The sequence below is a fragment of the Phoenix dactylifera genome, chromosome 12 (genome assembly GCF_051530095.1).
Source record: "Phoenix dactylifera cultivar Ajwa chromosome 12, Ajwa_hap1_PhDact_Kaust_v1.1, whole genome shotgun sequence".
Taxonomy (NCBI): Eukaryota; Viridiplantae; Streptophyta; class Magnoliopsida; order Arecales; family Arecaceae; genus Phoenix; species Phoenix dactylifera.
Genome location: NC_143201.1, coordinates 29,522,833 through 29,594,921, shown reverse-complemented (window position 1 = coordinate 29,594,921; position 72,089 = coordinate 29,522,833). Strand labels below are relative to the sequence as shown.

General features: G+C 38.2%; 3 protein-coding genes across 5 annotated transcripts in view; 1 reads left to right on the top strand and 2 right to left on the bottom strand.

The window, feature by feature from the left end:
• The window catches only part of LOC103704831 (protein GIGANTEA-like), a 15,677-nt gene extending 2,095 nt beyond the window's left edge, over positions 1 to 13,582 (bottom strand). Inside the window, exons 1-13 of one of the 2 annotated variants that reach the window (XM_008788315.6) lie at positions 13,320 to 13,582; positions 13,038 to 13,067; positions 12,897 to 12,945; positions 12,646 to 12,785; positions 9,826 to 9,897; positions 9,575 to 9,629; positions 9,317 to 9,459; positions 8,846 to 9,120; positions 6,707 to 6,765; positions 5,485 to 5,725; positions 5,255 to 5,405; positions 2,391 to 2,600; positions 662 to 2,197 (exon numbers count right to left, since the gene is read on the bottom strand). In XM_008788315.6, coding sequence (XP_008786537.4) covers positions 662 to 2,197; positions 2,391 to 2,600; positions 5,255 to 5,405; positions 5,485 to 5,725; positions 6,707 to 6,765; positions 8,846 to 9,120; positions 9,317 to 9,459; positions 9,575 to 9,629; positions 9,826 to 9,897; positions 12,646 to 12,732 — 2,829 coding nt within the window. In that variant the 5' untranslated portion in view covers positions 12,733 to 12,785; positions 12,897 to 12,945; positions 13,038 to 13,067; positions 13,320 to 13,582. The remainder of the gene's footprint in view (positions 1 to 661; positions 2,198 to 2,390; positions 2,601 to 5,254; positions 5,406 to 5,484; positions 5,726 to 6,706; positions 6,766 to 8,845; positions 9,121 to 9,316; positions 9,460 to 9,574; positions 9,630 to 9,825; positions 9,898 to 12,645; positions 12,786 to 12,896; positions 12,946 to 13,037; positions 13,068 to 13,319) is intronic. The other variant, XM_008788306.6, reaches the window with a different exon arrangement.
• Positions 13,583 to 25,516: 11,934 nt separating this feature from the next.
• On the bottom strand, positions 25,517 to 31,577 carry LOC103705505 (ATP synthase subunit d, mitochondrial-like). The gene is made up of 5 exons (XM_039130458.3): positions 31,276 to 31,577; positions 30,005 to 30,086; positions 26,251 to 26,315; positions 25,894 to 25,980; positions 25,517 to 25,772 (listed from the first exon to the last, which is right to left on the bottom strand). Exons 1-5 carry the CDS (start codon positions 31,447 to 31,449, stop codon positions 25,671 to 25,673), a joined length of 510 nt encoding a protein of 169 aa, XP_038986386.3. The 5' UTR covers positions 31,450 to 31,577; the 3' UTR covers positions 25,517 to 25,670.
• A 1,960-nt stretch (positions 31,578 to 33,537) lies between these two features.
• Positions 33,538 to 71,872, top strand: LOC103704848 (spatacsin carboxy-terminus protein). 2 transcript variants are annotated; one of them, XM_088708045.2, is made up of 26 exons: positions 33,538 to 33,769; positions 34,769 to 34,965; positions 35,043 to 37,310; positions 38,600 to 38,675; positions 39,858 to 39,980; positions 45,271 to 45,523; positions 45,619 to 46,068; positions 46,146 to 46,331; positions 46,494 to 46,785; positions 48,147 to 48,784; positions 53,312 to 53,711; positions 53,828 to 53,970; positions 55,950 to 56,120; positions 56,589 to 56,786; positions 58,373 to 58,933; positions 59,036 to 59,095; positions 59,231 to 59,553; positions 60,873 to 61,305; positions 61,460 to 61,927; positions 64,649 to 64,765; positions 64,868 to 64,989; positions 65,073 to 65,826; positions 65,998 to 66,252; positions 66,336 to 66,518; positions 69,503 to 69,841; positions 70,632 to 71,872. In XM_088708045.2, exons 2-26 carry the CDS (start codon positions 34,779 to 34,781, stop codon positions 71,382 to 71,384), a joined length of 9,753 nt encoding a protein of 3,250 aa, XP_088564171.2. In that variant the 5' UTR covers positions 33,538 to 33,769; positions 34,769 to 34,778; the 3' UTR covers positions 71,385 to 71,872. The 2 variants fall into 2 exon arrangements, with proteins under 2 accessions (XP_088564171.2, XP_008786547.4); XM_008788325.6 differs by having other exon boundaries at positions 46,494 to 46,787; positions 48,143 to 48,784.
• The last annotated feature ends 217 nt before the right edge of the window (positions 71,873 to 72,089 follow it).

Sequence of the window (72,089 nt, the reverse complement as noted above, 5' to 3'; positions counted from 1 at the left end):
AGTGACATCTAATTCCTGTGCACCTTTACTGCTAACAAATAACCAGATTCCTAGTTTTATTATTATTATTATTATTATTATTATTATTATTACAATATAATGGATCATGAAAAGTGAGAGTATTGCTTGAGTTAGACAAGATATTAAGACCAGATGAGCTCCACATGCAAAGCATCACTACAATATAGCCCACATACATAATGAAACTCTCAGAATTAAAGACAAACACTTGCACTATCTTGATGGATTTCCCAAACTGATTGGGGACCATAATGCTGAAATCTCAAAGCCAGACATGAATTCTATGACAATATATGCATTATTAAGCACTGAAAGATGCAATGCATAAAGCAGTTAAAGACACAAAGTGTTGGATTAGTTGGAAAAATGATGAGAGCATGAAAAGTTAAAACAGAAGTTACTATAGAACTCAGACAACTAAATGATTTTGATTATAGGATAGAAGCCTTTTAGATCCAGAGCATTAGACAGTGAAGGATCAGCACTATAGGAGGACTGAAAAGATTAGTGCAGCATATTAAGACAAATAAAGCATACGACGATTGCTATATTTTCCACTTTCTGTGTAGTCTTCTGATCCTACCATCTTAATCATCATTATATCAAACGATTATGGTTTCTTAAATAGAAAAGAATATACCTGTCTCCAACCTTGATGAGCAGATGTACTTTCTGCAGTCATTTGTGTTTCTGGTGCTGCAATTAACTTTTGCCATAGCAATGAAACAACAGAGAAACATGATTCCTGTTTCTCTGCAAAAACAGATCTTAGCAGAGTTTGTGCACTGTGGTTGTATCCGCCATTTCGATCCATTGTAAGAAAGTTCGCCAAATCTGATGCATCCACTGGCAGACTTGCTGTATTTTTCCCTGATGTGTTTACAGTAACATCGTTTAATCTAATGTCATTTTGACATGTTAGGAATGTTCCTGAAGGACTATCCTTAGACTCTGATGATGTAGGATCCTCTAATTCAGAGATGCTACTACTTGCAGAACTTGATTGTCCTCTACCACTGAACTGCACTGGATCATCCTTCCGTACTGGTGCACGCACCAAGTGTGCCTCAATGGGTTCTGCCTTGTCAACTATGGAGGCAACAATTTTTCCATGTATGTCAATAAGATGATAAAGTGAAGATGCCCTTGCAGAAATCTGAGTGTCCCACTTGCATCGCATCAGAACAGCAAGAGCATTCGTGCAGGCTTTGGATCGTCCAAATATCTCAGAAACATGAGCAGCAACCATAGCTGCAGCCACTATCTCATTGGAACTGTAACTCCATGATGTACCAACAGATGATGGTTTCAATGAGAAAAGGGCTTCCAAAATACTGAGGATTCTATGAGTGTGTTGAACCGCGGAAAAAATACTATTCTGTAACTCGTTAATCACACCATTTTTTAGTGTTTTGGCCTTTTTTGGAGAATTTTTAGAATCTGAATATACACCATTTTTTGAAACCAAAGGGAACAGCTGAAGTTCACAAGCCAAAGCACATACAGCAGCCATAACGTAAGAATCAAATGTTGCAACAGGACCTTGTTTTTTCTTGTTTCTGTTTCTTGTAGATGCTTTTCCATTAATTGTCTGTGGCTCCTCAAAGTTCTCATCAGGGAAAAGTCTGCCACAACTTGTTGGTCTTTTACTTCCATTGGGCAAAGCTTCATGGCTGACACAAACTGTAAGCACAACAAAAAGTAGCCGGGAGGCAAGGTCCACAGATGCACAAGATTCCAGAAATAGTGAATGAATCATTGTATGAAGCTCAGCAACGGCCAGATTCTTAGTTGTAGACCACATACTACCATGAGCTCTTGGCTTTCTTTGTTGATCACCAGAGGTTTCTGGTGGAAAGGTTCTTTGCAGTATAGCTTCTACAGTAGCCACAAAGATCCTCATGAGGCATGCTTCAGATGGGCTTCCACGTGGCAGATACTCCAAGACTTTTTGAAGTGGCAAGTACAAATTCCAAGACAAGGTAGGAGGTTGCAATGGGGTTGCAACTACTATTTCAGGCAGATCAACAGCTGAGGAACTCAGAGGAAGCAGGCCATATGCAGCTTCCCATATGGTACATATTCTCCATTCGACATCAGGACCATGGGCACATAACATAGAAGCAATTCCTTGTGCAGTTGCCTCAACAGTGGCTTCAGAAGCAGGAACTTCTAGCTGATCCAATTTCAATCAGCAGGCATGGATGTTAGTCACAAAGCAAGCAATATAAGCTAGCTAATGGAGTCATATGTATTCTTAAAGCAGAGTTTGGGCACATAGGATAAATAAATCGTGGTGGTCAATAATTCAAAAATATGAAATTGTTAATAGTACAAATCCTCGACTCTAATGAAAAGTTCAAAATTACCTGTTTTTTGTAGGATGATATGTAGCCGCCTAGGGGTTCATGCTGGACTTCAACTCCTTCAGCATGTCTCGGTGGAGGAAAAAGCAATGCAGGCTGTGAGAGTATGCGGAAAAGTAAAGCAGCTGCAGCATCTGCAGCAATACCAGCTCTCATGGACATTGCAGTGCCAATTGCACGCAAGAAATGCAAATGCAACCAATTTCTTGGAAGCTACAATGTGAAAAACAAGAAAGTCAGCAACTATATACCGTGCATTAAGAAATGCTTCATTGCTTAATCAGCTACACTGATGCCACTTTTTCTTGTGGTACAGAAAACCACAAGCAAGATAAAATGACAGAAAAAATTGTATATTAACTATATTTATATAAAAAAACAGAACTTAGGAATATTCTATATCAAAACTCATGTAGCCACTGCACAACATACTTTCCAATTAGCACAAAATTAGAACAAGTGTATAGAGATGGTAACAATCTTCTCCCTGTTTCAGGCAGGAAGGGAGAGGGAGGGTGGGAGGTAGAGGGAGAGAGAGAGAATGAGAAGTTTCCCGCCAGTCACATATAAAGAAGATATGCAAGTACTTATGATTTCCATTTGCAAAACATAGTTGTTAACCTATTACACATAATAGATGTACAATGTGTAGTTGGTCATTCTTTATATAAGGGCAACAATCTAAAGTGTATTATTATATCATGAATGTTCTGAACAGGGTTGTTAGCTTTTGTCGCTTTAATTATTACAATCCAAAAACGGTGAATTTTCATGTTGCTATCCAAAAATTGGCAAGTTCAGGACAAATGGAAAATCAAACTATGTCATCAAATACAAGTAAATTCTTCAGCTTATATGGAAACGGCTTTAGATCCCAAACAGCAAGATAGACCCATAAGCAACACTTAAGAAGATATGCCCAAACAAGGCAAATAGTCGCAGTACTCCAGCAATAGTCATTAGAGTGAATCATGATATGACCAAAATGTGCAACAAGGTCAAAGAAAGGCAGTCAGAAATGCTATAGGTGAAGATTGCCACTTCCCTCCAACAAATTTATACCCAGATCAGAGACATTAACATAGCCCAAGAAGGTCACAGAGAGGTAGTCAACCGTTAATGGAAATGCAATAGGTGAAGAACAATTATTCTCTCACAAATTTGTATCTAGATCAAATACGTAGACCGATACATTGGGTCCAAGAAGATGGGTGCACAAAGTAATAAACTTACATCCAGATGCTTGCACTAATGAGCTAAATGTCAAAGGCAGATAGTCACTGGCATTGAGAGAAGCAGTAGCCACAAGATTGAAGAACGATAAGAACGATAAGAACAAAATGTACAAGAAAGTCGAAGAAATGTAGCCAACCACTGGCAGAAATTATAAAGTTGAATATTTAGGCTTTCCCCAAACAAATTTTGTTCCTTTCAAATCAGCTTTGCCACATGATTTCCTAAGGAAAAAACATTGATAACAGAGACATATCACAAATAGAGACAGAATTCTCAAAGGGTTAAAAAGATGAGAAAATTATTAAAAAAACGAGAGCAGTATGATGAAAACAGCCCAAAGAAAGATGATGTAATAGTATTTTCCATTTAACATTAAAAGGAAGGGGAACAGCATTAAAATGCATTTAGGGCAGCAAGTTATCAAAAACATGTTTTCAGGTTAATAGGAGGTGAGAGTCCAAGCAGTCCAAAAACAATGAAGACAAGAAATCTGGCTGGAAAAAAGGGCCATTGAACCTCCTTCAAAAGTGGACAGACAATGAGGTGACAGGGAGATGACGGAGTGCAAGACTATCTTCAGAAGGGGGAAAAACAAAGGAAGCCTAGAAAATGTCAAACAAGCTGGAGAAGTGCCCATGGTCATTGTTCACCAGTTGGTGAAAATAATAGTCAATCCAGCACGTACCAAGAAAGAAAGGAGAATGGGACCACAGATTCAAGCTCCTCAGGTGGAAAAGAACCTTCAGTTTGGCTCAATTCTGGCAGACAATGGCCATTGGCCCATGACTCAAACCAGATTTTGGCAATGTCCTAGTTCACTGAAGCCGGCAAAGGTACCATACTACCATTGCATTTGTCCTAGTGCAATGGTCAAATTTAATAGTAGAGATTATGCAAAGAGGCTGAGTCCTGCCCAAACTTCTCTCGATTCTCATGTACTAGTCCTGAGCATATATTTGAGCTCTTGTACAATGAAACTTGAGGTATCATTGTATATACAGCAAAAAAACACATATAAGGGAAGGCTTTAACTGTACAGTTACAACGAACTAATTTCTCCAATTAGTATATCAGAAACAATACAAGAATGTATAATTCATACACTTGTACACAATATCTCTAAAAAAATCTGATTACATATTATATGCTTTTACATACTTAAGGGAAGAAGCAACAGATCTAAGGAGACCACAATCACTAGTTACTAGTATACATCTTCCCATATGCATTCATGCCAAAATGATTTAACACCAGAACAATTTTGATGGTTTAAACTTTAAGCTTTACTCATCTAACTACAGTACAAATTGAAAGGAATTTTTTAGTTGCTTAAATTACGTGGTGCATCTGGTCACATGGTGAATCTCTAGAAGTAAAGACATGTCCAGTCTTGTTCATTGTATCATGTTTCACTTGAAAGAAACACTAGCTTAAACAGTAATATTTACAACTAATTAAGCATGTACAACACATATTTACAGTGGAGTAAAACCAGCAAATTCACCATTAAATTTTGCATATAAGTGACAAAAAGGAATATCTATGTGAAGCACAGAATTACTATATAAATACACCATAGAACAGCATCATTTCACATGGGGATGGCTTATTTTTCATAGTTCTAGACGTACCCTCATGCCAGTTGCATAGTCCTCAGCTGCTCTAAGGAGTTCAACAAGTTGTACCGCAGCATCAAGTGCATCTGGAGCCCATGAGGGTGGTGCCTCAAGGAGTCCAAGAAGCAGCCTCTGTGTAGCACTTGGAGTAGCAATTGCATAGTACCTGACTCAAAAAATTTCAGCTATATAAAAAAGTTTCAAACATTATAACATGAAAATTAATTAAAGGTTCAAATATCCACCTGTGAAATAAACGAGCATACGGCTCAAGAGCAGGCAGCCCTGCAACTAGATGCTCATCTAAGGCAGTTGTAGGAGGAGGGAGCAAAAGTGCAGGAACAGCAGCTGCTGTTAAATTAGCAGTTTCATAGCGAGCTACTTCCTCATCACAAACACTCAATATGACTCCAGCTCCATTAGCAACAGCCCATCGAGGAGTGGATGGCATGAGTTGAGGATGTTTTCCAGATCCATGACTACAAGCTAGCATAGCCAAAAACATAGAAGTGATTATTAGTTCTAAACCACATGCTCAAGTTCAGCACAAGGTAGAAAATGGAAAGATAAATCTCTCGACTTGTCTTGCAGGCAGAATATAGTACAATTTCTATAACAGAGCAGTAAGAACAACCAAAAGATTCAACTAATAATATGCAAAATCTATAAAATATATTCTGATTATCGTAGAATAACAATTATAAATGCAATGAATGCGGATAACTACATAGAACAAAAAAAGTCCCCAGTATATGCAGAAATTGAAGCAGAAAAATAAAGTACGCAAGAAGATGGAAATCTCATGTATCCATTGAATAAACAAGATTACCAAAACTTATATTGAAATATTAATATGATAAAAGCAAAAATCAACTCAACTGATCAGCTTCAGCATAAAAGCAACGATACCAAAAGGACAAGCACATAAAGAGGGCTTACGTATCAAGCTAGCAAAACAAAAAAAGAAAGGGGCGCTCTAAAGGTGCACTTGGATTTGTTAAAAAGGACATTGCAGAATATAAAGAGTATAGCACATTTTCGTTGCATTAATTCTGTCATTCATGTTTTATGTTTACACGGAGAGTGACAAGATTGACTGAAAGCAGTTATCTTAAGAAAACTACGGAAGCAGTGATTCAACTTTCAAATCAATGCTTATACATACATATTTTTGTTGAGAAGGATGCTGATGTACACGGACTCTTTGTGTGCATGAATATGAGATTATCATGTGCGATAAAAATCTAATGTAAGTTAGCATGTTGCACAGAGGAATATAATACATCAAGAAATGATCTGGTACCCTTCAATGCATGACTATAGAAAGCAATTTCAGTCTTGACTATAAGCTTCACTCATGGTATGCGGTACCATCACTAATGATCTTAAATTGAATTAGACTCCAAAAGAGTGCCACTTAAAATATACAAAACAAATCAAAGATATTTACATAAAATCTTCACTAACCAGTTGTCGGAGGCTTCAGTTCTCCACCAGCTGCATATTTGCCCATCACCCCACCACACCTAATTTCCCAGGCATCATTCAATGGTCAGGATAAGCACATCATCCCAAATTTATAATTAATGCAGTGCCAATATTCTGATAGGAGACCATGGCCAATGCCTCATAATTGTCAAATAAAAGAATATCTATTGGTTGGTTGGCTGCGGTATAATTAAACTCAAAACTTTTATTGAGGCATGATGTTTGCCTTTCCTCTCTTAATATCCAACAAGAACAAAATAAAAATTGGATTAAAATAGTAGTTTTGGCTAAACATACTATTTTCATATTAATAAAGCTGTCAACATTTAAGATAATATCATGTTGTGTGCCTCCTGTCTCTTGCAGATGATATATAGGCAATTGATGAGATGGCCATGGAACAGATTATTGTTTTGAATAGAAAATAGACTTCAATTGTTAAGGCCTAAATATTGTGAAATCTAAAACAATAGTGGGAACAAAATGAGAATAAGGCTGTGATCAAAATTAATAGACATGAGATATCACCAACATGACAATTTTTGGATACACGAAATGTATTACATAGTAGAATTAGGTTATAAACAGAAACATGTATATTTTACATTAAGGTGAAATACCTAGAGGCATGTGGGAATTTAAGCGATCTGTGCCTTTTTTTGGTGCACAATCACTGAATATCTTTGATTTAAAGGAAAATAATTTAATAGCAACACTTCCGATAGGAATATCGTAAATATATTATAAAATTAGAAAGGATATGATTAGCACTAAATACGAAGAAGGTGAACCTTTGGTGCAACAGTAAGTTTACCCCATTGTGATCTGAACGTCACATGTTCGAAACACGAAATCAACCTCTCCGCACATGGGGGTAAGGCTGTATACATCTAACCCTTCCCGGACCCTACAATGGGGAGAGCCTTGTGCACTGGGCCAACCCTTTTTATGGTTAGTAACTTAGTATTAAACTATTAAGTATAAAATTGGAAGTCCGATCCCTTGACAAAAGTTATTGATTGGAGATTAGTCTGAGACAGTATGAAGTATGGTACGGTATGGTACGGCATACCATGCTACAACACCATGATAACTAACGATTTAATGGCTTGCATTGACAAAAGGATGCATTTCAGCCCAAATAATTAGAATAAGGCTTTCTGATTTTCATTGTAGTAATGTATTAGTCCAAACTCCTTAAAGATAGACTAAATTTATAGGACTTTAACACTATTTCAGCTTATTCCTCAATTGCATCACCTTATGCAAATTACGCCCAACTTACAAGATCTCAATAGAACAAAGAGAGGAGTGAACATGATAGACTGAATTTAATAAATCTACATATGAACAGGGAAAATTTATTATTCTAATACTAACATCTTTCACAGCTTTATAATGAAGAAGGGATTACATATTGAAGTTCTAAACATGATTATACTCATATATATATATATATAAAGTGAGAACATCTTATATCAGCATGGTCCAATAAACACGATTACCCTAATCTTTTCAAGAGTCCCACAGCAGCTCCTGATTCAGGTAGCTAAACTTCCATCATTATCATCGACATTTATATTCTCCAACATAATGGAAGCTTCTATGTGGAGACAAGAAAATGAATATAAATAACTGGGGAGAAAAATTTTACTTATAAGTGTGTGATATCTATCTAAGTTTTGTATAAAAATACCTCGAACTTTTTTGATCTTTGAATCCCAGGAACTATGAAAAGGTTGGTATTTCCCTTTTCTTATTGGGGTTATAGGAATGCACTTTCAAATGGAATGAGGCAGATGCTTTAACTAGGCTAAAGACCACAAAACGGAATCAAAAGACAATAGAAAACCAGTTCTGTGATTTGTTATAAAGCAAGGAAGGGAAAACAAGGAATTGCCAGGCTTTCCTGGATATCTGAAGCACAGACTCTCTATAGCAAATTTTGCAAGTTATGAAATAAACATTCTTAAACAAAATGGTACTATGAAAGACAGTTCTTTGTATAATAGAATCCGCAAATACCTTGATATTTCTGTGAAATGTAATTTTCCTGACTTATTTAACTATACATGATTGAACAGGACTAAAGATAAATTAAAAAAGGGAATTACTCACCATCGAAAATAGTCACTTCGGATGCCCAAAGGTGCAGCAAGCAACATATCTGTAATCCAAGGAGACAATGGCCGCAATGGTTTCCGATCATGCTCCTGCAGAAGTGGATTGGCGGCTTCTCCCTCATTGGAGTCACTTGTAGTGGCATGATTGCCGCTGCTGCTTCTGTCCACTTCACTACTATGATGCTCAAACTTGTAAATTGGTCGATTATAATGAGTGAGCACCCGCAGAATTTCCCCACATGCTAAAGCCCATTGTTCATTATACTCTTTCTGCAATTAGAAGTAACAAATATTGATCATAACATACATAGAACAAAACAAACACTTGAATGTGTTAACTGGGACTTACAGGTTATGATTTTAGAATCAAATCGTACCACATGGAGTTATAAAATTGAGTCTACATCAAAATATAACAGGCTGTTGAAATAGAAACCTACACAAAAACTAATCAAGGATTTCTTACCTCATTATTTTGGCTGACTAGATATATGAAAGAACTAAATGGAGGGTCATTCTTATCATAAACCAATGTCCCATCAATTATACGTGAAAGAATAGGATGGACAATAGCATGGCCATGCTCCGGATGATGAAGAACGAATATTGCTGGAATATAAAGTAAACCCTGAAGGTCAGCACAATGTTTCAACACCACAGGAATAAAAGCAAAATGATCACTTTAAGTTATAACAACTGATTGATTGAAGTACAATTCCATTACCCAATACTTCATCCAAAAGGCGCTTCTCTTTAGATGGATAGTAATTCTGGATTAGCTGCACAGATAAAATAAATAAGCAGGTGAAGATATGCAACATTCTACTCATGTACATTTATGTTTTGTCAGCATAAAGTTCATATAGATGAAATGCTCGTGGTTCATATGATTACTGTTTAAGTTCATCTCATGCCAAATTCTCCTAACATGTTTAGCCAGTTGGCAACCACCTATACAAAATCAAAAGGCCATACCTGAGCTACATCTTCTGGGAATTGCTCCGAGGTGAACTGACCAAAATATTCAACATAGGCCGTAATTTGTGCCTTACAAAATGGTACAAAGCATATTAGTTTTTGGAGAAAAAAAAAGAACGACAAAAATTTAGGAGCTGGATTGACATGACTAGTAATATATGCAACCATAGCAATAAAAGAGTAGCTATTTGTTCTAGAAGTAAGTGATATCTTATGTTGCTCCAATTAACGCCAAGTCATAAATATGGAGTACAACTTCATATTTTAGAAGAATTAAAGAATTTCAAACAAAAGATGATGTTTAAGTCCAAAATGGAGATAAATAACAACCAGGAGAAGCTTTGCATGTTTGAGTTTGTGTCAATTAGGTAATGGACAATGTGCATGTCAATTTAGATGCTTATAATACAACTTTCGAAGTTTTTTGCTAGAGTATTGTTTTCCTACGGAAGGCGCGCTAGAGTGAAAAGCATATCTAAATTTTCCATCTATTTTTTTCATCAAAAGGAAAAGAGCCTCCGATAATTAAGTAAAAAAGGGGGGGCCATTCAATGCACGAGACTAGTGCCACTGCAGGATCTAAGGAGAGTCAAATGTATGCAGCGCTATCACCTCGTGCAGAGAGGTTGTTTTCATGTTTTGAACCTCTGACAATCAAGTGACAATGAAGCAACCTTACCCTTTCACCGAGGCCCGCCCTCCCTCCTATAATTAAGTAATGATAACAAAAATTAACTTCTCAACATTCTAAAGCATTAGAAAATAACCATGATAACTGCGGAATACATAAGCAAATTAGGCACCTTACTTCCAGAATAATAGAAAAAAGAGAGCTATACTTCCTAGCACCAAGAAAAAAATTTGTTGCATAAAGCACCAGATTTATTTTACTTTATTTGCATCTGGATTAACACAGGTGTTAATACATCAAGATCCCATTATCATTATAGTGCTTGATTTGTAGGGAAAAGGCTTGAAGGCTACAATTTTGATTTCCAACATGCATAACCTATTGGTCATTTGAAGGAATGATTTACAATCATAACAACCGATGAGACATAAAAAAAGAGGATGTGTAAGACAAGGTAAAAAGAAGACAAAGGAAGAGAGCAGAGCAACAAAATAAAGCATTTAAAAAGGAACAAAGAGGGGAAAGATCAGATGTAAGATTATTCAACACTTTCTCATATTTATCAGTAACATGAACCTAGGGAAGTGGCAAACTCCCAAGTCCCAACACTCCCATCTTTTGGTTCCAAGCTACATGGTTACACAATATCAATGTTTGTCATGTGCCATGCACGTGCTTTAATCAAGTATAGTGACCTGTGATAGTGATTTGACGCACAGAAGCATCTGGAATATTAAAATTTACATATAATTAAAATATTAATTAAAAATGCACACAAACATACATTACAAGAAGGCCTCAGAGCCCAGCACACGCATTAGAACAAGGCCTCAAAGTCCAGCATGCTTGCTGGACTCCAGGACTTTCCCATTATATATATAGAGAGATGCTAGCTAAGGATTCAAAATAGTTTAGGATGTGACTCAGTAACCTATTAAGCGAACACATTTAGTTTTAGAAATGAAACACTGCATAAAAGCAACTGAAATCAACCTATCAATGCTCCTCTAATTCTAGCAGAAAGTTGCTTCCACGTGCCAGCATCATACACAGAATTCAGAAGTGAATTCATTCAAGAACATTCCTAAAGATGACTCCCAGGCTATATTTTGACTTGACAAAGGAGCCAGCCAGTCTGCTTTTGAAAACATCTCAGAGAAAGGGATGATGAACCTGCATGTTCCTGGTTTATTCGCAACATACTGGCTTACTGCTTACATCAAGAATAAGCAAAAAACTTTTTTTTTGAAGAATTTGCAATATTAATTTTTTACACATGCAATATTAGAATTTCTGTAGATCTATAGCCAATTGACTGGTTTTACCACCTTTCGCATGCCAAAACCGTCTAGGTAAACACATTCTGTAGTACTGTTTTCAATTTGTTTTTGTTCAGCATCTCATAGCCTGAAAACAGGGTTTTTTTCCCACGGCAAAAACCAAATGCCAATGTATCCAGTGTAAAACAAGGGCATTAGTTGAATTAAGTGGAACCTTCAAGGTTATACTAAAAATCTTGTACTAAAGATAGTGGTGTCATAACATGGCTCAAGCCAACAAGAGTTCACAAATAGTTAACTTAATATTTACAGATAAACATAAATATCAAGCCTTAACCCATTACTTTTGGGGTATCTTATCTTCTTTCTCTCTTTTTTTTGTCTTTGGTTCCTATCTGATGGGAACGTTTCCCCTCACCTCCATGGCATCCTCCATGCCAACACTAGACACATCAAAACATTCTTCAACTAAGCCTTTGGTTTTCTGGGAGGGATCTCAGTTAAACTAATCAGTTAACCATACAAAAAAAATCCAACTTGTGATAATACCTTAGTACTTTTGCAGAACCCCTAGCGTATAATCCTAGAAGAGCTCTTTCAAAAGTTAAAATCTCCAAATCGTGGCATACTTTAATATAAATAAGAAAATCTGAAACTTTTGCCAACAAAATAAAAATTTCAAGATAATTTCCTCTTGTCAAAAATGGAAAGGTTCACCAGAACAGACATTGATTTATGCCAAACCCATAGTAAATATATACACATGAAAACAGAGTTTAAAAGAAAAATCCAGCAGGGCTTCAAATATCAATACGTGAATTTATTTTGAAAAGAAGAAGAAGAAGAAGAAGAAATTACAAAAAATCAAATAAAAATCAAGTGAATTGATAAAAATATCTTCCATACCTGCCTCTGCTGCTCATCATGCGGCGGCGGCCATAACAGAGACGAGAACTGGAGCCCATCGATCCATTTTCCATAAGAAATAGACATTCTAATTCCTTACAGAGAAGACTTGACTCCCTTCTCGCAGCGTTCGCACAGACCTGCCAAGAACCAGAGCACGTGTAAGTAAAACAGCATCCAGAAGATCGATCATATTCTCCATACAAACCAACGAAACCTAATCCATCATCAGTTTTTCATCATAAACCGACCTCAATCCCTCGAATCAAGAATCCTTGGCCAGCTCAACTTTCTTTAAATCTGCCAAAAAAAGAAATCTTCTTCAGTTCACCGATCAACCCCGCTCCCGGAGTTCTATCTCCGACACAAGATTATGAAGCCTCTGAACTGACCTCAGAGACATCAATCAACCTCCAACTTCTCTGCGTAAGAAAAGAGAAACAGGAAGGGGAAAAAAGAAAAGAAAAGAAAAATCCTTCACTTCCCTGGGAATAAAAGGTTCGAACCAAAAAAAATTCAAGAATGCAATATAAAGAAACACGTCGACTCGTCCATGAAAGGAAATCCAAAAATGCCACAAGAACTGGAAAATCTGGCAGAAATCAGACACAAAAAATAAGGGAATACAAGGAGAGCAAATTGGGGCGAGGGGGAGGAGACAACAAGAACGGTACCTGGATCGATCGATTCTTGAAGGAGACGAACCTAGGGTTCAAGAGCTCTTGTAGGCTTCTTGGGATGAGGAGGAGGGGGACTTGGGTGCAGGGAGGGAGAGAAAAATAGATTTTTTTAGGAGGTTGTGGCTTTATTTTTGGGTGGAGGGAGCGCAAGATACTTCGCCGATCTTGGGTCCTGCGCTGGAGGCTGATATCCCTGCTTACGTGGCACTTGATATTTTCGCGGATCCGAAGGCCTCTCATGCCATGGATGATGGCTCATGCCACTGATCGATGCATGCATATATATCGAATGCTACGCAACCGACACCCATTGCGCGCAAAAAGATGAATCCTAAATGACGAAAATGCCCTCGAATGGATGGAGCCATGGAGGGGACTCCCGCACTAGCCGTGGACGCCACGTGGGAGGGAGGGAAGGGCTGGGCCCGGCCATTGCGGTCCCTGTCAATTAAATTATATATATCATTGGGCCTTGGTCATCGCCAGTATGGGTATTATATAAAGGCTAGACGACCAAGGTTTTGTGCCCTGTGGATTTTCCAACTGGTGCGAGGCAAGACAAGGTTATGTTCAACCATCATCCTCTGGGATGCGGCCAGCACACCACAAAATATTGTACATTCTTAGATGACCACCATCAAAAAATAGGTGCTTATTAAATAACACATATCATATGGTACATCTTTGTAGATTGTCTCATTTGAAAGCCATTCGTCTTCTGACAGGTACGTAAAAATATTATGCGGATACATTGAGATCTTTGTAGATGTTAGACTATTTTATTAAAAAAATGCTCCAATATGTGTTTTATTGATGCATGATTCGATCGTGTTGCATTGAAACCCTAGAATGTTGAAGTCACCTTGGCATCTTAAGATTGCTTATGTCTTACTTTTTCGATCTACTCAGGAATACGAAAACAAGTTGTGCAAACAATTGCACCTGGTTCGTGGCTAGGATACTACCATCCTGCATATTTCCTCTCTCCTCAATTTAGTGTGCAATAGGATATTAGGCATATTATCAACTCTCATGATAGTTGGCTTTGGTCAGGCCCCAAGTCAAAGAGAGTTTTTGATATGGAAAAGCGAAGGAACATGGTTGCATAAATAAGGGAGTGAGAGTTTGCTAGTTATCGTACTTTTTATATGAGGATTCTATATATATATATATATATATATATATATATATATATATATATAGTCATGAAATTTGAAATCTTCTTCCGATCATATTGTAACGGAGTAGAGCCGCATAATAATTGTTGAAGGATATAATGTGACCAACCAAGATTTTGTTGTAATCGCCTTAGGTTATAGTGTAACCATCCCTAGAGCTGTTGTGATAGACTTTAACTTTCGGTGTAGTAAAAGAAGTGTATTTCTGCAGGAGGCAATAAAACTGATGTTCGAGGTGGGAGAGCTCAAGTTAGTTTAGGCTGACTGCACGATTAATCGGTTAGCTAGCTAGTCTGTCACACTGACCCAAATCATTTTAAGTTCTTAATTGGTTTAGTAGAGAAAAAATTATTGACCAGGGGACGGGCTAAATACTATTTCATGATTATCAAGAGAATAATTTTTATTCCATCCCTGAACAACACTCCTACGGCTAAATGAGGTCTGGCGCTTGTTAGACTGCCGATTTGAATGATCCATATTGACGGAGGGCAAAATGGATCGTTTTGCTCATAACATGGGGCCATCCAATTCCAGCCAAATAAACATCAGCACCGAGCAGGCCAAACCTCGGTCCTACTAAGCATCAGTCCGACCCTAGACCCTACGAAAGGCTGAGCAGACCTTGGCCGGACCTCTCCACTTGGGACGCCCTGCAGAGTCGACCAAGAGCCGAAGAGGCTCTGCCGACCGCAAGTATCTACGATGACGCCTCTCGAGCTGGGCTCGGAGCACCCTGCAGGATCGACCAAGAGCCGAAGAGGTCCTGTTGACCGTAGGTATCCATAATGACGCCCTGGCCCAAGCTCGGAGCCTCCTACGGAGCTGACTTCAGAGCCCAGAAGGCCGAGCTGACCTCAGAGTCCGCCGAGCCGACCTCACCAAATATATGTCGTGGCCCTCCAAGTCAGCCCGATCTCAGAACTTATCAAGCTGACTTCACCAAGTAAAGGCTGCAGCCTCCAAGCAAGTCGGACCTCGCCCACGGCCACATCCATGTGTGCACCTACGCGTGCCCCTATATCCACATACGTGGCCGTACATTACAACCTCACCGCGTCATGCTTTGCTTGTTGGCCACTCCACGACATATCAACCAGGAACCATACCCTGCTACTTCTATCGATGCCATGCCGTTCATAAAAACGGCCTACACCGTATGTCTCAAGCAAGTTCTGGCTACACGCCACCCGGGCACCTCCGTGGGGACTATAAATAGCCTCATCATGTAATGCCTAGGAACTTTTGGGGGCCGGACCACCTGTAATCTATTCTAATTTCATCATCGGAGGGTCCTCATCGGAACCCCACTGGTGAGGCTTTGTGCAGATCCATCGGCGCGCAGGGAGCAACTTTCTTCTCCATTCCATCCGACAGCTCCTCCTGACTTCTTCGGCATGGTCACCTTCGGACCGAATTTGAACCATAACAGATATATGTACACACCGAATCCTTCTCGTGGTGCAAATACCAATCCATGTAATTCGAGTCTGGCCTTTTTAGTCAACAAGAAAACGGAAACTATCCTCCTCTTAAATCCTGGCTTCCAATCGAACTGCCGCCATACAACGTGTTTTCTTGGACACCACATGTCCTTGCTTTCGTAGAGTAAAAGCCAGAAGGTTCGGGAAACGGTCAGGCTGACCGAAAGGACACGTGGCGGGAACGGTTGGAACCGCAGGTCCGCAGGGTCCGCACCGCCTCGGCGTCAGATATTTCTCTTTCAGGCCGACATGGACCGCGGGCAGCTATTTTTAACTTAAAAAATAGAAAAACCAAAAATTGGAACTTGAGGGGCGGGCCAATCGGGAGCGAGCTACGGATACGCTCGTCCCTCCCTCACTCGCCCCGGACGTACGTGGCTCGACGCGGTGCGAGGAATATATCTCGCTGCCGCGGTCGCCGGGCTGCGTGGGCCCACGCAACCCTCATCATGGATGCATGATGCATTGTGCGGATATCATGGAAATAGGGATCAGTCAGCATCAGCGCCGAGCGGGCTAGTGGGATGAGTACAGTGACGAGGTTGTCCTGATATTCTCGTTTCAATTGCAAGATTACCCTTGCGTGCCACAGAAATGACGGGCAGGTCCCGTTGCGAAATACCAGATAATTTTTCCAGTCGGATACGGAATCCCTTGTGGTACAACTCATGCACCGTAAAGTACTATACATCCCCTGGATGACCGCCGTCAAAACATAGATGGCTATCAAATATAAGCACATACGCAATGATGAGGGGCAAAATAGATCGTCCTGCCCATAACAAAAAGGTCGTCCAATTTCGGCCCAATAGATACCAATGCCAATCAGACGAAATCTCGGTCCGACCTAGAATTAGCCCGACCTTGGATTCCGCCGAAAGCTCCTTCGACTTCAGGAATATTCGCAAACCTACCCCGACCAAGCTCAGGGCGCCTTCCACATTCGCCGACTCGCGCCGACCAAGCTCGAGGCGCCTTCTTTATTCGCCGACGCATCCCGACTGAGCTTAGGGCGCCCTATCCAATAAAGCGTCCCAACTCTTGAGCTCAGGGCACTCTACCGAGCATACCTCATAACCCGAAACACTAAGCTAGCCTTAGCACCCGTCAAGCCGGCCTCGCCAAATGCATGATGCAACCCCTCGACGAGCTCGGCCTTGCCAATGGCCGCACCCACATGTGTGTCCACGCCCTCCTACGTGGCCATACATTGCGACGCCACCACGCCATGCTTTGCTTGCTGTTCCACGACAGTTAAGGACAGCGCCATGCTATCCTAGCTATACCCTGCTACGACTGTCAACGCCTTACCGTTCCCAAGAACGGACTCCACTGCGTGCCACCAGCAAGCTCTAGCTGTGTACCATCTGGTTTAAAGCTATCCCCTCTCATGACGAGAACGGGCCATACCACCGCCATCTGGGCATCTCTACAAGGACTATAAATAGCCCCATCAAGTAACGTCTAAGGGACTTTTGGCTGAACTAACTGAGTTCCACTCTAACTTGATTGTCGAAGGACCTTATCGAAAGTACCGGTGAGGCTTTGTGCAGGTACACTATCGCGCAGGAGATGGCTCTCTTCCTCTTCCTCCATACTTCGACAGCTCCCTCGACTCTTCCGGCGTGGTCACCCTTGGGCCAAATTTGAACCACAACACAATATATATCGCTCTTATATACCATCTATTTTCTGACAGCGACCTTCTGCGACTGCACAGCATTGTACAGCGCTGCTTGTGCATAATAGAGATTTTATGCTCATAATCTAGCTAAAACGTGGTTAAAAAGTTTGGATTATACGCACACCAATCTCTCTCATGCTTATCTAGGGCATGGCACCAGGTAAGGTTCCGGCTGCTTGTTTAATCTTCCGATCGTTGATTATATTGTTGACAATGTCTCACAAGAATCCACATTCAATACATATTTTTGATGTCGGGTAAGTCCCAAGCTGGACTTCTGCTTGTGGCCCGTAAATTTGAATAACTTTATGGTGTATATATATGTATATATATATATAGGTTGGTATCAATTATATTGGTGAACCATTTAATAGTAAATACGTATTTATCAAATAAGTGTAAAAATATGAATGGATACTCGGTCACGTGCCTTGCACGTGGCTGGTGACTTGTGGGCCTCACAAGCGTGCAACATTCATAGCATTCTGACTTTTCTAACCGGTTAAATTAAATAATGGAAGGGACGCTCTCTTCCAATTCTCCCTGTCGCACTCTTATTGGACAGCCGTCCATGGAACCATGACCACCTGATTAAGATTGGACGGTTCCTGTAGGCTCCAAAACCAAATTGAGATGCCGGTTCGGGGATAAAAGATAACACGTCGGATATGGATCAGATAATCTATTATCCGTACCTGTTTTGGATTTGTCTAGAGTTGGAATAGGATAGATAGAGTTAAACGAGATGGATTAGATTGATCAAAAAGTTACAACAAAAAAAAAGTTCATACAAATTAATTTATTTTTTTTGTCTCGAAAAAAAATTTGTAAAAAAAATATATACATCAGATTTGGAGCAAGATTTACTATTAAATTTATAACAATTCAGGACCTCACCCAAAATGGCTAATATTCTTTGGATTTCTTGATCAAGTCCTGACGTTTTCGTTGGTCAAACCTAATAGATCCGTGCTACAATGTCTTCTAATCCACATAGGTTATGTGGCCGGATTTACTCTGATACCATTTGTAACAATCCAGAACCTCACTTAAAATAACTAGCCGGAAGATATTATTTGGATTATTTGATCTTGGATAAATATCTAAGATCTACACAGTGAATAACGGATATAAAACTAAATACATGTCTATATGAATTCTCATAAATTTGTACACGCCTTAAATTTGCTACGAGCCGATAAAATTTGTTATATTTGAATCGGTTTTGGTCAAAGCATTTGATAGGATGATGCAAATTGCCACCTTCTGAGGCGAGTGGACCTGAGGTAAGCAACGCCTATATGTTTGTAGTGGTTTAAAAAAAATAAGGGTCATTGGGAAAGTCAAAAGGTTGGAAGCGAATGTCGGCAAAGCATTACTGGCGAAATTAGATAAAATAAACAGAGACGGTGGGCGGCGACTTCTGATCTTGTTTATTTATATGGCTTTAATGTTCGTGGCATCCGCACTGAATGACTTAAAGTTACAAGTACTTTTTTTTCAAAAAAAAAATCATTAGAACGTTAGAATGATGAGGGGGCAAGCAGTGTCTCCACTTTCAAACCGAAAGGCAGAGGAAAGAGAACAGCGTTTGCGAGAATGCAAGCTTCTCATTTTCTATCCAGGTTACAGAACCAATTCCTTATGGTCAACACAGAAGGGCTTGAGGCTCGTTTGGTTCGTAAAAATATTTTTTAAAAAATATAATTTTTAGAAAGTAAATTTTTCAAAAGAGCATGTTTAAAAGAATATTTTTGGCATATTTGATTGACAATGAAAAAAATACGAATTTTCCGAGTGCTTATATTTGGTTGACCATCCACTTTTCTGAAAAAATTATATGTAATTCCTATCATATTGTTAATAAAAATTAGGTTTTTAATGTTTTTTTAATTCTGAAGAAATTTTTTGAGAAAAAAATGAAGTGATTTTCGGTTAAAAAAATAATTTTGCATATTTTTTATGGAAAAAACTTTCTCATGAAACGTGAGAATCATATTTTTATAGAAATATAATTTTTCCATCTCTTTTCTTTGAAAATTCCAACCAAATAAGAAGCATTTCATTACTTTTTCGTTAACCTTTTTTTTTTTCTACGAACCAAATGAGCTCTAAAAGAGAATTTGTTTTACTCCTTGTAAAACCAATGCTCCGTAGCCTTCCATATGCTGCCAAGATTTTCAAAGAGTTCCAATCATCTGCGTTGAAACTTTTGCATCTCATGGTACAATCATAAATAGCCACCATATAATTTATCTTGGAGATGGGCGGCACTCATTTCTTCTTGGAATATGAAAAGATATCATTAGCATGATGCAAAATACATCACCTCTGCAATAGATAATGTGATGGCTACCAATGATAGTACCATACTTTGCTGTGCAAAAGTCGCATCATAAAGAATTCTTTTTCACTCTCAAATCATCTATTGGATGATGTCTCAGTGCAAACATGGATCCTTTTTCAACCTCCCTCCCTAAGAGGAATCTCATTTTTTAAGTAAAAAAAACGACTCCTGATGATTAATGTTTTGAAATTAAAAGAAATTAGGAGAAGTGCATCTTCAAAAGCCGAGGGTTACATATCTCCATGTCTATAAATAATCAAAGATTACAATCATCCATAAATCCCAGTAATTAGCATGCGTGTTACAATATGCCTCCAGCATTAGAAACCTCTACGCCAATAACTACATATATATTTCCTCACAATACTGCAATCGCTACGTGTGCACCTTCATGCAGTTCTTCACACTCGGTTAAATGCTATTGCCTGGTACTTGAATGGTTCTTGAAATCTTATTATTCATAACTTTTTTCCATCAAGATGCTAGATGAACATAAAGCAAGGTACATACCAATAGCAAAGGAGCAGCATAAAGGATAACAGAGGGATCCGTGCTCGTATATGAGATGATATGCTCCAAATTTTAGAATGTAAAGTTTGGTTGATTAGGGAAATTTTAGGATGTGAAGTTTGTTCGATTAGGGAATAGTGATTACCGGCAAACATAGAACTACAAACAAATATGTGGGGAGTAGAAATTTGAAAGTTCTTTTTGGTTAAGAATGGGAGCATTCAAGAAACAACGTTATCAACTCCAGATTGGTTGCAGCTAGGGATAATCGGCTCTACGACACTTTTGCTCATGAAACTGAGCTCAGACTTGCATGGGAGAGGATTACCCACACGCAGCTCGCTTTGGGGGCGAATCGGATTCACCTAGAAGGGAACTCAATGTCAATAATTGGGTGGATCCAGTGCCATGCTAGGGCAGGCGATGAGCACTTGTTGCTGCAGGACATCCGCAACCGGTTGAGGAACTCTGTGGCCTCCTAGATCACTTATATTTACCGAGAGATAAATAGGGTTGTTGACTGAGTTGCCTCGTATGTCGCACAACATTCTGGTGGCTGGATATGCGAAGTCCTCTCGAAAGAACGTGGTCTTCAATTACGTAAATATCCTTTCATAGTTTGAATTTTATATTAAGTTTTTCTATTAAAAGATAAAAGCAATATCGACAATAATTTTTGGAGACAAAAACTTTACAATATAATCATTTATTTTTAGTTAAATAAATTCATGTGGAAGATATATGTTAAGAGAAAGCCATCCAAATTGTCTTTCCTTAATTTTAAAATGCTGACTAGCTCATTCCAAGCTGATCTCTCAATATGTTTAGACAAAATCCTAAAATCGCATGAGGGAAGATATGAATGATATGTTTAGACTTTAGACTAGACTTTAAGAAATATCAAAAAAATTTATAATGGTCGAAGCCTCGAAGGTGAGACACCCCATCCACAAGAAAGTGGAGCTCGTCCCAAATGCTTAAACCCTCAAGCATGGTCAACAGAGATCGGAAAGCGTAGGTTCATGATACGTCATTCATGTGCCACATAGCAAAACTGGTCAACGCGCAGATTTTGAAAGGACAACAATCGCTATCACACTTCAATTTCAACTCGAGCACTTTTTCTCCCTTTTCTCCCATAAATGGCGATCATGTACACTAGTGCTCTCTAAGTTTCTATCTCTTTAGCTTTCCAACTTCTAAAGGCTCGTTTGGTTCGCAAAAAAAAAGAAAAAAAAGTATGGTCAATGAAAAAATAATGAGATACCTCTTGTTTGATTGGAATTTTTAAAAGAGAGAGATATGAAAGTTATATTTCCATAAAAATATGATTCTCATATTTCATGGAAAAGTCTTTCCCATAAGAAACATGAGAAAGCTATTTTTCTATGAGACGGAAATCACTTTATTTTTATTTTTTTCCCAAAAGACCCTTTAGCATTAAAAAAGTATTAAAGAGGCATTAAAAACCTAATTTTAATTAAGGGCATAATACGAATTATACATAACTTTTCCAGAAAAGTGGATGGTCAACCAAATATAAATATTTTGGAAATTTGTTACTTTTCCATGGTCAACCAAACATGCCAAAAGTACTTTCCTAGGCATCCTCTTCTTAGGAATTTGTTTTCCAGAAATCATATTCCTAGGAAGGGAAAAGCTTTCCGCGAACCAAACGAGCCCTAAGATAACAGTTTGAGTGCCCAAACAAATTTAGCTCCGATACGGGTGCACATCATATGAAAAATAATCAAATATTGAGCATAGCATAAATCCCATACCTTTTTTTTTTAAGCAAGCAAGCATATAGTGACATTTAATTTGTCAATAAAAGAGGAAGATTTGATGCTGGCTGCTCGCTTCCGGTTGATTTTTTTAAAAGAAGGTAGTTAAAGCCACATGGCATTCAAACCAAACAAGCAGAATTCACGCAAATATCTATGGGACATTTTGAGACACGTCGGCAAATTTCACTTCTAGAGACAACCTTTTCTTTTAGGTATCGTAGGCAGTACCACATTGATGACCATAGTTGAAAGAAAGATCTTTAAGGATTTGTTTGGATGCTCCTAAAAAATTGAGCTAAAAATTTTATAGGATCCATGAATTGAGCCAGCCATTTATGTCTAGTTCATAAGTTGTACAATGGTGGTCTGGGTCCACCAAATTCAAACATGATAAATACCGAGCTAGATATTTTGTTGGAGTCGAAGACTAGAAGAGAGATGGGATTGGGTTGGCGACTTGGGGCAGGTTAAGGGTCTACTCAGGTCCAGCTTGACCAGAATCTCAACTGACAGCTGACTTTGAAAACCGTTCCAACTTCAAGATTTTCCACTTGAAACAATTGAGTTGGACCGGGTTGGAGTTCATTGGTGATAGATGGATTGATCACAAGTCCGCCCTATTGATTGGAAATAGAGCTAGGTCTAGATTTATTTGAGTTGGGTACAATCACCCGAGCCTTCAAATTAAGTTCAGATCAACTTGGCTTTTCCTAACCCAAATTAAGTACATTTTTGGCCAAGCAAAGTTTCAGAAGGGTTAGATTCAGTGGAGCTTAGTTTAGCTCAGCCCAAGTTGAAGCTCTACAGTGACAGACCAGATTGGCCCAACACGAAAACGCAAAACTACAATAAAACGGAGTTGATTCGGCTTGGTAAAATTGGACCTAACTAGAGCCAATCCAGTTAAACCACATTAATTGAATCCATAACAATAACTAGCCAGAATTAGAGGAAATCTTTCAATACCAAACTTGATTCAAATGAAACCTCATTTGGATGGACTAAATCAAACTAAACCTAAAACACATTCATGTCCAATTGTGAAGGGAGCAACCAAGAAAATGGAAAGGATTTGCTTCATATGTAATCATTGCTCTTCATTGATAGGTTTCCACATGTTACCAAATAAACGCAACTTAATCGTCTGTAATCCACTCCATGTTTTAGTATATATAAAGAGAAATATGGTAATATTCTCTTTATTTATTGATGCCGGCCATTAGAGAATGATGTGGGTGGCCATTGAGGGAGCATTTCTATTTTTTCTTTCAGCTTGTGATGGAAAGGAGATCAAATCTGTAACGATGTGCGGGCGTGCAACATTATCTGAAATGGAAAGGATAGATGGGAGAGAGAGAGAGAGAGAGAGAGAGAGAATGTGGTAACTATGATGTTACGCCGAGAATTATGAACTAAAAGACAAATAAAAGTAAAGAAAGATAACTGAAAACTAAAATAGCAATGCTAATCATTGATATGGTGAAGATTCCTTCTCAAAGTTACGACTTAATATTTATAAGTGGTTCCTATTTACTACCACGGTAGATGTTACCATTTAGCTCTGACACTTATCTTTGCTAATTTGCAAAAAAGGAGCTATTATTGTTGTGCATGGCAGTTATCTTCCTTCCACTACTCCTACAATCTTGATAGTGCTACCACTTCTTCATATTTCGACCTGCATGTTTGATAGTTGATCTGATATTAGCACCGATCGTTGTACGCTGAGGTACCCAAATAGTTCAAACGACACGGTAGGATAAATATACCACACCTGGAATGCCCAATATGAGATAGGTTCAAATATAGCACGCGAGATATGTTGATGGTCCATGCATGGCAGTTGCCGTGTCTAAAGGGTGGTCTCTTTGCGAATTTCCTCTTTTAGTGTATTATATTTTTTTCTCTTTAAAACCTCTTTTTTTTTTCTGAAAAAAAGGGAAAGAGGGGAGGAAGAGACAAGCCCACCCCCGCGTAGCAGCCCCACTGGGCCTCCACCCCACCAGGAGAATATTCGATGCGGGTAGAAATGACCGTGTGTTGGGCACCCCGGCCGGTTTTACTCATACCCTCCCCACTCGTGGGCCGGTTCGGTTACCCGACCCAACCCTCCGTATGAGTACGTCACACCTGGCACCACCCAGGCTACCAGCCGACCAGTAGCGCTTTCAGACCCCATGTCCAGGCGAGGGGCATCCGGTCCCCAAATTTAATCGACGCCTGTGCGTTTCGAACCTCGAACCACTTGGTTAGAAGCAAACGCCCCGTTCCAACTGGGCTACCACCTTGGTGGTTCTTTAAAACCTCTTCCATCCTCACTGCGGCCTCTATTGTTTCCGGTTTCTTATATATTTTTTTAAAAAAACTTTTGATTAGATCTCTAATATCTGTTATTCTTTCTGACATATTTTTCTTTCTGCCCCTCTCCCTCCCCCCTCCCCTTAGAATTGTTAAGATGGTTATGTGTTGAATATTGTTGGGTTTTCCTTAGAAATGCGATTTACTAATCCTGAAATCAAATAGCGATATCCATTAGAAGGTAGCTGGAAAAAAAAAAGTCAAATAAGAATTATCAATATTTATTTATTTACTCATCCATCTATGTATCTACATATCTTAGCCCAGTTCAACTCTGCTACACAGCACGCTCACTCTTATCATACTCAAATGCTCTTCCTAGGAATTAAAGTATTTTAATATTGGAAATCCCCAATCGTTATTTCTTGCTTCCTGGTCAGACTACGCCACAATCTTGTTCAATTTGTGCCACCTTTTCCTCATGATCTTTCAATTGGAGCTGGTACATCACTAGAACAATTGATTCAAATTCTTGCTGGTAGGTGAATATTTTACAGAGCAATTGATATCGATAATAGTAGCGTACTAGTGTTTAGTGATGTGCCTGCCTTGTACCTATACTAGATAAGATATGCTGTCAAGGCTTCCTCATTATAAAACAACAAACAGTTTTGAGATCATTAACCACCCTGTATAGGCAACTAACGCATCAGATAGTCGATATTGATAAACATGATTATTCACAATGCTCTGAGAAGAAAATAATATTCAGGAAAAGATTGCAACCATGCAAATAAGCCTATTATAGACCAAAAGAGCCCATGGAAGAGGAAAGTTGGCCCGCATTCAGAAGCGAAAATAAGTTCTCTCAGAACAGAGACAGGTGTGAATAAATGATAATGCTAAGTTCCAACTCTTAAACAATGATAAATTTAATAAACCACCAGCAAATATTGGTAGCATTCCAGATACAAGGAAAAACCATATTATTTAATTGGAAATCATAAGAAAAGCATTCATTTAACTGCTAAATGATCTTTGAACTCTTTTTTGATGTTCAGTATCCCCAGTTGTCATTACGGATTTCGTCATCAAACCTCTTCTTGAGCTCAGGGTGCTTCTCAAAATACTCGTCTGCTGTCATGGTGCTAATCTTCTTCTGCACAGTAATATGAGGTTTATGAGAATCAATTGCATCAAAAAAGAGTGCTGCAAAGGACTGATTATAACCATAAAAAAGGAGGTCGGTGGAGCATGGGATGGATTTGTTCCATTCCTACCTTCATCTCTTGAACCTCAGCAATTTCCTTCTCCAACCTTTCTGACTCCTTCAGAGATTGCTGTTCGGCTCCTTTCAACTCCACCAACTGAACATCCAAAGAAAAAAAATAAATAAATAAATATATATATATATATATATATATACATATATATCATAGCTCAAATAGAAAATAATGAGTGCTTCAAACCACCACAAAGAAGTGCAACCCCCCCCCCCCCCCCCCTTTCTTTCTTTCTTTTTTTCTTTCTTCTTCATATTCTCTCTCTCTCTCTCTCCTTTTAAGAAAAGAAATTCTCTTTTGTCCGCAGTATACCCAGGGAAAAAAACAAAAGATAATAAGGTACACTTATCTCACCAAAGCATCAAACTTGGGCTTATATTCTGGAGTCACAGTGTCAACATACTTGGGGATCTCTATGCCTGCAAAAGGATGATGTTTACATGAACACCTGTACGTGCAGTATCACCAATAAAGCTAGATATATAAGAGGCAAGAATAATGAGCAATTTGTGACAGATGAGTCTAAATAGAAATGCTTGGCAATGACAATATATAGATCCAACACAAATAGTTGGGACAAGACTTCAAGGTAATGGATTATGGTTGTGGTATGTTTCCACCAAAGAGTGAAGTCCCATGGCACATCCATCATATTACTGAAATAAACCTCCAAAATTGAAGGGAAACTAAAGAAATTCTTAGTGGGCGAGTCCAAATCATCAAATCCATGCATTCTCATCTAAGAATCAAGCCATTGATCAGACAGCTAAAATCTGAACGGAAACTTCTTGGATACTTTATTACACTAGACTTGAAATGACATAACTCTTGGCATTAAATTCCTGAAAAATGAAATGTTCTGAATTCTAGATCCCTCAGATTACTGAAGAAAACTAAATTATAAAACTTCTGAGACTATATCAGCAGCAGCATTGAATTCTAACCTAACCAGTCAAATCCTGAAGAGCATCTAGTAAAGAGTGAAAAATCTGCTCTCAAATATTCTAATGGGATAACAAGCAGATCAACTTGATGGTTGCCCAACTAGACGAGAATATACTGTGTGCAATTTATGGACAATGAATGAAAATTTCCGGCTCATGAAATGCAAAAATAAAAATTATTGAAAATCCATATATTATAAAATTGATCCATAAAACAGATATCTAATATATAAAGCTTCGTTGAGAGAGAGGAGCTTCTAACCTGATAGTTAAAGAGTAGAGAAAACATTGTTCATACTCCAACTACTACTAATACCTATTAGAGCTTCCATCTATGAGGCAGTGAGGGGGAGGGGAAATATAACAAATGAAGAAGATGAAAGTGGAGGCGCTGTAAAACAGGTGGTTGGCTGAAGTTCATATCTGACAGACTTTCTGACTGTTGTTGCTTCTTCTCCGGGGAAAAGAAGTTCACAGCCCGCAGGTCTTCTACCTTCATGCAGCATTGCTCCATCACGCTTTCACCCATTGCGGAAAATTCCCCACTGCTAAACCGACTAATTAGTAAAAGTTTCCTCTGCAATTAGGCTTATATATATTCCTAAAATTAGATTTTCTCCATTCACTTCCATGAAAAGGCCTAACAACACCTAGAATTAAGGTGACTGTGATTTTCAATCCAAATACATGACAAATTCAAAAGAAGCTCCACTTGCCCAACCTAGCAAAAAATAAAAGAATAGTCAGCTTGCTCCATAACAACCTCTGACAAATCATCTTCTCAGACAACCTACTAGTTCTGAATTGAAGAATCTCCACCAGCTACCGTGCACAGAGATTCCTAAGGCAGCCTATCTCAACGAGCCAAACCCTGACAACTTAAAACTATGGCCCTCGTTAAATTCAGTATTTTAATGTCCACATTGGTCGATCCCTTAAAGAACTTATAGCACATCCACAATATCTGTTTCCAAGATACTCCAACATACCAAATAAAACCATGTCGGAAAGCAATCTAACTTAGGGACAATTCTCATTAATATTATCTAAACAATTGTCACAATTGTACAACCATTATAGCTGTTCACGGAGATAAAAACTACTTCAAACCTTTAAGAACATTTTAAACATATAGATGGAGGGCGGAAAGACAAATGGACACAGAAACCCAAATTAATTAAGGAATAACTTTGACATATTTAGTCAACGGATAGATGATTGGTAATTGCAAAGTGCCGATCTTCAAAATTGAGCATCTTGTCAAGATTTTCATGCATAAAGCAGATGGAATACATGTATGGAAACGACAATTCTTCAATTTCCTAGTTCTTTACATTCTAAGTATTTTCTTTCTACCAGGGTTACCCTTAGAAATTAAAATTATGAAAATAATTATAAAGTTATGAAAATGAAATAAATGGCACCACTGCATGTAGTGCCAAGCACCCAGATAATGATCTCATCATTATATGACAATATATAGAGCTAAGGTTTCTGATATCATGTCATGAACCATTCAAATGCCTACAAAATTGGCACTTCTGTACATGACTTTTAATGTTCCGAGGTTTTTATAACCTACCAGACTTCAGAAAACTCCCAAAATAACAAAAATCAGTAAAATGCATTGATGACATAATCTAAGATGTTCTCCATCTTGCACCTAAAATCTTTATCATAACCTTACAGCTGCAATCTTTTACTCTTGCTATTTTTTTGGGCCTTCCCAAGTTTATCCATCAATTGTTCTTAAAGCTGATCATGGGCCAGGCTTGGGCATAGAAAATATCAAATTTTACATAGGCCTGGCCCGAAGCCCGATTAAAAATGAATTAGAGTTTAGGCCCGAGGCCCGGCCCATGATTAGCTCTGGCTCACTCACTTGTTCTTTAGTTTTAAAGCATGTTTACCAGCAAATACTATAAGATGAACTCAAAATACAACTTCAATTTATATTACTAACTGGCTGCTATAAGCATAACTATCCTCTTATTTGTGATTTGGAATCTTGAAATTCCCATTGTCACTTCTGTTAATGATGCGTCACTCTCGTAGTTACACTGCAGACACCATCTTTTGGTACCAAAAGCCTGCACGTAGAAATATTTCTTTAATTGAATCCATCCCATTGTTATTTCACCTCAACACACTCTTATAGCTTCATTGAAGCTGAATTATCTCTCACATCATTTATGCACTATAAACACCCATTTCTATCTTCCTAGATTTTACTGTATAAAAAGAAATTGAATATATAAGCTCAGTAAACTTGCATCTAGGGGTGAAAATGGATGGGATATTATCCATTAGGATCCATTTTTGTATCCAAATCTATCTGGATACAAATACAAATTATAGCATCCGACCGATATCTATATCCGTATTTGTATTCATTAAAGAAAGTAGATAGGGATATGGATATACCAATATCTGATCCATATCTGAATATTGAATTCCATCTGCAATTCTATTAGTTCCTGCAGCTGTTATAAACTTCGATGGAGAATAAGTAACAACATCAACGTATCTTTAGTTTAATCTTCATTTCATCCAGTAACATTTTTGGTTTGGTGGATTGGATCCTCAATAATCAAATTTTAATTCAAAATATGCTAAGTAACTTAGCGACATTATTATGATCCTTTAAAAATCAGATGATCAAGCGAATGCAATTATATCTTTATTGTCTTTTGTATGATATTTATTTATTTTAAAATAATAAGAGGCTTATATACTTCAAATGAGTTTCATAAAATTTAACTATCTGATTTGTATCCATATTTGTAAATGCCCGATTTGTATCCAAATCTATCTAGAACAAATATGGATATAAATTTTAGCAGCTAGCTTATATCCATACCTGCATTCATATACTGCAAATAAATACATATACATATATGAATGAACTGATATCCAATTTATATCCAATCTGTTTTCAGCCATACTTGCATCCTATATTATGACGTAAGCTCAAACATCCAAGTATATTTCCATGACACAGCATCTCGCCAAGTTTATAGTGTAATAACCAGATTTCTCACTTAACAATGTGAAAACCATAGATTTATCTAATGAAATGATAATATATCCTCTAATCAGATACTAGCAATGAGAAACTAATTTGCCAATGTTCTATGAAGGTTATAAGTATGAAGAAAACATACCGTCATAAGCTTCTTTATACATATCCACCAAGCGAGACCCAATTCCTTTTCTATAATATTCCCAGTCAATGGGTTCAGGTTCCTACATGAGCATATACAAGCTAGAAATCAATATACATGCAGCAAAGAAGATAACATGTTGTTTCTGAAGTTGCAGAGAGAAACATAGAGTCACATATACAATTTTAAAATAGCCTTAATACTTGTCCAAATAATTATATAGTCTAGCTAAGTTTCAATCTCAGTAACGCCAACTGCATCAGTACTCTTACAATGTAGGTGTATTATTGATGAATGTAGCAAATAATCAATGAACTAATTTAAAACTAGAGGTAATAATTTGTGCCTGAATAATGGTGGCACATGGGGAGATACCATCATTGAACTTCAGATGGCAGAAAGAAGCAAAATATCATCTTCGAAATCCAACTTGTCTTACTGAGAAATATTGAACCCTCAAAAAACTAAGATGAGTATGTTTATGTGAGGTCTCATAAGCCTGTATTTCACATCAAATAATGTCAATTTTATGTGTTGGCATACAATAATACATATAAGCCTGAAGCTCATGGTCAAAGGTCCATATCTCTCTCTCTCTCTCTCTGAGATCTTTAAAGAATACACTGATGCAAATTTAGTTGGAAAATTAAAGCAACATAAATGTTGATAGAATAAATAAGCGGCTGGTTAAAATACAATTATTCTTGTTTGCTATCCCAAAAAAAAGCAGAAAGAAAACAAATGAAGACATTCTAGCCAATTGAAAATTTCTCTAAATACGAACACAAATGCAGAAAGCGTATTTCTCTGGAGTGTTCTTCAGAAGAGAACAAGCACTGTGATCATGGATGCCAAAGTTTATTGCCAAGATAAAAAAATGGCGACCTTACGTGAAGACCTGATTCGCAAAGGGCCTGAAGAAACTAACAGGATACGTGCATGCTTGTGTGTCGGAGAGAGAGAATTGTTATTGATTTCCATTATTATAATCGTGATGGTTAATACAACTGGACAATAAGATTCTTTCCTTCATTTTAAAGATCTAAATACGAACGTAAATCAGTATGAGAGAATCACTGTTCATCCTTGGAAATGAAATCACCTCAGCATCTCAAAAACATTCTTAGGAAGTTTGTATTAAAATTAAGAAATACATCAGAAGCAAGAAACGATGCCCCATCGAAGAATACAGAGAATCTAATGAAGAAACCCTAGATCCGGCAGGATTCTTGGAATCTAAAAGAAAGAAAGAAGACGATCGGGTGAGCTACCTGGCTGAACTTGGTCTGAAGGTCGTGGTTGACCTCGTCGAAGGCGCGCCGGAGGTTGGCGAACTCCTTGCGGGCCTCCTCGGAGACGAGGAGCTTCGCCATGCCCTCCCAATCGATCGACTTGGTGGCCTTCGCTGCCGCCTCCACCACCTTCTTCGTCCCGCTCCCGCTCATCCTCGATTCCTTTTTTCCGGAGAGGTGGTTAGGGTTAGGATTCACGCTCTACTCTCGAAGGCGGCTTCGCTTCCTCTCTTCCGCAGTCTCTTCCAAACCACCAGGCAGGAGGGGAGCCGAAGAATCGATGCATCTAAAAGAAGCTGCAAATGGGCCGTCCGGAACCCAGCCGAAGGAATTCGGTAGGTGGACAGCGAGTCCAGGAAACTAGGCGGGCCGGCCCATATTAAGATGGGCTACGGTTCAGGCTTCGAGGAGTGAAGGAATTGGGCTCAGTAACTTCATCCTCAGGGGGGTCAAGCCGTCAGCGAAGTTTATAGCCAAGGAATCTGCACATAGTAATTTCATCTGGGTATAATTAAGTAGTTATTCAATTCCAATGAACAAGTTTTATAGCCAAGAAATCGTTTTCTTCAGTCATATTGTCTTTGAATGGCACTCCAAGCAGGTATATGAAGCTTTCGAATGAAGCAAATTCATAAGCCTACCATAATCCAATCTAATGAAATAAGCATTTATATAAGTCTATGGTGGATCGGTTTTGTATTTGATTTATCCATTATGCATGCATCTTTGAAACCTTTTCATCCTAATGGTTACCCACTTCTCCCCCATTCCTTCAAGCCCCTCTCATTTGTACCCAATCTTTTTTTTTGAAAAAAAATACTAAAAAGGGCTAATTCACATCTTTTCTATCTTGTGCCCAACCTTGCTCGAGAGACTAAGTTTGACGAGAATCCTTTTTGCAAGTGGTAAAAGATGATACCAATCGAGCAAACACTTGATGATCTTCCATGATCAATATAATCACATAATCCTCACTCTTTTCGCTAAATCTCTTTTACTCAATCCCTCCTGTTCCTAGATGGTAAAATTGGTCAATATAACATAAATTAAGCAAGATTTAATAACAAACATATGCATAGAATGCAACCAATTTTCTCCCTCCAATAGGACCAAAATCATATTGGATATTAGTATAACATATTTGTATCTATTTTTCAGTTGATGAGTAAATATGCAGGTATAGATATTGATCAAATGCTAAAATTTAAATCCATATTTACCTTAAACGAACATGAATAGAAATTGCAAATTGATAGTACAGATATGAAATACGGTTATAATTATTTTGGATAGTTAAATCATATAAACCCCTAAATCAAAGATATCACAGTATGAAAGGCAAGATAAGAAGCATATTAATGTCTTCACTTGTTTTCTTTTATAAGTTCACGAGAACTATACGATACTAAATAAAAATTGTAAATAGAATTATATATTTGGACATGAATTAGATAGTTTTCTATTGATATATTCTTGTTCGTTTTTCTTTGCATATATAAAAATAGATATGGATGTTAGATTAAACATAGAATTATTCCCAGCAAATATTATTCAGATGATTTTCACGCTCTTTGACATTCTTGATGCGCTATATGTCATTTTAATACTATCCATTTGTATGTATATGATTTAACAGTCATGTTCCTATTGCAACCATGTTTAGTTATAGGATAAATCAGAACAAGGCAAAAATAACTTGCTTACCAAAAAAAAAAGATAATTTATTATTTTATTCCGTCAAATATAACGGCTTCATGTCTAAATAGAAAAGTTATATGGCCATCTTTTCAAATTTTAAAAGAATATTAGTTACGTCCTTCATCTTTGTTTGAATGCACTTTGAGCCGGTCATGTAATGGCTCGCTATATCTTGAAAGTAGATCACCATCAGCCATTTACATCAGGACAAAAAAATATATATTATAACATAAATATAACCCATACTTGAACCAGGTTATATAAATATTTGGTCGAATTGCCTACCAAGCGGAAAGGGTAGAGACTACCATAACTGGACGGCTGTGATTCATTTTGAGGACGGCGTTAACGGTAGATCCAACGGCACGCTTAGGATTTTGCACGCCTAGAGGATCTTGTCTGAATAGATACATGAACATCCGAGATTTCTCTCACATCACGTGATTTAGAGGCTGTTTGGCTGTTTGCCCCCCACTTTACACGTGCGTCAAGAACGTGCCCGAAGCACGGCCAGAGTTAAAAGCCCCACTCTGGATTGAAGCCGGAGGGCTCGATTGGATTCTTACCCTCTCTCCTTCCTCTTCCTCCCCTTCTCCCTCCCCCACCTCTCTTTCTTCTCCTCCGCACCGCTTCGCCCTTCTCAAACCCTCTCTCCGATCCGATCGAGACGAACCCTCTTCTCCTCCTCCAACCAATCTCGCTCCGGCCGCCCGTCGACGTCTGCGTCGCCCATCCGGTCGAACTCCGGCATCCATCTCCGGCGCCGGCGTCCGAGGTACGTCCGCCCCTTTCTTCCGATCTTTCTATTTCTCCTCTCATATCAGAAACAAGAGGAATCTTTGATTACTGGAAAAGGTAGGATTCTTGATTGGCCCAAACGCCAAATTGAGATCGCCTGTCAATCCGTAATATTGGGCTGGTGGAGTTCGAAACCCTAATTCGGCCCTCCTTTCGTCCAAGAAAAGATTATTTGGAGGTAAGGAGCTTCTCTGAATCGGGCATGGTCCTCATCTCGTTATGGTTTGGTTGATGATGGTTTTTGGCTGCGTTTCTCCGCTCGTGGAGGTGGCGACAGTGTCAAGAAATTGAACTTGCTTTCTTTCCCTATTTTTTTTTATTCTTTCAATTTTTTCCATCTTCACATGTGGAAAGTTTGGTCAAGGCAACGAAAATATACGCACAGAACAATCTCACAACGAACTCAGGAGGAAAAAAGGAAAAAAAAAAAATCCAACACGACTTCCTTTTCTACAAGCCTATTAGCCATAAATTACCGCAAATCTTGTGCTGAAAGCCGGATTCCAGATGTGGAATTAGGGTTCTATCACTTTTCCAAAGATTACTTCCTGCTGCCAAGCTGTGTGCTAGACCTTACCCACTCAAGCTATTGCTTGATCCTCGTGTTTCTGCAGTGGTTCTGCAAAAGCTGCTAAGAATTCTGTTAAGACGAGTTCTATAGAATGCACTGGATATTCATATAAAATATTCGAGGTAAGTGGGTTTACCTTTCGATGCTGGCAAAGTGAAGTCCATCGTCACGATATATGAAGATAAGAAAAGTTCATTTTTGCTACTTTTTGCTGTACTCGCTGAATTGGACTTGCGTAGAGCATGGTATGATTAGGAAGTAATGTTTGCATTTTGTTAAAGAGTATACCAATCCTGCATCAATAGTGTACCTTATCCTCCCTCTCTCCCCCCTGCCTCTCTTATGGGTGTGTGTGCACAAATCCAGGCAAGTGTGCCTCCTAGCTGATTCCATAATGCGTTGCAGGTAGAGACAAATGACGGTTATGTCTTCCAGTGGTGAGGTTGGAGATGGTCCTGCTGTATTGCAGTTGCAAAAATGGAGCCAGTTGCATTTTCAACTTCAACTATCAGAATTTTGTGAAGCTTTTATCTCCCCAACAAGGGAGCTGCTACTATTGCTTTCATATCAGTGTGAAGCCTTGTTACTTCCTCTGGTTACTGGTATTTATTGAATTTCTTTACCTTTATTTTGCACCCTAGCACTCTTTGTTACTCAGTACATTCTCGTCTCTTTTAAGGAAAAGGGCCCTGTATGCTGATGAAGACGGATGATGAAGGCAAGTTTTCTTCTGAAGGCTCTCAAGAACCAAGTTTGTCACCTTTTGTTTCTTCAGGCCATATGGCTGTACATACATCAGACACAGTAGACAAGGCCCCGTGCCCTACCAAACCTTCAGAAATTGCATCATCAAGTATTGCTTTCTCACATGGACATTGTTCTTCAGCTTTTGAGTATTATCCTGTAATCTCCAATGTGAAGTCACTGGCTTGGGGACATTGTGGGGATGGGTACAACGTATTTGAGGACTCTGGTTTTAGGGAGCTTCTCATTGTGTGTGGTGATGATGGCATTACTGTTCATGCTTTCCGTTATGTTGATAAAAGTTCCCAAATGGTTGAATCCGTGCCTGATGTTGGAGATGTGCAAGGCAAGTGGGTGCAGTGGGGGCCCACTCACAGAGCACAGTCAAAAGAGCATTCTGGCAGCTGTGAAAATTTGCATGAGAGAAACATGGATATTGGAACTGGTGGAAGGTTAAATGCTTATGGTGAATCTGGGGATGTGGAGTCATCTAATATTAGACGAAGAAACTGGCTAAAGTCCTTTCAAACTGTACTGGATACCAACGTTTCCAGCGGTAAGTATTTGGCCAGGTTCCCTGCAAAATCATCACTTCCTCATTCTGCAAAGGTTGTATCATTTAGCATTTATAATAGTACTCTGTTATTCTTGAAGTTTCGTGCGAATTCTTTAAGTGATAAGGAGGAGAACCGAAGTTTCGAAATTGCAGAAGATTTTGGGGGTCATGCACCCATATCAACAGGAGGTTTTGAGTGTATGACGGGTTGTATGGATACTTTTTACAAATGTTCGAGAGTGTTCTCCAGCTCATCACATCACTTAGTTGGTTTAGTCATGTCATTTTCAGATAATGCATTGATCGACAATCATGAACATGATCCTGGAAGCACAAGAAACACCTTGGTGGTGGTTATTATGCTACACCCGTGGGGTTTGCAGTGGGTTTGTATGGTAGACCTCCAGGGTTCATATGCTGGTGTAGATCCAAGATCAGAATGGGTAGACTTTCAATTTGCAGACAACTTTCTTGTTTGTCTTAATGCTTCAGGTTTGATCTGCATTTGGGATGCAAACTCTGGCAATCCTGTTGTTCGTTTTGATGTGTTACAGAGTTGTGGATTAGATACAGGGTTGCCTGTAAGCGGAGATACATCTCTTAGAAAGGAAAAAATTGATGGTGAAGTTGATCAACAATGTGAAGTTCATAGAAACGAAACTTGTACTAGAGACCTTACATGTGGTAGAACTTTTAGGAGGTTGATGGTGGCTTCTCATTCTTTGCTCCTAGCTATTCTTGACGAACATGGATTGATTTATGTAATTTGTGCTGATGATTATATCTCAGAAAAGCATTATTTGTGTAATAACTCCATGCAGCCTTCTCAACATTCTGATCTTGGCATATTGGCTGGTTGGAAGGTTGCTGGTTATGAGATAAGTGGTCAAAATTTATCATGTGATCCTTCCAGGCATCAAGGTTTACTTAATTCCAATATATCTGGTGAAGGTTTTTCAAATCTAAATCTGAGTAATTTTTCTAGACATAGGGAAAGAAGAAAGAAATATTCTCAGAATAAAGAAAGTCAAATGAAAGCTTCTCTTAGTGGTTTTAGTACTGCTATACAGAAAAAGGTTCAGAGGAATTCACAGTGTGGATCTGAAGTATCCTCGACTCCTATGCGTAGAATATTTCTTCCTATAAACAGATCCAACAAAGAAGATTCTATTTGCCTTTCACCCTTTGGAGTCACTAGACTTGTTAAATGTAATCAGGAGCAGAATGGTTACAAAATTGTTCACACCAGTTTATATGTGGCACCATCAGTTCTTGATGAAAGAGATTTGGATGCTTTCAGGCAATCGAATAAGTCTTTGGCTACTAGGATGTTTGTACCTGCTACTAAAGAATATTTTTTTGTAGGAGAGCCGATTGGATGCTCTTTCCAAGGATGTTTGTATCTGGTTTCCCAGGATGGCCTCTCTGTTGTTCTCCCATCAGTTTCAATTTCATCTGGTGACCTTCCAACAGAATCCATTAGGTATTGGCAACCAAGTATTGCTGCAGATAGCAATAATCAAGTTAAGAATTTTTTGGCTATGAATGAAGCTAGAGAGCTGTGGAGACCTTGGCAAATAGAGGTTTTAGATAGAGTACTATTATATGAAGGCCCTGAAGAGGCAGAGCACATCTGCTTGGAGAATGGTGAGTATGATTGTTTGCAACACAGCTTAATTATCGTGGCTTGTGTCTCATATATCTATTATATTCTATAGCTTCTTTTGATTTTATTAATGCTATGCTTAGAACCAGGGCTGTTTATAGGGTTCTTTGTTTGCTGGGCTTAAGCTGGACATGAGCATCCCTGAACCATGACCATCAGAATTTGCATGATTCTGATCATGGCTTTGGTTTGTTGAGTGTCCTGAGCCATGTGGATTCAATCTATTGGTCCGCAATGTATGTTTAAAATTAGCCATCTAGTATATGTTCTGGCCTACACTATACAGTATACATAGATGTCGAAGGTAGTTACAAGCTTCAATTTTATGACCAAACTAAGATTATAGATTATTGGTTTGTTCTTGTAGTAAGGTGTTATATGTCAAACTTCACATTTCAAATGCAATTTTAGTTCACTCCCCTTTAAATGCTGCCTAAGAATGGACAATGATTTTTTGTTACACTCTGATAACATACATTAGTTCATAATGATTGCCAATTACCAATTTTTTTTAAAAAATGGAAATTGGTCTAATCTAAATAAATGATACCATCTTGCACAATTATCATGTGCTGTTGTGTGCTAACACAGAAATGTGCATAATTCTATCAAAAACTACATTGCTATATATGTTATTAGGAGGGTATTCCACAGTGCCTTCCAGAGCTTGTCCCATTAACAAGTGTACCTAGTACTCATAAGCTGTAGTAATGTTGAACCTGATTTATTTAAAAAGCCATGCCAATATGATGCTTATGAACTTCATTCATCACATGGAAGCATACAGCCTATATTGGCTTGGAAATAGTCCAAAAAAGGGTAGAAGGTGACTGTAACTAATGGGACTTAGCATTTATATTACAATTTGTAAAGTGGTCATTTATTTTTTCTATGCGTTGATCTGACTATAATATGTAGCTACTCACAGTTTGCTTGGAGGCTGTAGCTAGATGTTTTCATCTGAATTAATGTTATTTTTGTATTCATCGTTGTCCTTGGCAGTATTCAGCTTCACTGATAGGCATTTCAACTTCAGATAATTTATGCCATTGGCACATTATCTTTTGACTGTTAGATCTTACTTGAGAATGATGCAACAAAGGCCCCCTTTATATTCTGTATTCACTGAATATATGGCTATCGATATGATGCAAATGTGATGTGTGGCTGTATGAATTAACTATACTCTCTGTCCTTCTAAATACAATGCATGCTTGGAGATGTTCACATTCCTCCCCACATTTGGTAAGGAAAATCAATTTTATGGCAGGATGGGACCTGAAAATCGTTCGAGTGCGTCAGATGCAGTTGGCATTGCAATACTTAAAATCCGATGAGATAGAACAGTAAGTTGCTGTCTTTTACCCTGTAATTTAAAGTTGTATTTTTAGACTTTTATGCAAACCTGCTTTAACGACATGCCTGATATTATGTAATGCTGTCAAGTCAAGATGTGCCATACCCATGCTGATGAGATAGCTTTTAAAGGTTATACTATCAGACTGCTATTTGTCAGGGATGTTTTACCTTTTGATTGTAGCCTCGAGATAAACAAGTTTCAGCTTTCTTACATTAATGACTGATTCCATGCTTTATGGTGTGGCTTTGCTTCAAACATGACAAGGAAAATTTTCCCGGACTTTGGATTTGGATGATATATTGCACGGACCACTTTTTTGAATTTTTGGATTTGCAAGATTTTCATTTTCTTAAGGGAGTGAGAGAGTTTGCTTATTTTTGATTTATTGCAGAGTGAGACAGGTTCTATTTGCCTGTTAGTTTATCTCTGCTGGCTTTGTCTAAATCTGTTTCACCTTTTTGCGTCTTGTTGAGAATTGAGGAGGTAGCTGTATTTCTCTTTGTTGATTTGCTCAAATCAGCTTGCCAAAACAGAAAGTTAAGGCACCATGGCAATATGCTGGTGAAATTATGCCTGTTTGTATGTATGCATATTTATATGCTGGTGAAATTATGCCTGTTTGTATGTATGCATATTTTTTCATGCCTAAAAATCCTTCTATACACAAAACACACAAATAAAACAGCTAAGGGGCAGCGCTTATACCTATCACTCAATCAACAATACCAGTTGCACATTTTCCATATTTTCTGAAAAAAAAAATTCTCTGTTTTATTATACAAGCATTTACCATCTAAACTTTACATGAACTGTTTTCACTATATGGCAGCAGAGTGGGTGCTAATTGGTTCAGTTGGTGAGGTTGTTGCAAATTGTTACAATGACCTAGGTTTGAGTCCATCCTGCACCTCTTTAAGATTTGTTAACTCAATAAATTGGGCGTAGGCCAGAAACTCCCTCCCGTTGTCCAACTATATGGCAAAAGCATCATATATTAACTTCTGATATAGATTTAAAGGGCTGGCTTATGATAGTTTTTGCTGGTGTAGCTGTAGTTTCTCATAGTAACAAAGATCATATTACTGCAGTTTGTAATTCATGGACAAGTTTCAGATGGCCTCATCTTTCTTGCCGCTGCTCTGAGTCTTTATCTTTAATGGATAAACAGATCTTTGGATATGCTTGGAGACGTCAATATGGCAGAAGAAGGCATCCTGAGATTGTTATTCACTTCTGTTTATCAGATCTTTTGCAAAACTGGAAGTGATAATGAGGTAGCCTTGGCATCTAGGTATGTTTTCTTTTTCCTTTTTTTTTTCATTTACAAGCCAACTGTTTATTATTAAAAAAAGGTTCTGTTCAGATAAGTACAGGTTTCTTACCGTCAGTGAATATTTTCTTGCTTCTTTAAAAATGCATCTGATATTTGAAAATGCTGTTGACTTAATAGAACAACGACAAGCTCTTTGGATATGAAGGTAACTTTTAATGTTTCACCTTTCAACAAGGGTGGCAATGGGTTTGGTTAGGTAAAGTTTTTGTTAAAAAACTCCCAACCCATACCTGACCCGCTAATAATCTGAATGGGAAATGTAAACCCATGCCCAGTCCATTTGGATAAACCCATAACCACCCATCAATTGTTTAAGTTTTCACTTATTAATCATACACATAACTAAAACATAAAATAAAACATGGCATGCAAAGATCACAACCAACAAAATCTAGTTTAACTTCAAATTCATCATAACCATAATAAATTTAAAATTTAGGATCTATGAGTCATAAACTAATCAGAACAGTGTTCACTGAACCAACACTATGACTCGTATTGATCAGCTATCGGAATGGCACGATATGGGTCTGCACCATGTGATGCCAAAGTGTATCGAAATAGGGAGAGGGAGGGGGAGAGGGATAAGGAAAGGGAGAGAGAGGGCGAAGGTGGGGGGAGAGAGAGAGGGAGGGAGGGGGAGAACCGGGGGGTGTGGGGGTGTGGGTGTGTGTGTGTGTGTGTGTGTGTGTGGAGGGAGAACCCTAACCCTAACTGTAATTCTAGGGGATTGAAGAGAAGAAGGGGAAAATTGTATGAATAACCTGTCAAAGCAAAAAAAAAAAAAGAAGGGGAAAGAGGGGAGAGAAAGATCGGGAGTGTACCTAGCAATCTTTGCTAGAGATCGTGGTGGGAGGCTCGGAATCGGGTGAGGAGGCACTCGGGAGGGAGATCGAGTGAGGCGATCGTGGTGGGAGGTTCGGAATCGGGCGAGGAGGCATCCGAAAGAGAGATCGAGCAAGGCAACCATGTTGGAGGGCGGTTTCGGGACTTTTTTTAAGTGCCAAACCATTCGAACCGCCCGAATTGTTGCAATTCTTGATTGGTTCAGTTTGTATGGCCCGAACCGTCCAATTCGAGATGGTTCGGCTGACCATGAATTAGAATAAAACTAGCTAAAGTGCAACCTCACGCTCCAAAATTCCATGGCCTGTCCTATCCATCATTCTTTATAACCTAGTGTTTCGAGACCCCTGGGTCATCATGTGACTTGGATTTTGCCAAAAACCCATTTTTAGCTTGTTGGACTGTGCGGTTTAACCATTCAAGCCATCTTATCCACTCTTTGACACGGACCGGATCAATCATATTAAAACAAAAAAAAAGAGAGAGCAGCTCGGAACGCTCTTGCTATATTTTCTCTTTATCAAGGACCGTGCCTCATCAATCTTCTTTCTCTCCATCTTGAAGGAATTGTGCCAGATATGGAGAAGAGAGCCTTCGCTTCTTGACCCTAACAGTAAGAGGATCATCGGTGAATTTGGAGAGAGAGAGAGAGTTGTTGTTGCCAGAGGATGCCCATCATTGGTAGATCTAGCAGGAAGAGAGCTGGAGGATGGTTGACAACGATGAACCCGGGCGGTAGAATGGTTGATGGCTGTGAATATCAATAGACAGTCCTCATCTCCAGATTCACGAGGAGAGCGCATGTCTAGATCTGGAAGGAGGAGAGTCCAAGTCTAGATCACTAGATTTTTGGAAATGGGGCAGTGAGAATCTCTAAAGAAATCTTCTCACTATTTTTTCGTTCTGTTTCTTCTTCACTTCTCTCTATTACTCTGCTCGAGATTTGTTCTTCTCTGCCAGGCTGAATGAGAAAAAGATTTTGATTTTGGAAGATTGGGAAAGAGGAAAAGTGTGGACCACTTCAATCACAGTTGATCCACAGTCAAATCGGGGACACGTGACCCGGCCATGAAAAGGGTTCGGACTGGGTCAGCGGGTTCTATACATTGCTATAGGCCTTTTTTTTTCCTTCAGTAAATTGAACGATATGGAAAAAAAATAGAGAACTGTCAACTATGCTAGGTCTAGGAGCTGGTTGAGTCTTGATGGGTGATGGGCTAAACCCAAATCCACCCATTTACAATTGGGTTGATTTCAGGGTGATCCAAAACCATCCAACTTTGAAAGTGATTTTCTATTTTTTTCCTGTCTAAATATATATCTAGTTGTGAAAACAAAGAATTAATTAATAAATATTACCTAGTATGGTGTTTGTTGTTAGATATTAGGGAAACAAGGTATAGTAGTGTGAAATGTTGCTTAGACATCTCAAGGTTACATGCTTGATATGTTTGTGTGGATTTCTGCATGGTTTTCTTCCTTGAAGTCTTCATAAACATGCACCGTTGGGGTGTTTTCGCGCTTAAGGCGTTTCGGGTGGAGGGTGCTAGGGCATCTGTGTGCACGAAGAGGGCTAGTTCGCTTAAAGCTTACCGCGCTTTTTACAAAATCGTTTCTTTTTCTGTTGTTCAATGGATGTAAGCTTTTGTTTATGTTTCACTTTATGGCCTAAAGTGTCCTTTCTCGCACTTCTTTAGCTGTTAAATAAATGTATTTATACTCCCTCGTGGCATATACATTCCATTTATCGTAGATCTAAGATCATTCCAAAATGATTCGAGCTACCATATTAGTCAGAATATGGGAATTTGCTTGGCTGTGCTGCTCTCCAGATAAATGACATTAAAAATTCATAAGGTTTTATGTTCGGAGCAGCAACAATGACATCATGCTCATGACCCACCCTTGTACAGAGACAAGAGTAGATCAGAATGGTGGGATATCCTGTTTTGGCTTCTTGGAAGCCTATAATGGAGCTTAAATGCTTCATGGTTTTGTGATACAGTAGCTCTCTTTAGTATAATGATGCAGGGACTTTTTCTTTTTTCATATGTAAGCATTCCTTTGTATGGGAATTTTAAAATTATAAAATGTCAAGCAATTGATCACTAAGTGAATGTGTAATCAGGATCAGGTTATGTGCAGATAATCATTCAAATTACCTTTTGAGTTCACCCTGATTTAGCATTGCATCTGTTAGAGCTCAACACGTTTTAATGCATGGATGTCTGTGATTTAATATTTGGATGAGAAGCGGTGAGGATACACAACAGATATGCATTATGGTCCACTTTAGACACATGAATGTACCTGAACTGCTTATAGTGGGCCACGCACCCATCAATGTGGCCCTTCATTGGATTTACTTATTTCCCAATCTTGTTTGTCACAAATATGGTATCACGCATGTAGTTGTGTGGACTGCAATGTGGAGATACTTATCTTTCAAAGTTGTCTCATGATTGAGATTGCGCCTAATTTGAATTCTTAGATTAATGGAAAAAAGTATAACAGCACATAACATACTTCTCATTCTCTTTGTATCGTATTTTTTTAATTGATGCTCTGAGTTAAAATTTTAAGGGGCCATTGCTTTGGCTGACAAGCACAATGGCAGGGGTTCAAGTCTTGGAGCAGCCACTTCGTGGAAAAAAAAGGGCCAAGGGTTAGGTTTGTTCCCAATTTGCCCCTTTTAGGACCCTGGATTGCCCGGACCATAACTAGGTAATGCCATTTTTTTCTGAGTTAAATTTTTGATTGGTGAGATGGATCTTCAACATGTTCCTTCTTTCCAATGAACAATATGAAGACAATAAATTAAAATTTTTTAAAATTTCTAAGAAGAATATGGATTTGTATAGCCATTTCCGCATCTTCTAACACAAGCCTGTAATCATAAGCATAGCCAAGAAAACCAACCCTTGTCTCAAGTGTTTGAGGTTGGTTTTATGAATCCCTATTTGCCACACATCTCTGTTTTCAGAAATCTGTGGTGTAACACAAGGTTTTTCTAAATAATTTCACATTATTCCCATTCATGTTATCTTAGTTCTTTCCTTCTATATTTTGACCCGTTGGCATAGCTTCAAGAACTTTAACTTTTTTCTTTTTTTCTTTTTTTTGATTCTTGTTGTGCATGCCAAGAATTCCATCTTATCCTTTGTATCATTTTGTCCTCAGCTGGTGTCATTCCTTTGTGTCCTTCAGTATGCTTGTCTCTGATTTTATTTTTACTAGTTGTACCCAAAATCAGTTCAACATTCTCTTATCTGCCTCTCTCATGGGCCTTTATCACTTGCCAGTTTGGCCTTATTGCCAATGCATGTGTTGTCCATGTAACATCCCAGATAAACTCCTCTACTTCATCCATATAGCTCTAATTTTAGTAGCTATTGGCTTAATCTACCTCTCCATTCTTTTGTGTAGTTGATCCAACCTATTTAAATCAAGCAAATTGTTATATTTCTGGCTATCAATTTTGTTTGGGGCCTTAATTTTACTTCCATTTTCATTATTATTAAATTCGATATATATTGTTGTCCTTCCTAGTTCCTACTGATTTTCAAACCGCTATCCTTGAAGGCTTTCATTCATATTTCTGACTTAGCATTTTCTGTCGTCCTCAATCAACACTATACCATGTATGAGTAACATGTACCATGATCTATCTTGGTGAATGTTGGCGGTAAGTTCATCGATGAGTAGTGTAAATTGATATGAGCTCAATTGTTTCCCATGGCATAAGCTGGTCTAATTTGTAATGGGAATAGGATTTTCATACCTTCATTTTTGAAAAAAAATTATAAACCTAGAATGTTTCATTAACTTCTCCAAAACTAAAACTGAAATAGCTGCTTCCATATCTTTAGTAATTTGGCTCTCATTTTCTTGACATAAATAGGTAAACAAAAAGTCCAATCACAATCCCTACTTCTTCAGGTCCAGTACTACAGACCAAAAAAGAGGAAAATATCATAAACAAAACCTGACATTACTGTTATGGGCAAAATGCTATAGCTGAATTCCACAGTATCTGATAGAATAGAAGATTACTTTTTTTCTAGAAGAGCTCCACATGATGTCTCTTCATTGAGAAAGTTGGGTGTGATCACTTTGAATAAAGTGCACTAGTGTCTCCCTTTCTTTTTTCCTTAAACAAGAAATAGTGGGCTATATCCAGTATGCAGCAAATGTGATTCCAGCCGCTCTGATGGTTCCTCCAAGGCACTAATATAACAAAAAAGAATTGTGTATAACAGTAGTAGATGAATTCTGATCTGATTAAATGGAATCATTTTAAGAACTGTCAAAACATGTGGTGATTTTTCTATGCTGCTATACATATGTATGTGTGTTTATGTATATATTTCCATATTTTCTCATGTTGAGGCTGTGATTGCAGGTTGCTGGCTCTAGCTGCTCGGTTTGCAACCAAAATGATTCGAAGATATGGGTTATTAAAGCATAAAAAAGAAAAGTCCATGTTAAGCACTGAGAAAGATTTAAAAATTTCTTCTCTACAGCCAGATTTGCCTGCTGATGATTTTGACGAAATTAGCTATTCAAGAAGGCTTTTTGAGATGTCTCACTTTCTGGAGGTTATTCGAAACCTCCAGAGCCGGTTGATTTCAAAAAGCAGAAGGCCGAGTCAAGGGGTATGATATTTGTTTTGTCATTGGGGTGTTGTTCTACCCATTAAGTACCTTTGGTCCACTCTGTAATGTTTGATGTTTTTATTGTTATTTTGTAGCTTTCAGATGCTAAAGATGCAGCAAATGTGGTGGATGCAGATGTACTACAGGAGGATTCTCCCCTTCCAGTTGTTATATCTGATACCAGTTCATCAGCATTGCTGGATGCTTCAGAAGGTCACATGAAGGGAGGATCAGCCTTCAGTACATCTGAGTTGGCATTTGATGACACTGGCAATTTAGCTTTAGCTCCTATAGAATCTTCTGTCGAGATGACAAAACTGATTCCTTTGGAAAATCCCAAGGATATGGTTGCACGCTGGGCAGTAGATAATTTTGACCTGAAAACAGTTGTCAAAGATGCTTTACACTCTGGTCGTCTCCCTTTAGCCGTTCTTCAGCTGCACCTTCAACATCAGAGGCAAGTAGCGCCTGGGAAGGAGCCTCATGATACTTTCAGTGAAATTCGTGATGTTGGAAGAGCTATTGCTTATGATCTGTTTTTAAAGGTAAAATGTTTGGCCTGTCTTTTTAAAAGGAAGATGACACCAGTCTGATATATGGGCTCATGTTTTTTGATGGACAGGGGGAAAGTGAACTAGCAGTGGCAACACTGCAAAGACTGGGAGAAGATATAGAAGTTGTTCTTAGAGAATTGCTGTTTGGTACTGTGAGGAGATCACTTAGGGCACGAATTGCAGATGAAATGAAATCATATGGATACCTGAGAGCACATGAATGGAAAACTTTGGAGAGAATTTCTCTTATTGAGGTTCGCTTTTTTGCCACCTCTGCATTACATATACATATGCGCATGCATGAATATGTATGTACATGCTAATATACATATTTTATATAATGTATTTTTTTACTTTAATTTCTAAAATGCTATTCAATTTCATGATGAACAAACTTTTCTCCTTTTGTGGAAAAGAGGCTGTATCCTAGCAGCAACTTCTGGGGTACATTTCTTGGGAAGCAGAAAAATATATGTGAAGCTGCAACAACTGTTACCAAGTCTGAAGCAGAAAATCTGATATTAAGCTTTCATGTGTTTGATGATCTTACCATTGAATGTGGTGATATTGATGGAGTTGTCATTGGTTGCTGGGAAAATATTGATCATGGCTATGCCTTTTCTCCGGTTTGTGAAGATAGTGTTGATGCTGGGTACTGGGCTTGTGCAGCTGCATGGTCTGATGCATGGGACCAAAGAACTGTTGATCGTGTAAGTTGCGTCTTGTTTATTTTGTAATAACTCTTTCAGTTTTTTTTGCCAGAATGATATGCGAAGTGATATGCTTGTGTCACAAGTGGTAGTAGTGGTCCTCGTGTATATCTAGACATGAACATGTGCATATGTAGGTGCTATTTTCATGGATGCATAAGATTTAATTCATGAAACACTGATTTTATGTGAGAAGGGATATAGATACTCACTCTTATTAGTTGAATACACCCCTTTGTGGCAGACACAGAGATAGAGAGAGGAGAGAGAGTATGTGCATGATATATAGGATTGTGCAAGTCCCAAAACAAAAGGTCAGGAACAGAGATGGTTGTCAATACGACTGACAGTTTGGTGTTATGGGAATTTTTCTCTTTTTCATGATATTTTGTCCTCCTCTTGATTATGCTTTTTTTTGTGTCCTATACCTCTGTGACGTTCACTGAACTTCTTTATCTCAAAACATTTTTCCTGTTGTTGGGGTTGAAATTTTGAACTTTCTTGATAAATAACATCTCTGTTGAGAAATAAAGATATTTCATAATTTATTTTTCTGCATTTCTTTCTTCCACTTTGTTGTAAATAATATTTGTAGTTTAGGCTTGTTTCATACTGAATGAATACTTTGAATCCCTTTGAATATCTTCTGGTATTTACTATTTAGCGTGCAAAGAGGTCATTTTGGTTGCATGGTTATATCATTACCTAATAAGGTCAGTGTATGTGGGAACTGCTATTCTATTTTCCTGAAGTGGTCATTGCTTTTTTTATTCTAATGAAAAAGCCCAATGCATCTGCTTCTATGATTTAGTTGTTTGGTCTGCCTTCAAAAGGTCTGTCATGTTGTCACATTAGTTTGTCATGATGGTTTTTTTTGTCTTTCAAGTTCGCGAGACTGCAAGCTTTTTTTTTCATAAAATAATTTGTAAATTCGGTTGATGATGCATATCTTTGAGTTAGTTGCGTTGCTGTGTTTGCCAACTGAAGATCCCAAGGTTAAATGGAAGCCTTGCAACAAAAAAGAAGTGGACAATCTAGCTTGGGAACTTGGAGATTTGGATAATTATCTAGATTTCTATGATACTAAATGTTAAATATCTTTCACCATAAGGGTTAAATTGTGGTTCATGTGGGTTTGTTTAGATCGCAGATTTTGGTAAGCTGCTCCATACCAATTGATGTGCTGCTTCCATTTCATTGTTGTTCCACTGTTAATGAAACTTACTCTTGATATATTGTTAGTTAACTGAGTCCTTATTAGTTTATGTAAAATCTTTCTGGTCATCCATCATCCCTCTTGTATTCAATGCTTATAGAGTCCAAATGACCATAATGCAATGACTCTTTTGATGCAGATAGTGCTTGATCAACCTTTTTATATGGGAGTTCATGTACCATGGGAATCTCAACTTGAATATCATGTCTCGCACAATAATTTAGAGGAGGTCTACAAACTCTTGGATGTGATTCCTACAACATTCTTGTCAGAAGGTTGTCTCAAAATTAATTTGGACAGTTCACATTCTGCTGCAAATGATGGAACGGATGTGAAGTCTCCTGATTATGCAATGTGCATTTGTGCTGCTGAAGAATTAGAGCCTGTGTGCATTGATGTTCCGCATGTTAAAATTCTCAGATTTCCAGCTACTACATGTTCATCATGGTTAAAAATGCTTGTGGAACAGGAACTGGCTAAGAGGTATATTTTTTTGAAAGAGTACTGGCAAAGTACTGCTGAGATCATATCACTTCTTGCCCGTGCTGGCTTTCTTATCAACTCGTCCAAGTTCTCCACCAGGTGTAAATCTTCTAAGAGTTCTCTTGATCTAGATATATTAGTCAGCGATCAATCTCACAATGATACCATAGAAGCCTTGCATAAGCTTGTTGTACATCACTGTATACGATATAACTTGCCATACCTTCTGGACCTTTACCTTGATCATCATAATCTGGCTCTGGATTATGGTTCTCTTTGCTCGCTACAGCAAGCTGCGGTAAGTTCCTTAGAATCCAGAAAGTGTTAGTGCTGTCAATATGATATGTTGCATGTGGAACTTTCCGTTTTTCTATTTTTTATAATATATCCATATGTTTTGAAAGCATATACATATTTCTTAATTTCATCCTCTTTTCTAAATTGCTTTTGTTGCATGCAGTTGCTTAATACAGAAATAGAATAACAACTACGTAATCCCTTATTTCAGAAATAGAATAACAGCCACACTTTTTGTACCACTGGATCACCTTATATTATAAGGAAGCAACTTTTCTCAATAAGTAACTCTCAATTATTAGTCATCTATTTCTATTTGACATTTTAAAATTCCAATCAAATTAGAATGCCAGAGTCCCAACTCCCAACACTGATAGGAATCTATATGTGGTGAGTTTTGCATAATCACAGCAATTTGCACACTAACCTCAACTTGTAATATATGATGTAATACCAACTGCGGGTAAGTTCTATTTCAATGAATATACATTGAAATGGATATGCACATACATGCCTGCCTGCCTGTGTGTTGATTTCATTAAGTGCTTCAGAAGTTTACCAGTATTTATTCATGACAAGTTTGGAAGCTAGAAATGTCATTGGCTTAAGTTTTCCAAACAGAAGCAAAGATAGTGCATACACAGTAGGAAGTATGAACTCTGCCAACTGTTGGTTCTCTGCTACGCTTTCCTTTGCTCTAAGATGGATAGGCTATAGTTTAATTCTGAAAGAACAAGATCTATCTTAGTTTCATGGTTTTGAGGATGCTGGCTGTGGTGGAAGACTCAGCAACATCAAATTTTCATGTTTCAACTGTAGGTTCAACCCTAATAGGTATCATAGGGCAGACTGGAACAATGGTTAGTAAATTAGCAATGTTTGAGGTATCTAATAAATGAGATTTGGTTATTTATTTTATTCAGTTTATTCTCTCCTAATTTTTCTGTATATCTCTATTTATATATGTCGTTCTTTACTCCTGTAAAGCATTCTAAAGCATGAATGGAGTATGCAATGCTCGGAGTCCTATTTTGAAGAAGAAGAAAGGAGATTCATAGAGATAAAAATCAGAATCTCAGCCTATTGATTATGGGGGATGCCTTGAAACTTCAGTTAGCTGAGACTTGCAAGATCTAAAAAGTTGCTTTCAAGATGTTCCAACAAAAATCAGAGCAATTATAGGGTATACTTAAAGCAAATTCAAGCCTGGATTCACTAAATTCACCCTAATATGCTACCGCCCATGCACACTCCCAACTACCCACTCTCCCACACACACACACACACACACAGAGAGAGAGAGAGAGAGAGAGAGAGAGAGAGAGAGAGAGAGAGAGACTTTGCTTAGCTGAAACATGCAATATCCACATGCTGCTTTCAAGTTGTTCCAGTAAAATAAAGGAATTTTTCGAATGATGGATATGCTTGGGTTAGAATTAATGCAAATTCAAGCCTTGATTCACCTGACACCCACACCTCCCCCTCCCGAAAAGAGAGAGAGAGAAGAGAGAAGAGAGAGAGACAGAGAGAGGCACTTAGATTTCATATACCTAGTTCTTTTTTCCTTCTTCTCTTCTTATTGGATGTGCTTGTGAAAACAGCCTTCTTACAAGATCAACCCATTTACCTCCATGCCTTCAATTACGAAAGTCAATTTATGTGGACAACAAAAATAATTATTTTTTTTGAAAAGAACTGTTGATCCATGCCTTTTGGTTTCTTTCAAGGTTCATTAAAAAAATGGAATATTTATTAAAATTCTGATCTTTGCACGGTAGCTCGCAAGGAGTGGAAGGAATGGGCATCTCATTATACAGATGATAGCAAATTATGGGATTCAATTTGTCTCTTTGGCTTATAATTGTGGTGGTGAGATGAATATGGTTTCTTGTATTGAACTTGTCGGAATCCCTCTTCATCTTGACTCTTCTCAAGTCAGGAGGAATTTTGGAATGTTGCTTCCTGGTTTCAGAAGCTTAAATTACGACCTGTAAGGTTTGTATTACTGGCAGTTGGCCTTTAAGGTTTCATGGTAGGGATATTTTCTTTCTTGTTGTTTTGGCTGGATATACCACTTCTTTCTGGTTTGACATCATGTTGAGGCCAGTCACAAAAATCTGCTTAACGTTTTCATTGGTGCCCTTTGGACTTGGAGTTGTATGAGCCAACTCCATTTTGACTGGAGAAGGCTTAGATGATAATGATGATTGTCGATTTGATGCAGTAATTGCATTCAAAGTTATCTACCTCATTGCTGTATCTTCATAGATGATTGCATGACTGCATAGAAAGTAACAACGACAAACTCAAATATTCAATGCATGGATGTGACTTTTGGTAACAACATTTTTATTAAGTCTTGCCCACACTCATATGTAACATTCTTGATCACTAGGTTTTATCTATTTACTTATTATTTTTATTTTATTACATATTACTTGGATGCTTCATTTTTAAGTTTTTTTAGAAGTGTTGACACTTTTGATATGGCATGACACGACACGGTTCTTGACTCCTCTTTGAAATATCTTGCTGATATCAGCAAAAGGTGCCCAACTTGTTGTGGAGTGTCATGCAGGGGACTCTTATCTTAAAGTGCCAGACGCTTCAAGCAAAGTGTCCTTATGTTTCTTTTATAGTTATCAAGGTTATGTGAACACTTCAAGCAAAGCGTACTTATGTTTTTATTATAAAGCTATCCAAGTTATGTAGGCACTTTATGCAAGGTGCCCTTATATTTTATCACAATTAAATGGGCAAGTGAAGTGTCATTATGTTTCAAATACAAAGTTACCACACATCTTAAGTAAGCTTAAATGAACCTAACTAGTAACTTAAATAACTCACAAACTGTTGTCTATTCTATTAGATGGCATATATTTCTCTGTCCCCTTTGGATAAGCGTCAATGCATACATTTATAAATCAATATATATTAACTTAATATATATGCTAGGTTCTCGTGTGTAGACTTTTGGAGGCTGCTTTCTTCGGCACTTGAGGTATATTTACATACATTTATAAATCAATATATATTAACTTAATATATATGCTAGGTTCTTGTGTGTAGACTTTTGGAGGCTGCTTTCTTCGACACTTGAGGTATATTTACATGTATATCAAAAGGGGCTAGTCATTTCAAGGGGCTAAAAACACCCAAAATGACAAGTCATTGCCCCAGCCTTGGTTTATTTTTGAAGAACATTGAAAGCTGCTTTGTTTTGCTCCCCTGCAAGTATAAGGCATTCTATTATTTATTTATTTATATTTCAAAAATCCCTTTAGTTTATACAGATTGTCATTGATGATATTTTCTAAATCTAATAAAATTGATGACCTTATTTCCACAAAGTAGTCTTTTTTGCCATCTTGCAAGGACTATGTTCTGGAACGAAGTCATGAAATATAGCTTAGTTAGAAAGCATTTAGTTACCTTTCCTGCAATGAATGGTCCATGAATTTGCAATTTTGAGGATCTTGGTACTTGTCTGATAAAAGTTTATGTGCACCAAGATGCCTTCCTTTCATAAAATTTAATCATCTTCAACAATACTTGCTTGAGGTACACAGCATTAAGTTCACAGAAGGTTGTATGCAATTAAATGAGAATCATGACATGAGGAGATAACTTGGCTGGAGCTATATCTGACTAGCGACATATTGCCTATCAATACCTGATCCTTATTAGCAAAACTTGGAGAAGTTGTTAAAGGATGTGGCTTAATGGGATTAGCAATAGGTTAAGCCATTTGAGTGGGGTTTGCTGATGACTAATATGCCAAGAAGATATGCAGCTTCAGCCCACCAGTGCACCAGCCAATTGCTGCATTAAGAAATCATTACGATGAAGTGCTACTGCTCACTGAAAAATGACAAAAAATGAAAATTGAGGAAAGAATATCATTGCTAATTAAACCTTTGAATTTAATCATTGAGAATTTTGAAGACAGATAGAGTTTACAGAAGAGTAGATTGACACAGCAGGAGGCAAGTTAAGAGACAAGTAATTAACCAGTGATTGATGATTGTGTAATTGTAATATTGAGTATCTTGAACTGAAAACACTGGCTCATCTATATTGGGATTAGTATGCCTTCTTGCAATATGTTTGGATTGCTTAGTCATATGCTCTATAATTCTCTAGTTTTCTAAGTGAACATAATGCCATTTTATCACAAGATTGAGAAATATTCATCTTTCTTGTATTGTTTGCTTAATTCATTTATCTATTTACTATCAACTGCAAGACATGTTCATTTTAGAAGCTGTACCTCTTCTTTTCAGTCCCATATAACCATTTTATTATCAATCAAATTTACTGATAGAAGAATAACTGAATCACTCTTCAAGCATTTGCCTGGCTTTTAATTTGTGGAATGCTGACTGACATATTTGGAAAACTAAATAACTATCTGACTAAATGATGCAATGCCTTTCAGGGATTTGCCTGGCTTTTAATTCGTGGAATGCTGCCTGACATATTTGGAAAACTAAATAACTATCTGACTAAATGATGCAATGCCTTTCAGGGAGACTGCCAATGGGCAAAATGGTTGCTTTTTTCTAGGATTAAAGGATGTGAATATGAAGCATCATTCGCTAATGCCCGTTCAAATTTATCTCGTCAAATGATCCTTGGCAGCAACCTCAGTGTTCTAGAGATTGATGAGATAATACGGACTGTTGATGATATGGCTGAAGGGGGAGGAGAGATGGCTGCTTTGGCCACTTTAATGTATGCTGCTGCTCCGATGCAAGAGTGTGCTTGTTCTGGAAGTGTGAACAGGCATTGTAGCTCTTCTTCTCAGTGCACATTAGAGAATCTAAGGCCTGGTCTTCAGCACTTTCCCACCCTGTGGCGGACGCTTGTAGCCAGTTGCTTTGGGCAAGAAGCAAATGACTATTCTTTGAGTTCCACTGCAAGTAATGGTAAATTTCTGACCTTTTATCTCTTGGCCTTTTGTTGTCTCTGCTTGCATTCTTTTTTTTATTATGCATTTTTTTGAAAAACAAACCTTCCTGCTGACTGATTTTTACCTCTTCAGTTTTTGGAAAGTCGGCATTCTCAGACTACTTGAACTGGCGCAATAGCATTTTTTCATCTGCTGGAGGTGATGCTTCGTTAATACAGATGCTCCCATGCTGGTTCCCAAAGTCCATTAGAAGATTAATTAAACTCTTTGTCCAGGTTTTTCTCTTTTTCCCCTTCTTGTATTTTGTCGTAATCACACAGTATATATCACCGAGTCATTATGTTGGAACATTGACAGATGAATTTATGGAGAACACTAACCAAACAATCTTATTGGTTCCCCCCCTTTTTCTTTTAGGAACATATCTATGTTTTTTTTTGACTTGTTTGGAGTAATTGAGAGCTGTTTTTGCTGCACCGGGAATAGCATAATATTTTAGTCTGATAAACTGTGGTGTTACTTCTACCTGAAAGTCACCATGGCCCCCTCAGTTTTGTATTGGTTAGTTTTAAAGGTGTCCAGTGTTTGGTTTTCTAGTATATGAAATGTGCGAAAGGCAACACAATCATTGCAAAACAAAGTTAGGACTTCTTCTGGGAGAAAGACCGTGTGGCCATAATTTGCCCCTTACAATAATTCCTTTCATAATGTAAATTCTGCTAGGAAGTAATCATGACAATCTATCCTTGCAGTTTATGCACAGCTATTGTAAGGATACATTATCAACTCTAAGATATATAATAGTGAAAGATAAAAAGATTTGGTGGTGACATTGGTGACATCATGTTATAGGCAAATGATCCTAGCCATTATCTTATGGGCTAGTCGGTGGTGGAACGACATCCTACATTCGGATCTCAAGATGGGATCATAGCAACATGTAATATTATTGTAATGTTTTACCTTATTAAAATCTAGGGTTTTCAAATGTATTTTCCCTAGTCCAAAATTAAGCTATTCCCATGGGGGAAATGATCTAATTTAGTTGCCTTCTCGAAATCATGAAATAAAGAAGCTTTATACTCAAATATGGCCTCGGAATTAAGTTTCGTTACAGAGTCAATAGCCTTGTTGGGAGTATAACTAAATGTGCACGTCCATGATAAAATGCATTGCACATTATTGATCCCAGCTGTGATGAGCACAACTTATGCTTAATGTCTCATTGATTGCCATAAGAACGAGGATATTTATCAAATATTTTTTTTTAAAAAAAAAATTAGTTGGAAACCTGGCTGGGTTACCTTAGATGCTAACATGTTTGTCTAGTGGTGTTGTTAATCTAGGAAGCATTTTAATGTCGTCTTATGCGGGGGTTTCCTCCTACAAAGTTAACTGCTATTATATCAGAATTATTAGTAAATTCCAGGCCTCAACTGGGTGATATGTACCCTAAGGTGGACAACCGGACACCTTAATTATCCATCTTATCTGTAAACTTGGATACACCCTCCATAAGTGGTTGAGCATTCTTGTTTCTAAGGGTAGACTGAAACATATATTCGAATAACTCAACTTGCTCCTGTTTGTTATTGACACATATATTAATAATGAGGAAGTGAAGTTCTGTTTCAGATTCACATCCCACCATTTTGCTTTTTTTTCATGACATTCATCGAGTATAGAAATATTAGTGTCAGATAGAATATTGTCGATGATTAGCGTGAATGAGATTCGATAATCTATATTATTAATTTTGAAAGAATTGTGATCTTGATGATTGAATATAAACACTATGTTATGAAGCCAATCAAATAAACCCAGTAGAAAAAAATAGGTGATTGTTCTTTTCATGTTAAACGAGCATTCATGTTCCTATGATTAGTTTTCTGTGAGTAAATATATGTTTTCTGAATGAAAGAAATGACATTTTAATATGCTTATTTGGCTGGATAGCACCTGTTAATTGTGATAAGTATTGCTTCACAATGATTTTGTTATAAGTTTCTTTTTGAATTGATGTCTAAATTAGTGCCAAGCTATTAATTGATTCTTCATGCATTTTCGACTTAAGGACAAACATATATGTCATTGCTTGGAAAAAAATACAAGATACATTTTTCTTCCTATGTTATAGCAGGTTAGTCTTGATGTTTATGTTCAATGACTATCCCTTGATCTTACATAAGCCCCATAAAGATTAGATTTTATCCATCTCCGTGTATGATTCTTTGTTCTTTTTTATTTATTTTAGGGTCCTCTTGGATGGCAATCACTATTGGGTGCAGTAACTACCGGAGAATCCTTTCTATATAGAGATAACAATTATGTTGTTAATGCAAATCGGAATGGTGGAGCTAGCGCTATATCTTGGGAAGCATCTATACAGAAAAGTATTGAGAAGGAATTATGTTCTTCACTTGAGGTATGGTTTTGTGATAAAATGCCAATTTACGTCTATTCTAAAAGTATGGATGGGTGGTAATAACTAATAAGAATCTCAACACGCATGATATGTCTTTTATTACCTAAATTTTCTCTGTACTTTGTATTTTCTTTTTCTCATCCATTTTCAAAATTGTATCATTTCTACAATTTGATTGCCACAAATGTTGAAGCAGTTTAGAGTATTTCCTGTTATGCAGTCTTTAAAGCACGCTTGATCATTTATTTGCTCAACACAAAAGACAGACACATACACACTCAGCTGCTGTATGGCAACAATATTTGGACTAAAGCATAATACATATAAAACATAAAAATGTCTATGGTGCTATGTTTTATTTCATATTTTTTTCCATGTTTCTCGTCAAGCTAAGATTGCTTTTGATGCAAATCACTAAGTTAATGAATCGGTACTTGTGTGATTTTACCAGATTTGAATTTGTTTCAGGAGAACAGATTTGGGGTAGAGCACCATTTGCATCGTGGCCGAGCATTGGCAGCTTTCAACCATCTTCTTGGTGCACGGGCTTTAAATCTAAAATCGGCGAATGCACGTCAAGAACTGTCTGGACAACCAAATATACAGGCAGATGTGCAAGCAATTCTTGCACCTTTAACTCAAAGCGAAGGATCAATTCTTTCATCTGTATGATGCCTCTCAACTGGGTCTTTTCTGAGTTCCAACTGAGATATCTGCTCTTTATTTGTTTTTGAATCTTAAGTCGAAAGTATTTTTTAAAAAAATTATGCATAAAGTCATTGGGTATGAGAAATACATAATTGTTCGACATTATTTTCAGGATTTTATGATCCGTGATTTGAATCAAAATAGCCTTAAGCAATTTGGATGTCATCCTTGGTCTAAATTAGGCAGTGTGATGATATGTAGACCCTTATTATGCGTTGTGGAATCTCTTGGATGATATGATGTTTTGACTGTTGTGGAGCCTGTAGAACATAAACTTAGCAATCTTACTAGAGTTATTTTTTTAATTATTTTTTTGAATTCTAAGAGTAAAGAGTGCATTGAGGTATATCCCGATGGTCTGCTTAGCTACTAGAGTTTTTGGATTCAGGTCTTGGATGGTTGCATCCCTAAGTATTTGGGCCTAGATAATTGCAGTGCAGGTGGGTCTTCTCTCCCTTTGTCTCAAAAAAAATCTAAGGGTAAAGAAAAAGAGATTTAGAATTCAAGGAGCCAAAGGCAAGGGGAAAATTTTTATTTTCTTGCAAATATTTTGTCAAAATTTGAACTTCCCTATAATATTCTACCTTGTAAGCATTATTGTGTGGTTGGAGACTTGGACTGCTGATTTTGTTGTTTGATGAACATACTCAAAATCCTGACATACTGTGTCCATAGTAGCATTAGAAATCACTTCCAAGTTCCAATGATGTCATATAAGTCATTGCAAAATTGAGTTTGGGGGGTGGGGTGGGGGGTGGGGCTTTGGTTCATTCTTTAGAAGAAAATGCAAAGGAGGCAGTTTACTTACAAATCCGTTTTTGATGATGGAAATATTGTTGATATTTGATGAATGAAGTATTGGTCTGTCTTTGTAATTTTTTTAGGGTAACCTAGGATAGCATTGGAGTTATATGGTGGGTTCAGATGTGTATACCTGTATATATGTGTTTATGCGTGCGTGCGAGAGTATTGAACAATCAGACATGATTTTATCTCGCTAGACATATTAAATATGAGCTTGTTGTAGTGGAAGCTAGATTTCACATGTTTATTTGTGATGGTTTTGTATTTTTTATTCATCTGATATACAATTTACTTATTTTTCCAATTTTTAGAAGTATTGATGTACTTCTAAAATTTATGAAAGCAAATGGAAGGAAACTTACGAAATGTGAGTTGACATGCAATTAGATCGAATCTGCACCAAATCTTCTCCCTCTACAATTTGACTCAAAACCAATCCTAACAATGTTGGTTGTCAACTATTATGAACACAAGGATTAAGTATTCATATTTTCACTTACAAAGATAAAAATGTTATTCATTTTTTCTGTACAAATTGAATATGCTCACACTGTTTTATGATATAAAACAGAACAAAAATGATTGGATCTTAAATTTCTTATGAACAGGTATCATGGATTTGTTTGAACTTTTGACGTATTATTGCTACGCAGTGGTTAAATTTATTGCTGAATTTCTAATGCAATCATTTTCTGTATTTATATTTCCTAATGAATGCTTTGTGCGTTCTTCAATATTAGGTCGTGCCACTAGCTATTATGCACTTTGAAGATTCTGTACTGGTTGCTTCATGTGCGTTCTTTTTGGAGCTTTGTGGTCTATCTGCCAGCATACTTCGTGTGGATATTGCTGCACTACGGCGCATTTCTGCTTATTATAACTCAGCTGAGCATAATGTACATTATGAGCATGTTTCCCCACGGGGTTCTGTACTTCATGCAGTATCCCATGAAGGCGATCTTACTGCTTCTCTTGCTCGAGCATTAGCAGATGATTATATTCACCATGATCATCTTAACATTTTAGAGAAAAAAGATGGTCCATCTGAAGTTTCGAAAGATAAACCATCACAGCCTCTCATGAGTGTCTTACACCATCTGGAAAAAGCTAGTTTGCCACCAATAGATGAAAGCGAGACTTCTGGCACTTGGCTTCTAAGTGGAATTGGTGATGGGTCTGAATTCCGATCTCGGCAAAAAGATGCAAGTCGATGCTGGAACCTAGTCACGGCATTCTGTCAGATGCATCATCTTCCCTTAAGCACAAAATATCTTGCTTTACTTGCAAACGACAATGATTGGGTACTCCTATTCATCTTTTCCATTGCTTTTTTTTTTGACTGTTGATCTGGCAACAGCAAATATCTAATCTAGAATGATAATGATCACATATGCTTTTGGTAGGTTGGGTTCCTAACAGAAGCTCAGATGGGCGGCTTTCCGGTTGATGTTATCATCCAAGTGGTAGGTTTGATTTCTTTTAGGAAAAATGGTCAACTCTGATTACAATCAAGTTAATCTAAACTCTTCTCCAATAAGTAGCCCTACTTTCTGATTTAATGCATGTCTCTTCTGATTTTATTAATTTGGACTTTTCAGGCAGCCAAGGAGTTCAGTGATCCACGACTCAAGACCCACATATTAACTGTTTTGAGAAGCATGCAGTCAAGAAAGAAAACTAGCTCTTTGACAAACACATCATCTTCAGGAAGCAGTGAAATTTCTTTTGATACTGATAGTAGCACAACTTTGGAACTTTTTGGGATTCTTGCAGAGTGTGAGAAGCAAAAAAATCCTGGAGAGGCCCTTCTAAGAAAAGCAAAAGACTTACGCTGGTCTCTGTTGGCAATGATTGCTTCATGCTTTCCAGATGTTTCTCCGCTTGCATGCTTAACAGTTTGGCTTGAGATTACAGCAGCAAGGTAACAATATCTCATCAAATCGGCTTAATAGTTGTTCTCATGTTAGGTTGCATACATCTGATTCTTGTACACTTGGACCAAATGTAGTGTCCCCTCGTTGATGTTACCGGTATCATAAAGTTTGTTCATTGTGGTGCCTTTTTTCCCTTTACCTATAATCACATAGCTCATGTTCTGTGTCTCGGTATTAGATCACATATTGGTTCGTTATCGGTAAGCATAACACACCCCCTACCAGCACATGGTACTAGGGTTTGCTAAATCAGTATTGAGAGTTGTGCCGACCAGCGAACCAATATGGTATCGTACCAGTCAAGGTTGGCAGAATCATCCCGAACCATACCGGCAGCTTACCGGAACGGTTCCGACAAAGAAACCAAAACGCCATCGCCGGAGGAGGAGAAGGAAAGAGAAGAAAAGAGAGCGCGAGTGGGGGAGGGCGGGAGAGGGAGGGAGAGAAGAAACAGGGATCTGGCCGCGGCCTCCTCCACTTGCACTAGCGTCGGCCTCCCTCCCTCTCTCTCCTCCGCTCACTCTCTCTTTTTCTCTCTCTCACGGTCTCCTGTGTCGGTATAGGCTTGGCACGGCGCATGCCCGTACCGACTCAGGCCGCTGGGCAATCGGTACAGTGCCTGGTACCAGCACAACAGATCCTGGTTCCAGTACATTTTGTACCGAACCGTGGTGTACTAGAACCAAAAAGAGGGAGGGGGTTGAGAGGGGCTGAGGCTTTTGAAGTCACCAGAGAGAGAGAGAGAGAGAGTCCGAGGCGAGAGAGGGGAAGCAAGAGCTTCGAGAGCTTTGAGCCATCAATTGGGAGCTTCGGGAGCTCCGCATCTAGTGACAGAGACTAAGAGAGGGAGAATGGGAGGGAGACCTAGTCGGGACGTCATTGTCGATATGGATTGAGGGCTTCAAACAAGGCGTTGGCACTTGGCATTATAAATCAAGATGGGGACCGAGGGCTTTTAACAGGGCCATCGAGGGTTTCTATAAATCTTGTTTTGATTGGCTAAACCATCCTAATAATCAGCTGTTTTGGTTTGGTACGCCCGAACCGGCTGGTTCAGCATGGTTCAACTTACCCTGCATGGTACACTACTACAGTTGGCGTCGCACCCATACCATATGTCGGTGAGTGTACTGAGCCCCTGTACTATACTTGTGCTGTATTGGATCAGTAGGGTGCGCCTTGTATTAGCTGGTGTAGGTCGTTGCTTTGAACCTTGCATGTAGCTTTTCCTGTATTCTTGTAGACATGCCATTCTTGTATTCTGTAATGTTGCTTTATTGAATGCTCATTGTTTGCTCTGGTTCAGGGAGACATCATCTATCAAGGTGGATGATATATCTTCTAAGATTGCAAACAGTGTTGGAGCTGCTGTTGAGGTCACAAATACATTACCAATTGGAAGCAGAATGCTTGCATTTCGTTATAATCGGAGGAATTCAAAGCGAAGGCGTCTTATGGTACCCACTTCAGGAAACTCCACGATGGGTTCCTCTTTCAATGTTCCTAGCACATCAACCTCTACCATAGCTTCTATTGCTCAGGAAATTGTCAGCGAGGAGGAAAGCAAGAGGATGGTCATGGAACAACCAAAAAGTTCCAATGATCTTGATGAAGGTCTTGCATCTCTGTCAAATATGGTAGCGGTGCTTTGTGAACAGCATCTATTTCTTCCTCTGCTTAGGGCTTTTGAGATGTTTCTGCCATCATGCTCTCTTCTCCCTTTTATACGTTTTCTTCAGGTATGTAGGCATTCTTAAATCTTGATTAATGGATACAGTTAAATGAGTTAATATTTTGTCTTCTAGCATGGTACCTCTTGTCATTGTAATGACCTACATTGACCTTTATTTTGACTAATTTAAAACTTTCACTCCTTCATAATGCTAATTTTAGGCATTTTCTCAAATGCGACTGCCGGAGGCTTCTGCCCACCTTGCATCATTTTCAGCTAGAATAAAGGAAGAACCATTTCTTGGTCAAATAAACTCAGCAAGAGATGGGCTACTTAAAACAGCATGGATAAGCTCCACTGCTGTAAAAGCTGCAGACGCTATGCTGTCGACATGTCCATCAGCATATGAGAAAAGGTGCTTGCTGCAGCTTCTCGCAGCAGCTGATTTTGCAGATGGGGGATCTGCTTCAACATATTTCCGGCGACTATATTGGAAAATCAATCTAGCTGAACCTTCTCTACACAAAGATGATGATGTATATTTAGGGAATGAAACTCTGGATGATGCTTCTCTTTTGACAGCACTCGAGAAGAATGGGCATTGGGAACAAGCTCGTAATTGGGCAAGGCAGCTGGAATCAAGTGGTGCATCTTGGAAGTCTGCAGTTCACCATGTTACTGAAGCACAGGTATTCTGTTTTGTATTCTTTGAATAGGTTTAATTATTGTGAAAGTTGTTGGATTTTAAGTCAAGGATTGGAAATCACTTGTGCCAACCGAGGACTAGTACGGGGGACCTTGCCACACCCTGATTTTAGTGAATCAGGCCCGAACTGCTCCATACCATGCCATATTTAGGTGTATTGCCCCAATCATGCTGCATCAACCCTGCACTACTTGGTATTTTTTTGATATATATTTTTTTTGCTCCATTTCTACCAAGGCAGAGCGACCCTGTACTGCCCCCATGTTGAGTACATACCGTACCGGCTGGTGATTGGCGAGGTCCATATGCTGGTATTCAATTCCTTGTTTTAAGTCGCTTATATTTAGAGATTTTTGGGTGTTATGGCTGAGTAAGTAGTTGACACTGTTCTGTGGCTTGAGTATTTTTCATATTTTAGTCATATAAAATGTTAGTTGCCTGTTGAGATTTTCTGGACATTATGGGGATCTATTTGGTCATATAGATAATGTGTTCAGATCAACCATCAGGGCTCTGGTTTCTTACTTTTCTTTTTGTTTGAATATTGCCTTTTTTTGTTGCTTCCTTTTATTTAAAGAAGTCCTATTACCATTACCTTTATGATAAATTCTCTCCCTTTTAATAGGAACCTCTATTTTGTTTCTTTAAAATATGAATGAAACCTAACAGTGTGCACCACATTAGTTTTTGGGTGACCTCATGTTCTAAATCTTCTCCTGTCTGTTCTTTTAATTTTCATCTGCATGGACCTCTCTGCCAGACCGTCAATGTTTATTTTAGCAATAAAAAGGAACTGGCATAGACACTAATTATGAAGTTCAATGGCATAATTGCTTTAGCATGTTGTATGGTAGTTTTATCTTCAAGAAGTTGGCAGGGAAGATTAAGGCCAATGCTATTGTCTAATAGAGGCTGAGAATTGCATTTAGCATGACTGTCAATGTTTGGTAGATGATGGCATGTAGCAATGTCCTCATGGGGAAATTAGTGGAATCTACTTTGACAAATAATTTGGGACAAAAAGGTAGCGGAATCTACTTTGACAAATATCTTAAGACATAGTAATAAACCTTTATATGAACATAAATTAGTCCATAGTCATAGTATAATTAAATAGCAACTCTCACATTGCGATGGACAATAGGATGTGAATATTGATGGTAAAAGAGATGTTGTAATTTTTTGTTGCTTCCAACAGCACTTGGGTGTTCTGATCGGCATCTCTCTCTTCAGAGCATGCATTGGAGAGATGTCCGGATTTGATTCTGGAGGGCATCTAGGAACTATCCATAGGTTGAAAATTTGGTGGAAAGATGACAAAGCGAGACATAGATCTGTCTTTATATTCAAAGCCACCGACATAATGAGTTTTACTATTGTAGGAGCAAAGATGCATGATGCGAGCTTGGCATCAAGAAAGAACAAATGTGCTTTCTATTTATTTTATTTTTTTTGCTACACCGGACGACTCATACAATTCTAGTATGAATACATCCAAAAAAGTCAAAATACAATAGGTTACGAAACGCCCGAGGCAGCTCCCCCTCACTAGTCCAAAGAACCCCCCCCCCCCCCCCCACCCCCACCCCAAGAGTGATTTGCCACAAAGGAAGTTATCTAGTCCGCAGCTCCATTGGCCTCTTCGTAGATGTGTCTCACCCTGAAGATAATGCCACCACTAGCCATACCTCAGATGTTCCGAAGCAGGGGGTGGTGTCTTCCAGCTTTTCTAGGACATCCTTTAATTCAACCAATCACTGTGGCAGAGTCACCCTCAAGCAGGATGGCATTGGCCCTCAGGACACGCCGAGCATGACAAAAACTAGCCCAAGTTGCCCTTAAGTCCATCCCAGGGTCTGAGATGTCGAAGATCGGGCTTCCTTCGGTTGCCCCCACTCTAGAATCCGGGTCTCTGATCACAAAACCTACAGCACCACCCCTCCTACTACCATCCAAAACACTTCCATCAGAGTTGACTTTTATAAACTTAGACATATTTCAGTGGTTTCCATTTCTACATGAATGGAAGATAGGCCTGCTCAAGCCTTGGATGCAGCCCAAAGGCCTAGAAATTGTTGTTCTTCTGCCCCACTAGTTCATATTATACTTATTCTCAATTAGCCTGCATCTTGGACCTCCCCTCGCATATATTCTTTGGTTGCTCTTTTCAGCTAGTAAACTGACTTAAGCCTTGAGATGATATGATCTTACAATCCCTGAGCTATGACTATAATTCTTGGTCAACAACAGATATGACAGACACCTCCGAAACCCCATATTGCCCAGCTTCACCCTCATCTTTTTCTTTTTCTCATTAACTATTGCTATTTTACATCTTGGGCATTGGATGGTCTGCATCTGAAGCGTGCTTTATACAGGTACATCTTGGCTGCCTGTCATTTAATAAATACATTAGGACTCTTGATGTATCTGCTTGAGTATTAACTCTTGAGAATAAATTATTTATTAGTTGATCTCATTCTAAAAAAGCTGATCTCCCATTCATGATTTTGTTTAATAATAGCTGATCTTTGAATATCCTGTTAGCCAAACATTCTGTAGCATTTACTCGGCTATTATTAGTGAGGAAAATCAATTCTTATGTCAACTTTATCACTGATCCTTTGGCCACTGGTTGTCTATGCTTGTTTTCATCCTATTATAGGTATGTTGCCTTTTCATTTCCAGTTACTAACTTTTGCAGGCTGAAGCCATGGTGGTGGAGTGGAAAGAGTTCCTTTGGGATATCCCAGATGAGAGAGCTGCTTTATGGAGTCATTGTCAGACACTTTTCCTTAGATATTCTTTTCCCCCTTTGCAGGTCATTCTATTGCTGTTCCTTTAGCATGCTTGGAGACACTAAACTGAAAACTAGCTTCAGCTTCTTACTTATCGTTGGTAAATATTTTATTTTTTTATGCAGGCAGGACTATTTTTCCTCAAACATGCTGAAACCATTGAAAAAGAGATTCCAGCAAGAGAATTACATGAAATGCTCCTTCTTTCTCTACAGTGGTTAAGTGGAACTATGACTCAGTGCCCCCTGTGAGTGACATTTTAAACTTCTGCTGCACAGCAACCCATTTGGTTTTTCTTAGTCTAATTCAATACTAAAATTCCTTTTACAGTGTTTATCCCCTGCATCTTCTGCGGGAGATTGAGACTAGAGTATGGCTCTTAGCTGTGGAATCAGAAGCTCAGTTTAAGGCTGACCTTGCATCACCTGGTTCTGTCCAGAATCTGGCAGGGGGAAATAGCGCCAGCATTATAGAACAGACTGCAAGTATCATCACAAAAATGGATAATCATATACATGTGATGCGGATGAAAGCTGCAGATAGAAATGGAACAAGGGAAAATAACCAGCCACATCACCGGTACTCACAAATCTCAGAATCTAACAGTTCAGCAACGGCAGCAAATAGTACAAGGATGAGGAGAAGGGCCAAAACATACCTTCCATTGAGGCGGCCTGTTATTGACAACATTGATAATGATTCTGATGATTATCCCAATTCTCCACGTAGTTCCAAGAGCAATGGTGATCTATTCAGAAATTTTCTGTTACAAGAGGATAGCATGAAAATAGAAGCATCTGTCTCAGCATGGGAGGAAAAGGTGAGGCCTGCAGAAATGGAGAGGGCAGTTCTTTCTCTCCTCGAGTTTGGACAAATAACGGCTGCTAAACAGCTTCAACAGAAGCTGTCCCCAGAACATGTGCCACTCGAATTTGTCCTCATTGATGCTGCTTTAAAGCTTGCTGTGTTATCATCTTCCAATGACAGTGGAGAGCTTAGTGAGTCAGTGCTTGATCCTGATGTCCTTTCAGTTATTCAATTGGTCAATGTACCAATCAGCAATCATATGATTGATCCCTTTCAGGTTTGATTAGATAGATGCTCATAATTTTACCATTATTAAAGAAATGATTTGTCAAGTTTCCATTATTTATGTGAAGTTGCATATATGTTAAGTTCAATAATCTAATGAGTAGAAGTATATTAGGAAATTATATGATTTTTTTTGGTGATCGTGCTCGTGATAAAATTACAGGCTTTGGAGTTATTAGCCACAAAGTGTGGTCAAGGTTGTGGGGGTGGACTGTGTAGGAGAATAACGGCAGTTGTTAAAGCTGCCAAAGTTTTGGGTCTTCCATTTTCTGAAGCATTTGAGAAACGTCCTATTGAGTTGCTACAATTACTCTCTCTAAAAGCACAGGACTCTCTTGAGGAAGCCAAGCTCTTAGTGCAGACTCACAGCATGCCTCCACCGAGTATTGCACGAATTCTCGCTGAATCCTTTCTGAAGGCATGTTCGCTGCTTCTTTTACTTTGGAGACTGATGCTTTACTTGTGTGCTAACAACTGTTTTGTATAATTCTTTGTGCCCAGGGATTACTAGCTGCACATCGTGGAGGATACATGGATTCTCAAAAAGAGGAAGGCCCTGCCCCTCTTTTGTGGAGGTTTTCAGACTTTTTGAAGTGGGCAGAGCTCTGTCCTTCTGAACCAGAAATTGGCCATGCACTGATGCGTTTAGTGATGACTGGACAAGAAATACCACATGCTTGTGAGGTATATCATTCTATGATTTGTAGAGGCATATGAACCAGATATCCTCCTATTTAGTTGCAGTTCTACTTTGTTTTGTTTTCATTTTGTTCGCTTTTTAAAGAACTTGAAATTATTGGGTATTTCTTTGTGATGCTAAATTACTTTTAATTGGTACAATCCGAAGTTTCTGATAATTTTGATTTAAATCCAATGCATAATGTAACATAGATAATATATGCATCTGTAGATGAGTTGGGAAAAGACGAGCATTTTTTTTGGTTATTGTTATCAAGATTAAATCCCTCATCTTCATGTCACTGCTCAACAAATTTCAGAGCTTCTGTGTATCTAGTTCCGTTGTACCATATGACATGTAAATGTTAAGATTTAAAATAATTACTTCTTCTTGCTCCTAAGAAAACTTGAGTACCATGAGATAATTTTCTTATTGAGAAAATTTCTTTCTTTGTCTGGATACCTAACAGTTAGAGGAATGAATACAAGGGTGTTTCTAGTTAAATTCCACCTGCTGTAGCCACCATCAACTAGATCAAGGGCCTAACATGTATTGGATTGAGTAGAAATTCTGTACCTTGTTTGTCTAGAATTTACAGGATTTATATTTATTTTTTTGCATACAAAGTTTTATCTTTAGAACTATCTTAACATGTATCTTGTTATCTAGTATGCAGCACACATCTGTCATCATATATTCTGTTTTTCTTCTATATCTCTCAGTCCGTCTGCCCCTGAGATTGCCAAAGATACGTATGACCAGTGATTTCACCCTGGGATTCCTTGTTATGAAGTTCTAAAGCAAGGTTAGATGCCAACTGAGGTTTCAGAGATGGGTCAATTTTGTAAAGCCCCATATTGAACTTGTATGGAAAATTAATTATAAGTGAAAGGATGGATGATCATCTCCAAATCCATTATTCATGGAAAGACATACCAATGAGAAATACACATCCTGCAGCTTTTTTGTAATGAGATTTTGCTTGATGGAGAAACCCGGAATGAAATTGGTTTTAGTAAAACTAGATAAGAGGCACTGAAGCATTCCTTGGAGCTCTGTCTTATACGACCACATAGGACCTCACTGGGAAAATCTAATTTGTCATGTGTCTTCCCTGTTGTTTTAAGAAGAGTATCCAACCTTCAGTCTCCTCAATTTGGTTCCTTGTCCAGACATTACTTAATTGTTCTTTGCAGGAATGCAAATATCCACCAACTCTACATTGGGGGTCATTAAGCTCCAGGAAATCATCCCAAGACTGGACTTAAAGACTCCGTGTGGCTGCATGCCTTTGATGAACTTTCAAATATCCTACCAAATATGAGTTTTTATATCTAGGGACGCCATTTACACCCAGCACATACCTGCCATCTGCATACTTCAAGAATACTGACCTGCTAAAGTCCTTCATTTTCAACTCCCACTTGCCATAACCAATTAATTTTAGAAGCTAGATTGGTACATGTTAACCTTTAAATTTTAGAGGCTTCTCCCTTGCTAGCACAAATTCTACCCCCCATCCAGTAGAATGCAGTATGGACAAAATCATTAATGTTGCTAAGCGCTAACTGTATTCACAAGTAGCTATCATTACTAGTGTTGAATCATGTGTTCGTATTGCAAGAGTACTTGAGGAGGAACAATTATTTCATGGTTTAGTGATGAGGAACTAGCCATTAGAAAAGCTGAAAAGTAGAATTTTGCTCTTCAATTGTTTGTCAAATCAGTAATGCATTTTCAACATCTGAGTTCAATTCTCTGAGAAAGACCCATTATGTAGTGGGCTGGTTCTTTTGTTAGAGATGTGCAAGTTAAAGCTATAAGTAGTAAAATAGAACTATTTTATATAAAACTAAGATTGCCTGAAAAAAACAGTATCATGGAAACGTCTCCATGTTCATTTTTCTCATTACATATTATTCTCATTCCAATATTCATGACCAAAATCTCTTTGTGGTTGCCGGACATCAGTGCATATTTTCCCCATCAAACTCTCCTCCTTACCTGCAATTTTCGCATTTAAGTTCACCCAAAGTGTACAGTATCTTGCAAAAGGAATAGCTGTCACCAAGTATGAGCTTACTTGAGTAATATCCATGAAGCCAAGTACGTCTCAAAAACAAGTTAATTTTTTTTATAGAAAATGGGTTCTTGAGCCATTTTTGTGTTCTTCTCTTAAATGTTTACGTGATCCTTAGTTTTATCAGTTTTTCTAAGATCTATTGAATGTTTGGCTTTCTTTGATTTGCTTGGGATCATTTTTGTTTTGCAACATATCAAATGGATGAGAGATAGTATTTGTCTGGTTTCTAGTCCTGTAGTTTGTCTCTATTAAATATGATAATTCAAATTAGCTTAGCAAAAGTGAAACACTGGAGGAAAATTGAAGTGACTTTCATATAATGTCCCTGAGATGGAAATGAAGGTTTAGGCGCTACCATAAACCCTATACTATAAGTTGTTAGCTACCAATTCTGATATTACATCTTCTCTTCTGAGTACTCTGATACCTGGGTCCTATAATGTTTGTTTCGAATTGCTTTTCCTCACAATGCTCGGTTGCACAGCAAACAGGATAAGCTCTCACCAAGCACCACGTCTAGAGAATAGATAAGTTCTGCAATGCTTTGTGAGCCATGCCCCTAATATTTTGTTCACCCAGTTATGAGTTGCTGCATCACTATTTTTTTAATTTTTATTCCATTTTTCACCTAAATTATTTTTTAAAAAAACTGAAAAAATGTATTCCTGTTTTTTCTAATTTAGATGTAAATTTTAATTTGGCCAAAAGCATTTGCTTAGAATTGCCACCAAACATTGTAGGGTTTATTATGATAGCAATCAGAACTCTTGCCTCCTATACATGACTAAGAAATGTGCAAATTTAGTTTGTGATTTAAATTGTGGGATATGAATTGTTTTTGTAAAAAGTTCTAACTTAGCTTTTATTTGACTAGCAATTATGCCTGACAAGTTGGAATTGTCTCAGGTTGAACTCCTCATACTGTCACACCATTTCTACAAATCTTCTGCCTGTCTTGATGGTGTTGATGTGCTCGTGACACTGGCAGCAAACAGGGTAGAATCATATGTACTAGAGGGAGATTTTTCGTGTTTAGCTCGCCTAATCACTGGAGTGAGCAATTTCCATGCCTTGAACTTCATTCTTAACATCCTCATAGAAAATGGCCAGCTGGAGCTGCTACTTCAGAAATATTCTACTGCTGACATAGCCACAGGCACAGCTGCAGCAGTCAGAGGATTCCGAATGGCTGTTCTTACATCACTGAAGCTTTTTAACCCACAGGATCTTGATGCATTTGCTATGGTTTGTAACATTGCTCTTTTTCTTTATTTAGTAGGCAGGAAGTTATTAAATTGATGTATCCTGCTGCCATGAGCAGATTTTTGAGAGGTGCTGCTACCTTTCGCAAAATTTTGATGACTGAAATATGCACACTTTGTGGAACAACAATTTCTACCTTCTCATGAACTTAAATTTTATATGAACTAAATATTTAAGGCTTTATGTCGCTGAATTACTCAGGTTTTTTTTTATTTAGAAGCTACAAATTCTTGTTGCTTTGACTATTTTTCCGGTTCATCAATTTGAGCTCTTATGATACAATATGAAAAAACTTAATTTTCGCTTTACATTTTGATATACAAGCAAAGTTGGTATACTATATGAAAGAATTTTACGTTATGGAGTTCTGTTGAATATCTGAAGGGGTATTTTGTTCCCTGAAAATTAGTTCAAGTTCTTTTCATCCTCTTTTATGATGTTCTACCTGATCTGTGGTATTTACATATCCTTTATTAGCTAGTATTTTACCACTATATCCAGTTTCATCTTGTGAATGGTTAAACAAAACTCTCAGCTTATCAAATTATAATGATACTCTAAGTTGGTATGAGCATCATGAGGTCTATTTGTGAAAACATGCATCGAATGGGTTGCAAATGTGTCATGTAAAGGCTATGAACATAAATTATCTGTGACTGCACTAAGATGGATTTAAATCTGTATTAATGGTTATATGACATCAAATCTATCTGGCAGTTATTTTTTTTCCATTGAAAGTTGCATGCAAAAATTGACAGTCTTTTGCATGCAGGTCTACAACCACTTTGACATGAAGCATGAAACTGCATCACTCCTTGAGTCTCGATCCGTGCAATGCATGCAACAATGGCTCTCTCGTCGTGATAAGGATCGTCAGAATGAAGACTTGCTTGAGGCCATGCGCCACCTCATTGATGCTGCTGAAGTTCTCTCCACCATTGATGCTGGCCACAAGACTCATCGTGCCTGTGCCCGTGCTTCCCTGCTGTCCCTCCAGATTCGAATTCCTGATCTCCAATGGATTGATCTCTCAGAAACCAATGCTCGTCGGGCCCTTGTTGACCAGTCCCGTTTTCAGGAGGCTCTCATTGTGGCAGAAGCATACAACCTAAACCACCCGGGTGAGTGGGCTCCAGTTCTATGGAACCTGATGTTAAAACCAGACCTCATTGAACAGTTTGTTGTAGAGTTTGTTGCGGTGCTGCCATTGCAGCCATCAATGCTTCTTGAGCTGGCAAGATATTATAGAGCTGAGGTCGCAGCAAGAGGAGATCAGTCACATTTTTCTGTGTGGCTCTCACCAGGAGGGTTGCCTGCAGAGTGGGTAAAACATTTAGGGAGGTCATTCAGGATCCTACTGAAGAGGACAAGGGATTTGAGGCTAAGAATGCAGTTGGCAACAATTGCAACAGGATTTGGTGATGTGATTGATGCATGCATGAAGGTGTTGGATAAGGTTCCAGATAATGCAGGCCCCCTAATCTTGAGGAGGGGTCATGGTGGGGCATACCTTCCGCTTGTGTAGTCACATTGCAAGTTCTTTTCCAGTGAGGTGACAGTACAAATGGTGCTTAAAGTGGAAAGGCCTGAGTGGATCAGATGCGCCAGCTTACTGAGAGCCTCTTCCAAGCACGTTTGTTTTTCTCATTTTTGTTCTCTTCTATGTACAGTTGAGTGCGGATATTCTTTTGGATACACAGGGCTGAGTGAGGTGGGTTTTTCAAGCTTCATTTTGGCCTGAGTTCTTTTTTATTTTCCCGTAGGTAGCTTATAGTAGTTTGCTGGTAGGCTTCCCATCTCTGATGGAGTGTTGTTTTGCTGTATTCTTTGTGTAGTGTTGCATCATTTACTCTTCAATTTTGACGTGTAAGCATCTTCTTCATTCAACAAAGACATGTATAAGCAACCTGCAAAACTGTGCAAGGTGAAAACTGGTACCATTGTAAGCCTTACTCCATAGCAACTTGAGGAATCCAAACCTACTGTGCCCGTTGGTAGGGTTCTTTCTTGTTAGAGGGTGTTTATCAAACTTTATTTGCTGTAAAGTGCTAGACAGGTTGATTTCATGATTAGAACATTCACTCTTATGGGAGTTCTGTGCATATCAGGTCGTTTTGTTCAAGCGTTACTGGGTCTGAATCAGTTAGCTGTACAAGGTAATCCGATGGCTGATGCTATAAATAAGGCTATTGTTGACGTTGTTTGGAGTCGTACGACATTAATGCATGCT

Coding starts and splice junctions, on each gene's coding strand:
- LOC103704848 (XM_008788325.6), top strand. CDS start 34,779: ATGACGGTTATGTCTTCCAGTGGTGAGGTTGGAGATGGTCCTGCTGTA. Junction 38,676..39,857: donor AAATCCGATGAGATAGAACA/GTAAGTTGCTGT, acceptor ATGGATAAACAG/ATCTTTGGATATGCTTGGAG. Junction 65,827..65,997: donor ATATGATTGATCCCTTTCAG/GTTTGATTAGAT, acceptor ATAAAATTACAG/GCTTTGGAGTTATTAGCCAC.
- LOC103705505 (XM_039130458.3), bottom strand. CDS start 31,449: ATGAGCGGGAGCGGGACGAAGAAGGTGGTGGAGGCGGCAGCGAAGGCC. Junction 30,087..31,275: donor TTCAGACCAAGTTCAGCCAG/GTAGCTCACCCG, acceptor ATGCTCATGTAG/GAACCTGAACCCATTGACTG. Junction 26,316..30,004: donor GTATAAAGAAGCTTATGACG/GTATGTTTTCTT, acceptor ATCCTTTTGCAG/GCATAGAGATCCCCAAGTAT.